General features: G+C 43.3%; 2 protein-coding genes across 7 annotated transcripts in view; both read left to right on the forward strand.

The window, feature by feature from the left end:
• Positions 1–7,500: 7,500 nt before the first annotated feature.
• FAM3B (FAM3 metabolism regulating signaling molecule B) lies at positions 7,501–31,493 on the forward strand. 5 transcript variants are annotated; one of them, XM_050933420.1, is made up of 8 exons: positions 7,575–7,596; positions 20,888–21,031; positions 23,020–23,143; positions 24,568–24,626; positions 27,754–27,804; positions 28,397–28,484; positions 30,318–30,450; positions 31,287–31,493. In XM_050933420.1, the coding sequence occupies exons 2-8, from the start codon at positions 20,911–20,913 to the stop codon at positions 31,374–31,376; spliced, it is 666 nt and encodes a 221-aa protein (XP_050789377.1). In that variant the 5' UTR covers positions 7,575–7,596; positions 20,888–20,910; the 3' UTR covers positions 31,377–31,493. The 5 variants fall into 5 exon arrangements, with proteins under 5 accessions (XP_050789359.1, XP_050789377.1, XP_050789384.1 ...); XM_050933427.1 differs by lacking the exon at positions 7,575–7,596 and adding an exon at positions 7,662–7,680; XM_050933412.1 differs by lacking the exon at positions 7,575–7,596 and adding an exon at positions 8,007–8,115.
• Positions 31,494–46,982: 15,489 nt separating this feature from the next.
• Positions 46,983–71,641, forward strand: part of LOC127039552 (interferon-induced GTP-binding protein Mx1-like) — a 28,364-nt gene continuing 3,705 nt past the window's right edge. The window contains exons 1-11 of one of the 2 annotated variants that reach the window (XM_050933292.1): positions 46,983–47,052; positions 49,397–49,493; positions 53,029–53,221; positions 53,784–53,921; positions 54,879–55,033; positions 56,319–56,457; positions 57,787–57,985; positions 60,710–60,788; positions 68,508–68,630; positions 69,973–70,117; positions 71,028–71,186. In XM_050933292.1, coding sequence (XP_050789249.1) covers positions 49,425–49,493; positions 53,029–53,221; positions 53,784–53,921; positions 54,879–55,033; positions 56,319–56,457; positions 57,787–57,985; positions 60,710–60,788; positions 68,508–68,630; positions 69,973–70,117; positions 71,028–71,186 — 1,399 coding nt within the window. In that variant the 5' untranslated portion in view covers positions 46,983–47,052; positions 49,397–49,424. The remainder of the gene's footprint in view (positions 47,053–49,396; positions 49,494–53,028; positions 53,222–53,783; positions 53,922–54,878; positions 55,034–56,318; positions 56,458–57,786; positions 57,986–60,709; positions 60,789–68,507; positions 68,631–69,972; positions 70,118–71,027; positions 71,187–71,641) is intronic. The other variant, XM_050933302.1, reaches the window with a different exon arrangement.

Raw genomic sequence — 71,641 nt, forward strand, 5'->3', positions numbered from 1 at the left:
AAAGATGGGAGTTGCCTTACCAACTCACAGAACCATGATTTTCCTGGTGCTCTAAAAATACTGACATTGAGTCATTCTTAAACATATCTCTGCTCTAGCACAATTGCAGGCTGTTTGCCAGAGCTGCTATTTTTTCTTTTTTTTTTTCTTCCTTCAGTAGATTTTCTATTTCCTTCATCATCATAGCAGCTGAACACCTCACAAACATTCATGACCAAAATTTTCCAAAATAGGTGCCAAGTGTTAAACTGTACAAGCCATAATTAGGCACCTAAGAAAGTTTCATGGTATTTCCAAAGTGCTGAGCACTGGACATTTCTCATTAACTAATTAATTTACCCCCAGTGGTATTATAAAGTTAGAGGGAAGTATCCCCATTTTATAGACGTGGAGCCGAAGCACATAGGATATTCAATCCCTTCACTTTTGGAAAGTGTTACCCATAGAGATTAAGTGACTTGCTTAAGGTCACACAGGAAGCATATTGTGAAACAGGGAATCTTGCACAGTTGTTCTGAGTCTTAATTCAGTGTCTTGGCCACAGACTGGAGAAAAGAAACCTTCACTTGTCAAGTTTTAGATTCAAAACCATTCTAATTCTCTCTTACAGCTAGCTAAAAACTTTTAAAAGGGAAGACTACAGCTCCTGGCCCCCTCCCCTCTTATTTGCTGTCCTGCAACATTCCTGTGGCAACCACAGCAATTGCTTACTTTAAAAAGTAATAGCAGTTCAGCTCATTCTCTCATAGCTTTACTTCCCCTCTCTCTCTCTCTCACGCACACACACACCCTCCTCCCGCGCACACACCTTCATTCATTGCATGTGCTTTTCCGCCATCTGGTATCTTTCACACCCAGCCATGTTTTTCACCTGTCTTGTCTCCTGGCAACTGCTTCCTTACTGCTTGATCCTGTTTGGATATCCTGGCGACATTGGCCAGTTAGTTCATGGCTCCTGGACGTTCCTTTTCACCTGCCAGCTCTAGTCATGTTGACAAGAAATGGCAATGGCTGCAGGTGGCTGGCTAACCCCTGGTAGGAGGGGGGACTACACTATCCCAACCTCCAGTAGGGCAGGGAGCGGCTCCCTCTGTGTTGGCAGGAGCATCCTTCTCACAGCACACTCCCCTACTGATGGGGGGAAGAGAGTGAACACTGCAAGTCTTTCTATATTTTTAATCTCAGGGCTCCCTGAAATGGGGGGAAGGAGTATCTTTTAAGGGTGCAGGGGAGGGCACAGAAGCTGATCCTGGCAAAGTAGAGGAAGTCCTGCTGCCACTCTCCCTGGAGAAGAGGTTAGAAATATTGTCATGGATCTGCCTCAATGTGTAAGGTGAATACGTTGGATTTTTTATTAAACGGGAGTGGGGGGCACAAGGGAAACAAGATAAATCATAAATATGAGGGGGTTTGGATTATTTGATCAAAATTTGCCATGACTAAGTTCTGAATTTTGCTACCCTATTAATTATTCCTTGTTCCTTGCACAACCCTAGAGCAGGCTTTCCGTCACTCTTCTGCATAGGCTGATTGATAATTAGAGCTGGTTAAAATCATTTATATTTTTAAACAAAAAAATACCTTTTTGAATTATACTGAAATTTTTTTGTAAACTTTCCTGATATTTTCATATTTTTTATTAAACAGCTGTAAAATTTTTCATTTAAATTGGTTGGAATCATTTTGAATAGCTTAGTCAATTCACTGATTTTTGTTTTGTTTTTTTTGTTTGGCACAAGATTTCCCTTCTTCTTTATAAGAACATAAAAATAGACCTACTGGGTCAGACCAAAGGGCCATCTAGCCCAGTATCCTGTCTTCCAAGAAGTTTCCAGTGCCAAGTGCCCCAGAGGGAATGATGATTACCTGTTCTGTTCAAGTGATCCATCTTGTTGCTCATTCCCAACTTCTGGCAAATAGAGACTAGGAACACCATCCCTGCCCATCCTGGCTAATAGCTACTGATCGACCTATCCTCCATGAATTTATCTAGTTCTTTTTTGAACCCTGCTATGGGCTTGGCCTTCACAACTTCCTCTGACAAGAAGTTCCACAGGTTGACTGTGCGTTATGTGAAGAAATACTTCTGTTTGTTTTAAACACCTCCCCTGCACTTGGTGACCCTTAGCTCTTGTTTTATGAGAAGTAGTAAACACTTCCTTATCTACTTTCTCTACACCAGTCATGATTTTATAGACCTCAGTCATATCTCCCCCTAGCCGTCTCTTTTCCAAGCTGAAAAGTCCCAGTTTTATTAATCTCCCCTCTCCTCATATGGAAGCCATTCCATACCCCTAATCATTTTTGTTGCCCTTTTCTGAACTTTTTCCAATTCCAATATATCTTTTTTGAGAGGGGGCAACCACATCTGCACACAGTATTCGAGATGTGAGCGTATCATGGATTTATATAGAGGCAACATATTTTCTGTCCTATTATCTATCCCTTTCTTAATTATTCCCAGCATTCTGATTGCTTTTTTGACTGCCACTGCATATTGAGTGGATATTTTCAGAGTACTATCCACAATGAGTCCAATATCTCTTTCTTGAGTGGTAATAGCTAATTTAAACCTCATCATTTTATGTGTATAGTTGGGATTATGCTTTCCAATGTGCATTACTTTGCATTTATCAACATTAAATTTCATCTGCCATTTTGTTGGTCAGTCACCCAGTTTTGAGAGATCCTTTTGTAGCTCTTTGCAGTCTGCCTGGGTCTTAACTATCTTTAGTAATTTTGTATCATCTGCAAATTTTGCCACCTCACTGTTTACCCCTTTTTCCAAATAATTTATGAATACGCTGAATAGGATTGGTCCCAGAACAGACGCCTGGGGGACACCACTATTTATCTTTCTCCATTCTGAAAACTGACCATTTATACCTACCCTTTGTTTCCTATCTTTTAACCAGTTACCAATTCATGAGAGCACCTTCCCTCTTATCCCATGGCAGCTTACTTTGCATAAGAGCCTTTGGTGAGGGACCTTGTCAAAGGCTTTCTGAAAATCTAAGTACACTATACCTCTTGGTCCACATGCTTGTTGACCGCCCCCCCCCTCAAAGAATTCTAGTAGATTGGTAAGGCATGATTTCCCGTTACTAAAACAATATTGACTCTTTCTCAACAAATTATGTTCATCTATATGTCTGACAATATTGTTCTTTATTATAGTTTCAGCCAGTTCGCCGGTACTGAAGTCAGGCTTACAGCTAGTAGTTCTACAATTTCACATTTGAATTCCTTCAGAGCTTTTGGGTGAATACCATCTGGTCCTGGTGACTTATTGCTGTTTAATTTATCAATTTGTTCCAAAACCACCTCTAATGATACCTCAGTCTGGGACAGTTCCTCACATCTGTCACCTAAAAAGAATGGCTCAGGTTTGGGAATCTCCCTCACATCCTCAGCCACGAAGACCAGTGCAAAGAATTCATGTAGTTTCTCCGCAGTGGCTTTATGATTCTTGAGTGCTCCTTTAGCACCTCAATCATCCAGTGGCCCCACTGGTTGTTTAGCAGACTTCCTGCTTCTGATGTACTTTTTTTTAAAAAAAATTGCTATTACTTTTTGAGTCTTTGGCTAACAGTTCCTTAAATACTATCACCTCTGTTGTTTTTTCTTCTCTGGATTAATTGATTTATTTAAATATTTATTGTCAAGCCCTTCCAGGATCATTATGGGTATAGACCTTCACATTTGTGAAAATTAGGTATAAATCCTCTTTTAAACAGGGGGGACAAGAGATGCTGGTGTGTTCTGTCCTGGGGCTTTTGGTTGGTTGGTTTTGGTTTTTTTGCACATCCTGTTTCTCTTTTTCACTTGACCGGTCTAGTCAGGATTCAATATGTTATGTAATCTATGCCATGTAATGAGGTGAAACAAGATCAGGATACAAAATCGAGGAGACATTTTACTACCTGAACACTCTAGAGAGGCGATCTGGTTACTTAAACTTCTTCTGAAGGGCACCTTAAAGACTAACAGATTTATTTGGGCATAAGCTTTCATGAATAAAAAAAACCCCACTTCTTCAGATGCATGGAGTGAAAATTACAAATACAGGCATAAATATATATTAGCACATGAAGAGAAGCAAGTTATCTTACAAGTGGAGGACCAATGTTGAAAGCCAATTCAGTCAGGGTGGATGTGGTCCACTCCCAATAATTGGTGAGGCGGTGCCATCAAGAGAGGGAAAATTGCATTTGTAGTGAGCCAGCCACTCCCAGTTCCTATTCAAGCCCAAATTGATGGTGTTAAGTTTGCAAATGAATTGTAGCTCAGCAGTTTCTCTTTGAATTCTGTTTTTGAAGTTTTTTGTTGTTGAAGAAAGGCTACGTTTAAATCTGTAATTGAGTGTCCAGGGAGACTGAAGTGTTCTCCTACTGGCTTTTGCATGTTACCATTCCTGATGTCTGATTTTGTGTCCATTTATTCTTTTTACGTAGAGACTGTTCAATTTGGCCTATGTACATGGCAGAGGGGTGTTGTTGGCACATGATGTCATAATCAGATTAGTAGATGTGCAAGTGAATGAGCCCCTGATGGTGTGTCTGGTGTGGTTGGGTGCTATGATGGTGTTCCTAGAGTAGATATGGGGACAGAGACAGCAATGGGGTTTGTTACAGGGATTGGTTCCTGGGTTAGTTTTCTGTGGTGTGATGTGTGGTTGCTGGTGCGTATTTGCTTCATGTTGGGGGGCTGTCTGTAAGCAATGATTGGCCTGCCTTCCAAGGCCTGTGGGAGGGGGGGGATCATTTTCCAGGATAGGTTGTAGATCGTTGATGATGCGCTGGAGAGGTTTTAGCTGGGGGCTGTACGCGATGGCCAGTGGTTTTCTGTTTTCCTTGTTGGGTATGTCCTTTAGCAGGTGACTTCTGGGTATCCATCTCGCTCTATCAATCTGTTTCCTCATTTCCCCAGGCGGGTATTGTAGTTTTAAGACTGTTTGATAGACATCTTGTAGGTTGTATCTTAGGGTTTGCTGTAGACAATGGATCATGTGATGTATCCTGGATGGAAGCTGGAGGCATGTAGGTAAGTATAGACATCAGTAGATTTCCCAAATAGGGTGGTGTTTGGGACCATCATTTATTTGCACTATAGTTATCCAGGAAGAGGATCTCTTGTGTGGACTGATCCAGGATGAGGTTGATGGTAGGGTGGAAATTGTTGAAATCCAGGTGAAATTCTTGGGGAGCAGATAGAATACACCTGGGCAGGGCTCTAGGGGTGTGTCTGTGTAGATTTGTTCCCATGCTGTAGCAGGGAGTTTCTTGAGCAGGTGATGTAGTTTTCTTTTGGTGGTACTCAGTAGAATTGGAGGATAGTGGCCTGTAGAATGTGGTATTGGAGATTGTCTCACAGCCACCTGTTCTGTCCTCCAGATGGTCGACATGCAGACTGGACTTCTACATAGAGTGCTTCCGCAGGCATGCACAGGCTGAAGTTGTGAACAAACAGCATCACTTTCCCATAACATCAGGTGTACAGAATACAATGCCATTCACAGCCTCAGAAACAACTCTGACATTATAATCAAAAGGGCTGACAACAGAGATGCTGTAGTCATGAACAGGTCGGATTATGGACAGGAGGCTGCCAGACAACTCTCCTCCACCACAGGCCACTTTCCTCAGTCCTACTGAGGGGTACCAAAAGCAGGGCCGGCTCTAGCCATTTTGCCGGCCTAAGCACAGTGGCACGCCGCAGGGGGTGCTCTGCCGCACACCGGTCCCACAGTTCCGGTGGATCTCCCGCAGATGTGGCTGCGGAGGGTCCGCTGGTCCCGTGGCTCCGGTGGATCTCCCGCAGACGTCCCTGCAGAGGGTCTGCTGGTCCCGTGGCTTCGGTGGACCTCCCGCAGGTATGCCTGCAGATGCTCCACCGGAGCTGTGGCACCTGCGGAAGGTCCACCGGAGCCCGTGTGCCGCCCTCCTGGCAACCGGCAGAGCGCCCCCAGTGGCATGCCGCCCAAGCGCGCTGGGTCCTGGAGCCGACCCTGACCAAAAGAAATGATGCCATCTGCTCAAGAGACAAGGTGGGTGAGGTAATATCAGGGCCGTCCTTAGGATTTATGGGGCCCTACGCAGTATTATTAAACTGGTGCCCCTATGCCGGATGACAGCCCAAGCTCACAGCCTGCTGGGGGAGGGGGAGGAGGGACTTGACAGCAAAGGATAATGAGATGCCCGGCCTGCCTCATGGTGGCGGAGAGTCACAGTTCCCCGCAGAGACTTCCATGCCCTCTCCCTCCTGCAGAATGGACATGAAGAAAGTACCTAATTAAAAGCACTAAAATTTGGGAATAAAAAATGTCAGTCACAGGTGTTTTGATATGCCCTGAAGTTTGTCAGAGATTTATTTGCAAAAACTTCATAGTAAGGGTGAGTCAGCTGTCCTGCTGAATACAACATTACATATAATGGAATACATGATGCAGCTCTTCTCTGTTTTACATTTTCTTAATCAGTATTTCTAAGCTGAATTTATATTTTAAACGTACTCAAATCTTAAGCCAGCATTCCAGATTACTACATATTTAACTCACTGAAACGAAGACATTCTTTTAAATTAATCAGAGAGGTTTAGTGTGTTCATAACAATGTTCTTTGCTTTTAGAAAAAGGGAACAGTAATTTACTTTGTGTGATCTCCATAACAAGAGACATGGTTATGAAATTTCACCAACTTTAAAAAAATATGTTTCCAAAGATTTTAGGTATAACAAGGATTTTGTCGTACTAAGGTACTGATTTTGCTGGAGGGTTCTTTTAAAATTAGTTCGTCGGATAGTGAGAAGTAAAGAAAGGGAAACACTTTGTCCAGCTATCTGGAAGGAAAGGACTGTTGTCCCTTTAAGGGCTCTCTTCAGTGGGGAGTGGGGGGAGAGGTGGTGAAGAGGGATGGACAGAAAGGACACAGGAAGACTTGGAAGCACTTTTTTTTTAAACTATAGTAATTAAAATGTGTATTTTAGATAAGGGAGGTCTTTTGAAGGATTTATTTAAAAAACTGTATGTCTGAAGATCCATGCATTTAAGGCTAAAGATGATTGTGCATCTAAAACTCTATGCAAGCATTTTTTAGAAATGTGATTTTATAATCTTCACCAGCTCACTAATGAAATATTTTTAAAGCAAACTTTAAACTAAGGTCCTGTAGACTGACATGTTCTGTGTAAATATTACATTAATGCACAACTGTTTTTGTTAGTAAAGTCAGAAACTGACAGTATAAAAATTTATTTGGGTGTAAGCTTTCGTGGACATTTGATGAAATGGGTTCTAGTCCACAAAAGCTTATGCCCAAATAATTTGTTAGTCTTTGAGGTGACACAAGGACTCGTCCTTGTTTTTGCTGATACAGACTAACAGGACTACTACTCTGAAACCTGTCAGTATATACCTTGGGCTAGTGCAGCCATCTGTGGGAGCCTGCAGGAAGGGTCAGAACAGGGATAGGAAAACTAGAGCGTGGACACTAAGACCCAGTGGTGCCCCAAATTTTCAGGTGCCCTCCGCAGCTGCCTATGTTGCCTATGCCTAAGGACGGCCATGGGTAATATCATTCACTGGACCAGCTTGTGCGGGTGAGTGAAACAACCTTTTGCTCTCTTGCTGAGCCCAGGAGGGCAGACCAGAGAGCATTCCCTGCGGGCAAGGTTGTGTACATTGTAAGTAGGGCAGTTCCTCAGACTGAAACCGAAAGCGCTGGCAGTGGAGACAAGCGCCGGCAACGCTGCCCGGGCGGATGCAAACGGCCATGGGGGCGGGGAGCGCTGCTATCGCTGCTGCTTCGCCCTACAGCCCAGCCCCCAGGGTGCGCTGGCGGCCGAGCCGCCTTTGACACCGCGATTGCCCAGCGGCCGCTCCCCCCGGGGCAGCACCGCCTCCTGGCGGCAAACCGGTCTGTGGCCGGGCAGAAAGCTCCGCTCTGAGCCATTAGCACGTGTGACTCATCCCGCCCCCGGGGCGTGCCCGCCCGGGCGCCCAGGTGCGGCGAGTTTGCGCTCTTCCTCCTGCCCCCGTAGGCCGGACCGCGGCCGGGCTCTCGGCGGTGCAGGTGGTGGGAGCCCAGCTGCCCGGGAAGATGCGACTGGGCTGGAGCAGTGAGTACAGGAGAGAGCGGGAGCTAGCGGGCTGCCCCCTGCCCTGGGGCCGGGCTGCGGGGGCGGGGAAGGGGTGGCGGGCGCTGCTCGCTTCTCCCGGGGGCTTGGGGGGAGCGGGGCAGTGGGGCGGGCAGATCCCCTCTCCCCGCGGGGCCCTTGCAAGGGTGTTGGCTGGTCGCCAGAGCTTAGCTTCCTGCTTCGCTCGGGCCGGGCGGGTGTGCTCGGCAGCCCAGCGCTGGACCCGGAGAAGAAGCCTGTTGCTGCTTCCTGATGTTTGTCCCCCGATCGCTTCCGTGAGGCGCTTGGGAGATTAGACGTGTTGGGGCTTCTCGTCCCCTCTCCCATCTCTGCTGCTTTTAGCACTTCTCCTGGGCGGCGGCTGCCTTCTCTCCAGTCGCACTGGCATCGCCTGGGACTCTCTCTGCCCCCTCTGGCCACCTCTACACTTCCAAGTTTGATTGGCTAGCACAGCCACCCTTTGGCCCATGCACGGGTGTGTCAGTGCTAGTGCATGTACTCACCACGAATGCTTGCATTGGTGTAAAATGTAGTGCCCCACAGAGAGGTAACTGCCCCAGTGTGCCGTGCACCGTCTGGCTCACTGCCTTGTGGACCATTTGCACAGTGTTCTGTGGGATACCACCCATTTGCCAGGGGATTTTGGGGAGCTGGGGATCATGTTCTGGAACCCCACTAAACTCATGTGGGGTGATAACACAAACACACCTCTCTTCTGGCTCTGCTCTGGCTCCCACTCTGCCACCACGTACACCCCTACCTCAATATAACGCTGTCTTTGGGAGCCAAAAAATCTTAAAATCTTACTGCGTTGTAGGTGAAACCGTGTTATACTGAACTTGCTTTGATCCACCGGAGTTCACAGCCCCCCCATTCCCCGGAGCACTGCTTTACCGTGTTATATCCAAATTTGTTATATCGGGTGGTGTTATATCGAGGTACTGGTGTATATCAAAGGAGAGGGATATTTTTTCATGGTTATATAACTGCTAAAGAATCACTGGTGACCTAAGTCACTGTTATCAAGGTAGACTGGTTAGGGAAGGTGCATGATATTTGCATGTTTAAGAACATGTGATTTAAAAAAAAAAACTGCAAGAAGGGACATTTTCCCCAATGGGCAGATTACCACAGGTGATATTGAAATGCCAATATGGATCCTGGGGGGATACAGCCTATCCCTTGCTCTGCTGGCTCATGAAGCTGTACACTGGTCACCTTGGCAGCATCAAGGAAAAATTCAACTACCATCTCAACAGGTGCAGAATGACTTTAGAATATGCTTTTGGTACCGATTGAATGGACACTAGCACTAGCTATATGTTGTGTAATGCATAATATCTGTGAGGCAAAGGGGTAAAAGCTGCCATCATGATGAAGGGGTGAGATGGACAGACTATCTGCTGAAGGGCTATTGGAACAGCCAACTGTGGAGCTATACAGCTAAGGGAGATCTTAAAAGGCCAGTTTAACAGTCAGCCATAGTGGTATTGTCTGTTGTTGTTTTTGTTGTTGCATAAAATCTCTTGGGTGTTCTTACTATGGGTGGGGCTTTACTTCCTGCTAGTCACTGTAATTCCTGGTGTAAACTAATAAAGATACTCTGAGTCTCCAAAAAATAGAACTTCATTATGTGCAAAGAAGCAGAGAGCAAAGTCAAAGTGCAAACAAACAAATACAAAGTTAAAAATCTTTTACCCATGTTGTGACTTTGAAATCCCAAGTGAAAACAGAGATAGGACAGGGGAACATTTACGTCCATGTATCTGAAACCTGCAACGATGTAGTTACATATACACTGCCAGGTGGTTTTCACAGGTACTGATGTGTATGTCGCTATTGTTCTCCTTGTTGTTCAGTGTGGAGTGATACGCATAAAGATATACACTATGATGCCACGTGTCATGGTAGTGGGGGTGTAGTGAGCAGCGACTAGTTTTAAATGAAGGGGAAGGAGGGGGGAAAGAGAGAGATGAGCACACATTGGAAAAATGAACAAGCTTTCAGTTATTTAAGTAAACCACAAGAATACGATAACTGAGTCCTTCCTCCAATAACTAATTAGGCCTTCTGCTCTTTTGTATCTTCCTTAGGCACCAATACACTTTTGACTAATTTATTTGCTCTTTCAACACCAAGTCCATTACAGAATTTGACCAAACCAACCATTAAAAACTAAAATAATAATAAAACCCCTAACTGAACAATAAGGAACACTTGACTGATGCTCAACTGGGTGGACAGGGCTGCAGAGCCTTTGCTATTTTTTTAAAATTCTAAAATCAATTCTTTTTTCTATGATATTTAGTTGTAAAAATTTCAACCGTTTTGATGCAAAATGCTGTGACTCAACCTCCTTCACAAATATAGACTTGTGGTAGAAACCTGGATCTTTAACTTCTACATTCCATCAGAAGCTTTTCACCTTCTTCTTTCTGGCTTAACCTCAGATCTCCTTTTTTTTTTTTTTTTTTTTTTGGCTCAGTAACAGGTTCCCTGAATCATTTTCAATTTGATCCTTCATTTGTTCCATTTCTTAGTTAATTAGATCAGGCCAAGTTTCTACTGAGACTGCAGTGATTTATAATATATTGTGTCTATCTGGGTAGGTCTGACTTCCATCAGCTCTGTAGACTCCCCCAGCCCAACAGCTTTGGGGTTGCAAGGCTCATGTTTGCACTCTACAAATAGCTGTGTAGACAGTGCTTTAAAGTTGTGTCTCAGAAAGGAGCCCTCCATAGGCTTCAAAGCCAAAGTCGCAACTTCCAAGCACTGTCTACACAGCTATTTGTAGAAGTTGCGACTTTGGCTTTGAAGCCTATGGAGGGCTCCTTTCTGAGACACAACTTTAAAGCACTGTCTACACAGCTCTTTTAGTTCACTAGCCCAAGGCCTTGTCTACACTACAGAGTTGCAGTGCTGGTGAGGGGGTTACAGCGCTGCAACTTAGGATGTGTACACACTTGCACAGCACGGCCAGCGCTGCAACTCCCTGTTTGCAGCGCTGGCCGTACACCCGGTCGAGCCTCGGGTGTAGAGGATCCAGCGCTGGATCACCAGCGCTGGTCAGCAAGTGTAGACACTCACCAACGTTTTTATTGACCTCCGTGGCATAAGCAGGTATCCCAGCATACCTTAGAAGCCTCTCTGGTAATCATGCAAACTCCACTGCCCTGGACTCACCTGACCCCTCCTTTAAATGCCCCGGGAATTTTAAAAATCCCCTTTCTGTTTGCTCAGCCAGGTCTGGAGTGCAATTAATCAATCACTCAGCAACCATGCCTCCACGCACCAAACGAGCCCCAGCATGGACCAATGCAGAGCTGCAGGACCTCATTAGTGTTTGGGGAGAGGAGGCTGTGCAAGCACAGCTGCGCTCCAGAAGGAGAAATTATGATACCTATGGTCAGATATCGCAGTCCTTGATGAGAAGGGGACATGAACGGGACACGTTGCAGTGCAGGGTCAAAATAAAAGAGCTGAGGAGTGCTTACTGCAAAGCCCGTGAGGGAAATCGCCGCTCAGGAGCTGCCCCCACAACCTGCCGTTTTTACAAGGAGCTGGATGCCATACTTGGGTGTGACCCCACTGCCAATCCTAGGAGCACGATGGAGAGTTCAGAGCAGGGAGAAGTGGGGGAGGTTGTAGAGGACGGCGACAGTGAGGCTACTGGCGTGGAGGGAGACACCCCGGAGTCCCAGTACACATGCAGCCAGGAGCTCTTCTCAAGCCAGGAGGAGGCTAGCCAGTTGCAGCAGCTGGAAGTTGATGTTGAGGAAGAAGCTGAGGATCGTGCTCGGGGTAAGTAGATTTTTATGTTTTGGGAGAGGAGGATTTTGGTTATGGCTGCCTGCATGCATGCCTAAACGTGGAATAGCCCATTGATTTGCTCTATCACGTCTCTGTAATCTGCCTCGGTAATCTCATGAAATGTTGCTGCAAGAGCGTTTGCAATTTGCTTTCTCAAATTGATCGGGAGAGCCACCGTGGTCCCTGTCCCGGTCAGGCTAACTCGTCCGATCCACTGTGCAGCGAGGGGTGGGGGGACCATGGCTGCACACAGGCAAGCTGCATAGGGGCCAGGGTGGTATCCACATTCCTGTAGAAGACCCTCCCTCTCTTCCCAGGTAACACGCAGCAGTGATATGTCTGGCAGTAGGAAACCCTGTTGAGAGTTTAGGGATAATTGAGTGCAGGGCGCCAGGTTCGCGTTTCCCCAGCCCATGGCGCTCTGTTTTTAACCCCTCCCCTCCCAGCACGTAGGCAGCCACGCGGTGCGCTCCTGTGTTCCCCAACCCCCTCCAAGCAGGCATCCAGCACCGCGGTGTGCTCCGGTGTTCCCCACCCCCCCTCCAAGCAGGCATCCAGCACCGCGGTGTGCTCCGGTGTTCCCCACCCCCCCTCCAAGCAGGCATCCAGCAACGCGTTGCTTTCCCCCCCCACCAGCAGGACGGTGTGAACGCGGACCAAAGAACACCCCCCCCCCCCGAAGCAGCTAGCTCACCACCTTCCTGTTCACTACTGTCCCCTCTTCAGGACACCAGCTACCTCCTGTACCCATTGCTGATAAACCCCAGTGACCCACTGGTCAATTTCCACTCCCAAGGGGAAATCGGGGCAAAACCACTCACCCCATTGCTCGCCATGACTTAGCTTGCCTGCCCTCTCTGTGTTATGTGAGATATGTGAGAAGGATGCTACCAAAAGTCTAAAAAGTCCTTCAACGTGTGATAATAAACAATGTAGCCTCTGTGTATTACATGATTCTATCTCTCTTTTTTCTAGTGACCTTGACTACTGCAGCCGGATCACCGGTCTCATGTAGGTTGCAGAACTTGAGACGGAATCCTAGAAAATCAAAAGAGGAATTGATCAAATCTGTTATGCGCCACTACAACAGAGAAAGTAGGAAGACACAGGAATGGAGAGAGAGAACCTATGAATGGAGAAACAGTGTACATGAATGGAGGCAAACAGAAAGCAGGAGAAAGGAATTGTCTTCCAAAAAAACCACAAAGCAGATGATAAGCCTCCTGGCTCACCAAACTGAGTCTTTCGAGTCTATTGTAGCCATGCAGACAAATATGTACCGTGGTAACCCACAGCCCTCCCAAAGCCCTCTTCCTTGTTCCCCAGTATTTCCACAAAACACCTTTCTCCAGCAGCCAGTTCCTTATTATCCCCAGCTGCCCCCAACACCTGTACGATCACCTACCAGCCCTGATAACTATAATTCTTACCGTGTTCACTCCACCCCCATTATTCTGCAGCATAGTAATCCTGAAGTGCAGCAGACATTGAATAGTGATCAAAATAGGACATATTCAAACCTGTGAATGTACAGTCCACCCCTCCAACCCCCTTGCCTGTTATGTACTGTATGTTGAATAAAGGTTTTTTTTTCTATTTCACTACGTTATATTGTTGCTGGAAGTGGTAAATATTATACACCAAGGTAAAGCAAAGCACATCAAATGCATCAAACATTACTGTTGGCTCTCAGCATCAAATTGCTCCCTTAAAGCATCCCTAATCCTTGAAGCCCTTTCCTGGGCCTCCCTATTAGCCCTGCTCTCTGGTTGAGCAAACTCATCCTCTAGGCGTCGAACCTCGGAGGTCCATTCCTCACTGAATCTTTCACCCTTCCCTTCACAAATATGGAGGGTACAGCACGTGGATATAACAGCGGTGATGCTGCTTTCCACCAAATCTAGCTTCCCATAAAGACAGCGCCAGCATGCTTTCAAACAGCCAAAAGCACACTCCACAGTCATTCTGCACCGGTTCAGCCTATAGTTGAACCGGTTCTTGCTCCTGTCAAGCTTCCCTGTATATGGTTTCATGAGCCAGGGCATTAAGGGGTAAGCGGGGTCTCCAAGGATCACAGTGGGCATTTCGACATCCCCTACTGTGATCTTGCGGTCTGGGAAAAAAGTCCCAGCCCTCAGCCTCCTGAACAGGGAACTGTTCCTAAAGCTGCGTGCATCGTGCACCTTTCCAGGCTATCCTGAGTAAATGTCAGTGAAACGCCCATAGTGATCCACAAGCGCTTGCAGAACCACGGAGAAATACCCCTTGCGATTAACGTATTCTGATGCCAGGTGGGGTGGTGACAGAATAGGAATATGCGTCCGATCTATTGCCCCTCCACAGTTAGGGAACCCCATTTCTGCAAAGCCATCCACAATGTCCTGCACGTTCCCAAGAGTCATGGTTCTTCTTAGCAGAGTGCGATTAATGGCTGTGCAAACTTGCATCAGCACCATTCCAACAGTAGACTTTCCCACTCCGAAGTGGTTCACCACCGATCTGAAGCAGTCTGGAGTTGCCAGCTTCCAGATTGCAATAGCCACCCGCTTCTCCACTGGCAGGGCAGCTCTCAATCTCGTGTCCCTGCGCCGCAGGGTAGGGGTGAGCTCAGCACACAGTGCCATGAAAGTGGCTTTTCTCATCCGAAAGTTCTGCAGCCACTGCTCGTCATCCCAGGATTGCAGGACGATGTGATCCCACCACTGAGTGCTGGTTTCCCGAGCCCAAACGCGCCGGTCCACGGAGCTGAGCACGTCTGTTACTGCCACAAGCAATTTACTGTCTTCACAGTGAGGCGATTCAATATCATCGTCTGACTCCTCACTGTCACTGTCACTCTCACTGTCACTCTCACTTTGCAGCTGAAGGAATAGCTCCACTGCCATGCGCGATGTGCTGGCAACATTCATCAATAAGGTCGTCAGCTGCTCAGGCTCCATTTATAACAAAAATCGCAGAAAAAGCACTGTAGAATCACAATGCCGCCAAACTGCTCGGAATGTGTAGCAAAGCACCACGGGGCGTTGGAACAGGAAGCGGAAAGACACTCTCACTTCCTTCCCCTTCCCACAAGCCACAGCGCCGAAATGGGACGAGGTGCTCTGTGGGATAGCTGCCCACAATGCACCACTCCCAACAGCGCTGCAAGTGCTGTAAATGTGGCCACACTGCAGCGCTGGTTGCTGTAAGTGTGGCCACTCTGCAGCGCTGGCCCTATACAGCTGTACTAACACAGCTGTAACTACCAGCGCTGCAAAACTGTAAGTGTAGACATACCCCAAGTCTGTGGACCTGGACTGGGAGGCTCACTTCTGCAGCTGTGTAGACATACCCTCTGAAGCCTCTAAGTTTGCTTTTGTAATTCTAGTGCCATGTGAAAAATGTGCCTTTTTTTTTAATTGAAGGCCTTATCATAATATATATGCAAATTTCAACATTATTTATGGTAGCTGGATGTGGTTATGGAGAGAGAAACTTCTTGAGATTTTCTCAAATGTCTTGGGGAAACTGGGACATTAAGTTCCCTTTTTTTCAAACAAAATGAATCTGATGCTGGTTACAGAAGAATATTTGAATGCATTTTAGAACAGTTTAGGTATTCTTTCTTACTCAGTGAGGTTCAAATACTGTGGTGAAAACTCATATATCAGAAGCTAAGGATGAATCCATCTGAGACATTCACTCATCTTTTTTCATTTTATTTTTATTGCCAGAGCCAATGGCGAAGACTTCCTCTGGATATTTCTCTTCGTATTCTTGAATGGTATCTTCAGCAGCTTGGACAGAGTGTTATCCTTTTTTTTTATTTAGAAATAAACTCAGTAACATTAATTAAGAGTGCAGTTTTCCAAGGATGGCTGCTTATAGCTCTTTTAGGGTCATTTTTCATGTTTCATCATCTTTCCTTAATGTCAACGCTGATCCTTTTAGTTCTTCCTTTACTATTTCCTCTATTTCCATTGGACTACTTAACTCTGTTGTGAAGACATAGCCTTAACTAGAGCTATTTAAAATTGCATCTCTTGAGCTAGGCTAACTTGAGTGAATGTGGACACTCTTTGGACTTGTCTTCACTTTAAAGTTAAATCAACATAGAATTTGAGTATTGTGCCTAACTTGAGTCCCACATCCACACAGGCAAACTCTGAACTTGAGTGTGGTGGTGCTTTTAACCCTTGTTGGTTGCCTCTTTAGGGGGTATAGGCTAACGCTTGAGTTAGTACAACTCATCAGCTGCTAACTTGTGTCTATGCTACAGAGTGGTCTTATCTCCCTTCAAATGCTGCTAGTCCTCCAGCACTTTCCCACAATTCCTCCCAGGTGCCTAGGAAATATAGAACACACTTTACAGCGCTGCAACTGGGGTGTGAAAAAACACCCCCCTGAGCGCTGCAAGATACAGCGCTGTAAGGCGTCAGTGTAATCAGCGCGGCTCCCAGCGCTGCACGCTACACCCGTAAGGGATGTGGTTTACATGCAGCGCTGGGAGAGCTCTCTCCCAGCGCTGCCGCTCTGACTACACTCACACTTCAAAGTGCTGCCGCGGCAGCGCTGCCGGGGCAGCACTTTGAAATTCCAAATGTAGCTATACCCTTAAGCTATATCATTACTGACAAAAATGGTGTGTTTTACCACAGGATAACTAACAAATATGTTAGCTATACTGCTGTAAAATCCTAATGAAGATAAGGCACTACTTTTATTGAAAAGTAAACTAGGTGAAGTCAACTACAGACAGGAATATAGTGCTGGCCTCACCTAGGCATCTTGCGATAAACAATAAAAGTGCTTTGTCTGTACTTAGGATTTTACAGTGGGATAACTGTCTATTATCTAGCTGTAAACAAACAAAAAAAAAACCATCATCCCACACACCTTTGTGTTAGTGAAGACAAAAGTGTAATGCCACATGAGTGAGTGCTGTGCTTGTGTGGACAAATTAGCTCAAATGTTACGTGTTGGGTGTGTTGCTGCTCCTGCTAGGGCTAGGCTAGCTCAAGAGGAATACTCAAGCATAGAAAACTTGAGTTATTTTTCAATGGAGACAATCACTAAGAGTGGGTCTGTCAGTTGAAATTTGTCTGGAGGAGTATACCAAAGTGCGTCAATTATTTCTTTAAAATGCTTATTTTGTACTTCGTTGCTGGTAATGTGTAAAGGAAGGTTGCACGTGTGGTTTGTTTTGTTTTGTGGTTTTTTTTTAATCAAGTGGAAAATTTTGCTTTTCAGATTTGTTTTAAATGGCATAAACATTGATTGACCTTTGCCTTTCTTTGGATGCTGAAAATGAACAAAAGACTTCTCTTGAATTCAGCTAATGTTAAAAAGCCAAGAACCTTGTTCCAGGCTTATTTAACAGAACAGCTTGGCTATTTTTTATGATCATGAATATCTCTCACATGATCACCAAACTCATCAAAGTTCTGCTCTTCACTTTGACAGTTATATTCAGTGTCACATTTGATCTGCAAAAGGTGAAAGAAACTGAGTTTCTGTACTTTTTTGACGGTGACCATGAATCCTGTCTAGCTTGCTGCTCAGCAACTCTTGACATTGTTCACATTTTACTTTAGAAGAATCTTCTGTTTTCATTACTTAAATCCATTCAGTTGAATGGAGTGGTAGAAAAACCAAACAACCTCAGACATGTTGACTCAGATAAATCATACTCTAGGGTTTAGCAATCAGTGAATGCTAAATCAGGGGTTCTCAGACTTTTGTACTGGTGACCCCTTTCACACAGCAAGCCTCTGATTGCCACCCCCCTTATGCATTAAAAACACTTTTTAAAATATATTTAACACCATTATAAATGCTGGAGACAAAGCAGGGTTTGGGGTGGAAGGTGACAGCTCGTGACCTCTCGTAATAAGCTCGCCACCCCTGAGGACCCCCAGTTTGAGAACCCCTGTGCTACATAGAGCTAGCCAAAATGTACTAAAACGTGACCCAATTTTTCAATATAGTTTTTTATTGGAAAAGTCAAATTTTGACCCCAAAATGTAATTTTTGACATGTTTTGCAAAAATTACATCCTGTTTTCAACTAGCTCTAGTACAAAGCACTCTTTTGCAATAGCTAATTACCTCCATCAGAAATGCCATTTTGTTGCATTCTAAACTCTCAGCAATGTGTCAGTGTTGATGAAATTTCATTTCATCAACAAAAATAAAAATCAAAATGAAGCATTCTGTTATGGTCAAAATGTTCTGTTTTGACTTCTGTGGACTGGGACATTTCAATTTTCCATTTTGAAATGACTTTTCTCCAATTTTTATTTTATGTTCTAAATTATAATATAAAAAGTCAAAATGGATACAAAATATTTTGATTTTTATTGAAGTATAATGTTTCACCTGACCTGAAATTGATTTTTTTTTAACAAATTCCATTTTGCGAGAAATTTAGAAATTTCCACTGTGATGGGGCAAGGCCAGATGACTATAGGAAAGTAGTGTGAAACAGGTATGTTAGCCACAGGCTAAACCAGGGGTAGGCAACCTATGGCACACGTGCCGAAGGTGGCAAGTGAGCTGATTTTCAGTGGCACTCACACTGCCCGGGTCCTGGCCATCGGTCCAGAGGGGCTCTGCATTTTAATTTAATTTTAAAAGAAGCTTCTTAAACATTTTAAAAACCTTATTTACCTTACATACAGTGGTTTTGTTCTATATTATAGACTTATAGAAAGAGACCTTCTAAAAAGGTTAAAATGTATTACTGGCACGCGAAACCTTAAATTAGAGTGAATATATGAAGACTCCCCACACCACTTCTGAAAGGTTGCTGACCCCTGGACTATACAAATCCCTCTTACCATGGTAACCAAATGGCAGTTGCTCCAGGGTTAGTCAAGACACCTGGGGCCAATTAAGAGCCTTCTAGAAAGCAGTGGAGACAGCTAGGTTGATTGGGACAAATGAAGCCAATTAAGGGCTGGCTGGAACTAGTTAAAAGCCTCCCAGTTAGAGGCATGTATCAGGAGCTGTAGGAGGAAGCCGTGCTGCCTGAGAAACGGGGCAGGAAAAACCCATCAGGCACAAGGAAGGAGGCCCCAAGGTAAGGGTGAAGTGTTATAGAATATCAGGGTTGGAAGGGACCTCGGGAGGTCATCTAGTCCAACCCCCTGCTCAAAGCAGGACCAATCTCCAGACAGATTTTTGCCCCGGATCCCTGAGTGGCCCCCTCAAGGATTGAACTCACAACCCTGGGTTTAGCAGGCCAATGCTCAAATCACTGAGCTATCCCTGTTGAAGAAGTGGGGGCTGCTGTGGGGAAGTGGCCCAGGGAATTGTACTCATCCTATTTCAACAAGTCAGCTACAGATAGCTGCTACTATTAGGGTCCCTGGGCTGGAGCCCAAAGTAGAGGGCGGGCCTGGGCTCGCTCCCTTCCCCATCCCTTTCCTCGATTAATTCAGCGAGACTCTGAGACAACAGACTGTGCAAGGGAGGGTAGCATCTCCTCACCTCCCTTGCTGGCTTATGATGAAAATGGCTCAGTAGGCTGTGACCCTTGCCTCTAGAGAGAGAAGGGCCACGTGGAGGGTCTCAATTAGCCTCTGAGGCTAGCGAAATCCTCCAGGAAGCGCGGGACCCACCAAGACAAGGTCGGAGCTTTGTCACACCTCATAGCAAATCAGAATGAGAAAAATTCAGCATTTCAGAATTTGACGTGAAACGGAAATGATGGTTCGCGTACAGCCCTAGTGTTAGTGTTTTAAAGCAGCATTTAAATAAATCATGTTAGCTTACATCATTTTAAACTCACCCCACCTACCACTCCAGCTGGATGGGACCTAGCTTGCTGGGATTGTGCTAAAGCACAGGGAATTTGTGAACTTCTTGGCCAAGAATTTGATTTGGGAACTACGCATATATCCCATATTTATTCCTGGGACAGGAAACTTAAAAATAAACAGGAGAATCTGTTTAGTCCTGATTTTCTTGTCTGAACTGCTGAGTATTATAAAAAAGCTCCCGTGTTTTCCCTGGCCCTTCCCCATCTTCCAGCCCCCCAAAAAGGCTGCATTTCAGTGATGGTCAAAGTAGTTCCTTAATGAACAGAGTGTACATACTCACAATGTGAAGCACGTGGGTCATTTTGAGGTGAAGATGCAATAGAAGTGTTATATTTTATTAACATGGGGGAAGGGGATCTGACGCTTATCTCAAGGTATACATTTTTATTTCTGGAGAAGGGGTAACCAAATGTCTGGTACAGTGTGACTGTATCTATCAGTTTCGCTCCCAAAAACGTAGCAAATACACACCTTTCTCCTTGGCTATATAGACATTACCATAGCTTCTACAATAGTGGTAGAAATTATAATTGAGAGTGGCTGGACTAGTGGCTGCTGTCCACATCTCTCTGCAGGCTTCTGGGCCTCCAGATGTGTGCAAATCTAGATATCACATCTCCACCCTCGATCTGAACCCCAACTCCATTTACATATCTGCCTATTCAGGCCTAGCTTAGTCGTCTCCTGTATTTCAAAGAGGATACAAAGAGCCCACTGTGAGCTATCCGTAGGATAGGATTTTAAACTGCCACCTATCACCATAGCATTTGGGTGCCGCCAATCTAAAATGGATAACAATAGCTAAGTCACTTGATGATTTCATGGAATCTCTGGCATGTCTCCTTTTCCATGGTCAAACCTCTGCTTGGGGGTAGAGTGGGGTTTTTTGCGGTTAGTTATGTTTTAAGAACTCTTTTTTTTAGGGGTGGAAGTGGTTGTCATTGTTGACTGCCGCGCTCACTCTGTCTGCAGCCCCACCGAAGATCTACAATGGTGTGGAATGCCTGTGCATCACGCTCTCAAAGTAGTGTATTTGTGTAGCAGAACCATAGGAGATACTATATTTTTAGTAGCCCTATGTAGACTTCTTATCACATGCTGCCTTTTTTTGCATTAAATAATGGATTTGTTCTTTCTTATCAGACTTCCTGAAGTTATCAGGACTTATGTTAGCATCGGTGTGTGCTTGGTATTTGGGATACATATTTGCAGATATTGTACCTGAAGATTCGCTATCATCAGCTATCGAAAATCTTCAGAGTATTGGAGAGAAACCAGTACTTAAGGGTATGTGGTCACATGACTTTTTTTTCCTGCTAATATGCAATGTATTATAAGTGAAGCACAGTGTTTGTAATTTAACCTGCAAATGGGTTGTTAGTTACTGAATAATTGATTGTGTTGCTCTCCTAAGAGGGCTGTCAATTTAATCACAGTTAACTCACACGATTAACTCAAAAAAACTTCAGTTAAAAAAAATCAGTTGTGATTAATCACAGTTTTAATTGCATTCTTAAACAACAGAAATGTATTAAATATTTTTGGATGTTTTCTACATTTTCAAATATATTTCAGTTACAACACAGAATACAAAGTATACAGTGCTCACTTTGTTGTTTTTATTACAAATATTTTCACTGGAAAAATGACAAAATAATTTTCAGTTCACCTTAGACAAGTATTGTAGTGCAATCTCTTTATTGTGAAAATGCAACTTACAAATGTAGATTTGTTTTGTTACATAACTGCACTCAAAAACAAAACCATGTAAAACTTTAGCGCCTACAAGTCTGCTCAGTCCTGCTTCTTGTTCAGTCAATCACTAAGATAAAAAAGTTTGTTTACATTTATAGGAGGTAATGCTTCCTGCTTCTTATTTACAATGTCACTTGAAAGTGAGAACAGGCGTTCACATGGCATTTTGTAGCTGGCATTACAAGGTATTTACATGTCAGATATGCTAAACATTCGTATTCCCCTTCATGCTTTGGTCACCATTCCAGAGGTCAAGCTTCTATGCTGAAGATGCTCATTAAAAATAACGTGTTGATTACATCTGTGACTGAACTTCTTGGGGTGTGGGGAATTATATGTCTCCTGCTCTGTTTTACCTGCATTCTGCCATATATTTCATGTTAGAGCAGTCTTGGATGAGGACCCAGCACATGATCATTTTAAGAACACTTTCACTGCAGATTTGACAAAACGCAAAGAAGGTATCAATGTGAGATTTCTAAAAATATCTATGGCACTCGACTCAAAAGTTTAAGAATCCGAAGTGCCTTCCAAAATCTGAGAGGGACAAGGTGTGGAACATGCTTTCAGAAGTCTTAAAAGAGCAACACTTTGATGCAGAAACTGCAGAATGTGAACCACCAAAAAAGAAAATCAACCTTTTGCTGGTGGCATCTGACTCAGATGATGAAAATGAACATGCATCGGTCTGCACTGCTTTGGATCGTTATCAAGCAGAATCCATCATCAGCATGGATGCATGTTCCCTGAAACGGTGGTTGGAGCACAAAGGGACATATGACTCTTCAGGGCATCTGGCACATAAATACCTTGCGACACTGCCTACGAAAGTGCCATGCGAATGCCTGATCTCCCTTTCAGGTGACATCATAAGCAAGAAACGAGCAACATTATCTCCTGCAAATTGTAACCAAACTAGTTTGTCTGAGCAATTGTCTATGTTTGTAGTACTCTAGAACACTGATCAAAAGATCATCTGTGGGTATGGCTACACTTGAAATTTCAAAGCGCTGCCGCTGCAGCGCTTTGAAGTGTGAGTGTGGTCGGAGTGCCAGCGCTGGAGAGAGCTCTCCCAGCGCTGCACATAAGCCACATCCCTTACGGGTGTAGCTTGCAGCACTAGGAGCCGCGCTCCCAGCGCTGCGGCACTGATTACACTCAGACTTTACAGCGCTGTATCTTGCAGCACTCAAGGGGGTGTTTTTTCACAGCCTGAGCGCAAAAGTTGCAGTGCTGTAAAGCGCCAGTGTAGCCATGGCCTCAGAGGACTGCTGGGACCCATTCTCCCCAATCAGATTCCTCTTTCCTCCCTATCCTCATTTGGCAAGCAGGTGCCAATTTCAAGCTCATATAAATCTGCAGTGTTTTTGATAGGATGTTTGTAGATTGGCAAGGTTTGCCTTTGGAAGTACTTGTGTGACCTTGCTCTTATATACTGAAATTAATTGGTCATTTTGGTATATGAATTGTGTTTACATAGTGCTCAAACAAAGCATGTTGTGCTTTCTTATTCACTACAGTGCCACCCCCCAAAAGACAGAAATGTGACCACTGGTCTCCGTGCTCACCTGGGAGCTATGCTTATCGATTACTCAGTGGTGGTGGCAAGGAAAAGTTTGCCAAGATTTGTTTTGAAGATGAGCTGTAAGTACCAGTCTACTTCGAGTTGAAGCAAGGACTACCTGGAGTAGTAGGGACATTTTGGTTTAGCAACAGACTAAACATTTATTATTAAGAGACATTTCTTGGATTAACGCAAACTTCGTAACACAAAACCACCAGACTTGGGGTTTTCCCCTTTCAATACTATTGACCATGCTATGCTCCTTAAGTCCCTCAAGCAAGAAACCACCATCTCCGGTCTCCTCTGTAAAGTATAGGTGTGATTCTAGGACAGTCACACAGCAAATGAGGCACACTTGGAAATCCAGAGGTGGGATTCATTTAGATGTTGTGGTTTTTAATTTAATGATTCTAAACTTTTTTTTTTAAATCTTAATCAATTTTTGTTACCTCTGATCCATGTGTTTTCTCCCTTTGGATAGCTCATTGCTTTCTCATCGTTGTGTCCAAATGCTGATTTCATTGAAGTCAGTGCCAAAATTTTCACTGACTTTACTGAGGCAAAAATTTGACTCGGTGTCCTTATTTCTGTTCAGCTGACACACCCCTGACACTTCAATTTCTCTCTCTTCTGACTACATGATTGGCTTCATTGTGTCAACTCTTGGATCTCTTATAACTTTAAACCCTGAATAATTCTGTTCTGTCTGTGTAGAGAATAACCTCCCTTCCCCCTTTTTTTTGGTCCATTACCAACACTAAGTCCCACCTAATTTTCTCTGTTCCATTGCATCTTTCCAATCTCCCTCACTGTGTGTATTCTGAAAGTATACTTATGTTTCTTTGACGCGTAAGATTTTTTCCTGGTAGTCTACTTCATCATTTTGTTTTCTCTGTGCTTGTCACTAAAGTAGTCTTCCTGTTCTAGCTCTAACTTGTTTTTTAACCTTGCGTCTTGGCTTTTCTCTTCTGTTCATATAAACTGCTTTGGGCCAAGATTTTCAAAAGTGACTAATGATTGTGAGTGCCTCAGGTTTCAGACTGGAAAAGGGCGTAATTTTCAGAGGTTGGATGTTCAGTGCATTCTGAAAATCAGGCCTCTTTACAGTATCTCAAGTTAGAGACTCAAAAACTGAGGCCCTTAAAATCAATAGTCACTTTTGAAAATCTTGGTGTGGAACTGTTGTGAAGATACACTGGCCTATTCTATAAAGCTGCATGGAATGATGCCACAAAACTAATTATTTTCTCTGACGTTGTTTTACTCTGCTTGTGCTGTACTTGTACAGGTTACAGTGTTAAACTAGACTCATTATGGGCTCTCCGGAGGAAAGTGTCCAGTGCACCATAGATTTTTAAGACATGGCTCCATTGCTTTCGGCAGACTCCTCAATTAAACGATTAACCTAAAAACAAGAATACCGGGAATGACTTTGCATGGGTAAATATCACAGCCCTTCTGGAAGTGCAATTCCTGACTGATGGTGTTTTTATTTCATTTTCAGGCTCATAAGTGAACAGAAGGGTAATGTTGGAAGAGGTATAAACATTGCCATTGTGAATTGTAAGTAAGAGAAGAATGTTATGGAGACAATGGTAGTACACTAAGAAAAATGATTTTGCATCTCAGACATGCAGTGTAACAGTCTTCCCTCTATATTTTTTAAACTACCATTTCCTCTCTATTGGACACTTATGAAAGTAGAGTAACGAAGCACAATAATAGTCTGTCATTCCCAGTCACTTTTAGCGTGGCCTTGCAATGTATGAATGACTGAAAACCACAGCCTTCTCTGTGGCAGTAGTACAGAGAGTGCCGCATTCACATCTTTCACTGCCTTAGAGGAGTTGTTTCCTTACACAGCAGAAGCTGGTAACTTTCTAGTTTTATCAGATTCAAATTCATCTTAGCTTTAACAACAATAAAAAGAAGCACTTGAAGAAAAAAATCTTAGAATAGTGGATAAACAAAAAAAATGTTTTTTTGTTTAAATTTTCAGTGGATGAGAATGGACAACCATGAAAAGTTGTCCAAGTGGCCCTGGATTTTAAATTAGAGTAAAATTACTTTGCATGTCACATAAAAGAAATTTCTTAGTTATCTAATAACTGAGATGAGGTGCAATATGTTTAATAGTGTTCCCTCCTGTGAGGAATAAGAGCCCTGAGTCTGGAAAACAAGCTCAGATGTAGTGTGGTGTTTACTTTGACCCCCAAATGATGCAATATATATTTAAAAAAAAAAAAAGGATTCTGTTTATACATCCATTTACCTTCCAAGTGAGTAAGTAAAGAACCAAGTTGTGTACATTGGTGTGGCTCCAATGAGGAAGGAGATATCTTGTTTATAACAGCTGAAGAGATGGTCCAAAAGTTTCATTTCCTTGTTACCAAACTTATCTTGCATTTTTACTTTCTATTAAAATCATAAAGGATTTAGTGACCACAGTAGAAAACCAACTGAACATGAGTTCTTCGTGTGAGACTGTAGTTAAGAGGGTGATTGTGATCCTTGAAGGTATAAGTAGAGGAATATCAAGTAGAGTAGGGAGGTGCTATTATCTCTGTATGTGATATTAGTGAGACCATTACTGGAATATTGTGTCTAGCTCTGAGGTCTACACTTAAAGAAAACATTGAAGAATTGGAAAGGGTTCAGAAAAGAGCAACATGAATACTTTGAGAGCAGCAAAACTTTAATAATGAAAGACTACAGAAGCTGAACCTAATTAGTTTATCCAAGAAAAGACTGAGGTGACTTCATTGTGGACTTCAAGTACCTACATGGGGAAGAGAGAGCTGTTTAATCTAGCAGATAAAGGCATAACAAGATCCAGTGATTGGAAACTATACAAATTCAGACTAGAAATACAGTGCAGATTTTAAACTGTGAAGGTAATTAACCATTGGAGCAACTTAGTAATATAGTGAATTCTCTTGAAGTCTTTACATCAAAACTAAATCTCTTTCTGAAGGATCTGCTACAACTTAAACAGACATTATGGATTTGAAGTTGAAATTATTTAGTGGGGTTCTGTGGCCTGTACTATGCAGGAGGTCAGACCAGATAATCACAGTGGTCCTTTCGGGCCTTAAAATCTCTGAAAATATTGCAGAATAGAATATCTTCCATCCTTCCACTGAGAGGTAGTTTCTGGCTAAACAAATATTTACATATACTCCTTAATTATCTTGCTTCTTTTATCCACTGGTTCAGATAGAAAAGTGGACATATCTAACATTGCAATACACTAAAACGTCCTCTGCATATTTTCTAATTAATTAAACCTCTCCTCTACAGACTGTATCCAACACTTTTTTTTTGGTAGTGTCACTTTAATATGTTAATTCACATTGCTGTCACCTTTCTGTTTTGAATGAACAGTTTTTTTGTTAAGGAAGAGAAAATTATGACCAAGATTAACAACACAGAGAAAAAAGTGACATTCCACATACAAGCACAGTAAAATCCAGCATCCTCAGTTTGGTGTGATCTCTGGTCTCTGCTCAGGAGAGGCCCAGGTCTGAAATGTTATTTCTCCACTTCTGGACTCTGCCTCCTGAATTGTGGAAAATAAACTTTTACAGAGTCCTATGCTTTTAAGATACTTCCCCCTCTGCTTTGATCCTGCCAAGGATGAGAGCCAAGATGAGCCAGAAAGAGGGCAGCAGTTGCCAGATCTTCCCACTGAGTGGCAGCATACAGTGCTCCAGAGGAAAGCATCCTCTACCTAGACGTGTGTGTCTTATGTAACTGATCAGTGCCTAACTCAGTTTGGCATTTGAAAGCATGACATGAAAATTGGTTACTGGTTTTGCAGTTTTCCTACTAGCAAAAAAAAGTTCCGTGAATTTGTCAAAGAATTTTGAAATCTTGAGAATTACCTCCAGTTTTACGTCTGTTTCATGAACTCAAAAATAGGCCAATCTGAACAACAATGAATTAATTATGATTTATTGCCAAGATTTTCTAAAATGACTAATGAGTCTGAGAGCCTAACTTGAGCCACTAAAAGAGGCCAAATTTTTCAGAAATTGCTGAGCACCTGTCCACTGAAAATTAGGGCTATTGAAATTGTCTCAATTCGGGCCTCCAAAATCAATAGCCACTTGAAAACCTTAGCCATTGTTAGGAACTAGCATAAAGTATATATGCAATTACCAAAGTTCATAATACAATTCACTCATTCTTTTGAACATAAAGTAAAAAAGTAAAGCCAATTCCATTGTTTGAAAGAATCTGGGCAGAAATCTTTTCTATCATGCTACAGTGTTGGTGGAGTTCAGTTGCACAATAGCTTTAATTGATCACTTCTGTGTGCCATTGGTGGGCAGGAATTAATGCTGTCAAGGACAATCACTATGATTATAGATTTCCTTCACCAGATTAATTTTCTGAACTTGGAAGGAAATCTGGCACTAATGAAAACTTGAAACTGTAGTAATAAATATAAAATAGTAGATGCACTTATTTTTAGTTTTCAGAGGGGAAGCTGTGTTATTCTGTATCCACAAAAACAACAAGGAGTCCGGTGGCACCTTTTTAAATATAGATTTTAAATAAATCTGTTAGTCTTTAAGGTGCCACCGGACTCCTCATAGTTTTTATTTTTAGTTGTAACCGTTGTTGACTTTCCCCTTACATATCTCTTTCCTTCCCCGTATTTAAAGTGTATCATTCTTTATTGCAGATAAAACAGGAAAAGTTATATCTACAGAGTTTTTTGACATGTGGGAAGGAGGTAAGAGTCAAAGTATCACCAAATAAAAGTGGCAGAAGATCTCTTGTAGACACTTTTTTTCCATACAGAAGAAATTTGAACTAAAAATATTTTTTTCAATTAAATATTTGACAATTGCTAAAGATCTCCAAGAATGATCAGTAATTAATATAAAACAGATGGCAAAACAAATTTCTCTGCTCATCTGGAGTATTTCACAGCTTAATACTAAAGAAAAAAAGCTAAATTGCATCAGGCCTTTGTTTTTATTTCTAGATTGCTGTGCTGTAGGCGATCAGACGAGGTGATCACGATGGTCCCTTCTGACCTTAGTCTGAGTCTAATCTGTCTCTTCCTACTTACTCCAGAGCTCCTGAGAGGTGCTGATCATTCTGTATGCTCACTGTCTTTGGGGGGGGAGGAGTTGAACGCACTCAGTACCTTTGAGGATTGGGCCTTCTGTATAGGAATGAGGGAATTACCTAGCTAGAGAAAAATAAGTAACTTACTTCTGTTTTTTGGAGAAGCAAAGTAGCAATAAGATGAGTATAAGGTGTTTTGTACATCGGCATGGGGTAATGGGGTAATGAATAATCATTTGTTGTATCAACAGACTTCTCGGGACCCATGACTACTTTCATTAAAAATGCACCTCAAGGGTCACTTCTTTTGATGGTGACCCATGATGATGGAAGCACCAGGTAAGCAAGCATTTGTGTACCAGCCCAGTGCTAGAATAATAAATTGCTTACAACTCTTAGAGGAGAGGAAAGTGATCAGGAACAGTCAGCATGGATTCACCAAAGGCAAGTCATGCCTGACTAATCGGATTGCCTTCTATGATGAGAGAACTGGCTCTGTGGATGAGGGGAAAGCAGTGGACGTGTTATTCCTTGACTTTAGCAAAGCTTTTGTTATGGTCTCCCACAGTATTCTTGCCAGCAAGTTAAAAGAAGTATGGACTGGATGAATGGGACTATAAGGTGGATAGAAAGCTGGCTAGATCATCAGGCTTAACGGGTGGTGATCAATGACACCATGTCTAGTTGGCAGCCGGTATCAAGCGGAGTGCCCCAGGGGTCAGTCCCGGGGCCGTTTTTGTTCAAATCTTCATTAATAATCTGAAGGATGGCATGGATTGCACCCTCAGCAGGTTTGCAGGTGGCATAAACTGGGAGGAGTGGTAGATACGCTGAAGGGTAGGAATAGGATAGAGAGGGACCTAGACAAATTAGAGGATTGGGCCAAAAGAAATCTGATGAGGTTCAACAAGGACAAGTGCAGAGTCTTGCACTTAGGACGGAAGAATCCCGTGCACTGCTACAGATTAGAAACCGAGTGGCTAGTAAGCAGTTTTGCAGAAAAGGACCTAGGGGTTACAGTGGACGAGAAACTGGTTGAGTCAACAGTGTGCCTCGTTGCCAAGAAGGCTAACGGCATTTTGGGCTGTATAAGTAGGAGCATTGCCAGCAGATCGAGGGACGTGATCATTCCCCTCTATTCAGCATTGTTGAGGCCTCATCTGGAGTACTGTGTCCAGTTTTGGGCCCCACAGTACAAGAAGGATGTGGAAGAATTGGAAAGTGTCTAGCGGAGGGCAACAAAAATGATTAGGGAGCTGGAGCACGTGACTTATGAGGAGAGGCTGAGGGAACTGGGATTATTTAGTCTGCTGAAGAGAAGAATGAAGGAGGATTTGATAGTTGCTTTCAACTGCCTGAAAGGGGGTTCCAAAGAGGATGAATCTAGACTGTTCTCAGTGGTACCACATGACAGAACAAGGAGTAATGGTCTCAAGTTGCAGTGGGGGAGGTCTAGGTTGGATATTAGGAAAGACTATTTCACTAGGAGGGTGGTGAAGCACTGAAATGGGTTACCTAGGGAGGTGGTGGAATCTCCTTTCTTAGAGGTTTTCAAGGCCTGGCTTGACAAAGCCCTGCCTGAGATGATTTAGTTGGTGTTGGTGCTGGTCCTGCTTTGAGCAGGGGGTTGGACTAGATGACCTCCTGAGGTCCCTTCCAACCCTGAAATTCTATGAACTCAGGGTGGCAATCTTCTGAGAAGCAAAAGTTGTTACAGCTTGAGCTATGACCAGGTTTAATCACTTACCTCCTTCTCTCAGTCATTTAATGCTGTACCATTCAACACTTGCCCATATAACATGGCCTGAACCTCTCTCAGACGCTGAGATTACATGAAATTTCTTCCAACAATAAAATGTACAAAAGAGAGAGAATCCCTCATAACATAGAATTCTTCTCTCTGCTCCCTTGTGCAAACTCATTGTCTTTTATTAACATTGGTGGAGTTGCACAGGTATAAGTGGGGGTAGAATTGGTTCCATGAATTTTATGGCACATTACTGGACAGTTCTCCAGTAGAAGATACAGGAAAGCTTTAAAAATTATTCATTAATAGGAAATCGGGAATTACACCATATAATATCAACCAACTATATCCTTTTTTACATAATTTATTTTTAAAGTTCTGAGTTTCCAAGTCTCCAATATTACATTTTTCAACTCTTCTACTAGATTAAACGATGGTGCAAAAAAAGCAATAGCAGAGCTTGGCAGTAAAGAAATATCGAACTTGAAGTTCAGGTCAAGCTGGGCCTTTATAGCTGCCAAAGGTTTCAACCTACCAGATAACATTCAAAAAGAAAAGGTAGGGTTTATTTTGTTTTCTGTTTTGTTGTGTTTTCTTTAAACTATAATTTTCACAAACCCTTCACAACCTTGTGTTTGTGACTTCTTTCTGGAAACAAGTTTCCAAAAGTGACTAGTCATTTAGGGTGCCTCAATTTTCGAAAGCCCAACTTTTGAGACACCTTTAAGGAGATCTGAATTTCAGAGGGCAGGTGCTCAGCATTTTCTGAAAATCAGCAACCTTTAAGAGTCTCAAGATGGACACCCAGGAAAGGAGATGCCCAAAATCGCAAGTCATTTTTGAAAATCCTGGCCTCAGACTTGAGGAAGATGTAACAGGAATCATTTATGTATCAGAACTTCTCCTCATAGCAGTGTGTTTTAATTTATATACTCGGTGCAGTCATCCTTCTGTGATGCAAGGAGGGGAAAGGAAATCAGTATGCTTCACCCAGCTCAGTTTCCACAGATTTCTCTAACTATTCTATTTTCCGAAGATATACGGAATTATCCCTAGTTTCACGTCTCTTCCAGAGTGTTATTGGGTGTTACTTACTGAAACAAATTACCTACAGGAAATACTTCAACATCAATGTCCTGTGCTATGAGGTCTTCTGGGCAATAAGGGGTTTGGGTTATAACATTTTGGGGAATGATTATATAATAGATGATGGGATGAGGAGGTGCCAGTTTAAGATAAGCAAAGCATGAAGTATATCCGATGATTTCCAAGCCCCTGTCCCCATATCTTTCGCTCTTGCTACACAGGGGGGCATGAAGTTTTCCAGACTAGTGATGACAGTCTATAAATGATAAACTGAAGGGGTTTTTTTTTTGGTTTTTTTTAATAACCAGATCAACCATTCTGACGATAGCAAGAACAGATATAATGGCTGGCCAGCTGAAATCCAGATAGAAGGTTGTATCCCGGTAGACCTGATCTGATCTTACATTTTGCTAATAAAGTCATATAAATTTATTTTTATATATGGTTGCAGTCATAAAATCGATAAGATCTAAACAGCTGCTATTAAATTAATAAAGTCATATATACAATTTTAACCACTTGTCCTTCAGAGGTTATATTCTGTAATTGGTCTGAAGGCAAATACCTGTTTCAATGACAGGTGCAGATAAAATAATCTGTTTTCTGGTCTGTAAGTATGATGGTATGGCAGATCTGTCAGGATTATCAAAATGGTACCGTATTGTCACTGTAAATGGCAAGTCTAATTTTTTTATAGGGTGCTTTCGCTTTAGGTTTTAGGAGGAAACACGATATAAAACCAAATTGTATTTCTTCTATCACAGAATCCCTAGCAGTGAAAGAGATTACTCTGTTGCAGTGAATTAGTAATTCTTTATCTCCTAAGAAAAGTTTGAATTGCCATTACATGTGTACTGGTGATTAACCTATTCTAGCAATCACCAGAGTCACTAACAAGAAGTCTATGCTGATGATCTACACCCTTCATGGGTTTGCTCCTCCACCTTTCACTTACAGAAAAAAATTGTGCAAAGTAACTTCATACAAAAATCATGGAACTTACAAGATAGGTGCCTAGCTTCACTATTCAGTCACTGTTGTGTGTGTTGGTTCTCTTCCATTTCCTTTGTTTGAATGTTGCCTGTTTAGATTGCAAGCTCCTCAGGTCAGATATATTATTGTTATGTTTGTCTGTGAACCACCTAGCAGACTGTTGGCACTACAAACCCCCTAGTAAATTCAGATCCAATGTAGCTCCTGCTGAATGTGGCCTCATTCCTATAACTTGTGTAATGGAAGTTTTCATCTAGATATAATGAGGCTGGCTCATACTGTAAGGCAGATGATTTACTGACACTTGTGGACTGCTTAGGGTATGTCTGCGCTGCAATTAAAAACCCATGGCTGGCCCATGTCAGCTGACTCGGGTTCGTGGGGCTCAGGCGAAAGGGCTGTTTAATTGTGGTTGTATCACCTTTGGGGTTTAGAGATCATGGCCCCTTTAAAGGAGGGAAGGGATAGCTCAGTGGTTTGAGCATAGGCCTGCTAAACCCAGAGTTGTGAGTTCAATCCTTGAGGGGGCCACTTAGGGAATTGGGGTAAAAATCTGTCTGGGGATTGGCCCTGCTTTCAGCAGGGGGTTGGATTACATGACCTCCTGAGGTCCCTTCTAACCCTGATATTCTATGATTCTTTGTCCTGAGGAGGAGGAGGAAGTGCTGTTTTGGCAGGAGGGAGCAATGAGAGAGGGAGAGCGCCAGGGTGTGTGTGTGTGTGTGTGTGTGTAGCTCCAAGGGCTACAGCAATTAGGCCTCACAGAGTGAGGCAGCTGAGACCCCGCCCGAAGCCTGGAAGGCACAGAGTGGCCGATTGGGGACACCCCAGGACAGGAGCCAGGAGGAGCACTGTGCCAGGGAGGAATCACCCGAGAATGACAAACTGGAGCTGGACCCAGTGTTGCTGCTGCCCAGAGCTGTATGGGGCTGTGAGCTGTGTTCCCTCTAAGGGCCCATCTAGGGCTGCCCAGCAGGTGTGCACACAGGTGAGTGGGGAGAATGTGGAGAGTGGAGACAGTGGGGTGAGGGGATGGGGGTTTGGCAGAGCTTGGGGCATGCAGGACTGATGGGGGGGTGGGAGGAAGAAGAGACACACCTCTCTGCCCCAGCTTCAGGGCTGCAGCGGGGACAAGAGATGTGAACCAGGGTGCCTGGGGCAGCCCTCACTGGAAATGCCAAGGTCGGGGCAAGTTGCACAAGGTAGAGCAGATAGTCCCAAGACTGTGGTAAAACTGAAGTTAAGCTCCCCAACCAGTCACAAACTGCGCTTCTGATCCCACTCCCACTGGTTATCAAGAAGCAAAAAAGAAATCACGGAGCCCCCTTGTTGCATTCCAGTTCTCTGGCTCCCAGTCAGAACCTAGGTCCAGTACAGTGAGAAGTTATTTAAAAACTCTGCTCACCTATACAAAGTCAGCCACGTCACCAGGTCGGTATAGGTTTGGATGTTACCCAAAATACCACGCTGCCAGCCAATCCTTTAGTGCCTAAAATTAAAGGTTTATTGTAAAGAAAAAAAAGCAAGAAGAGAGTTGTTAAATGGTAAAACAGTCACATACATAGAAAGACTTCAGAGTCCATATATCGGGTTCCAAGCAGTCTTGGTGAATTTGCTGGCTTGAAAGTCCCTCCGAAACACATCTACAGCTTGGTTACTCCAGAGGTAAGAAGCAGGACTGAAGACAAAATGGAGAAGATGCAGCTGCCTTTTACAGTCTTTTGCCAGGCGGCCTGTGCTTGTGCTTCCCTTTGTTCCAAACACAAAGGTGCCCAACACATGGCCTGGAAACCTGAGATCTGTCCATAGGCCTGTCCCTGCCTGCCTTGCTGAGTCATATGGTGTAGCCCTTGACCTTTTCAATGATTTCATTGTACAGCTGATGGTCCTTAATGGGCCATCGAGCAGGCTAGGCAGAGCTGATGCCAAATTGTCTGGGGATGTCACTGTCACGCAGAAGCACAGCACAAGTTTGAAGTACAGACGTACATTATATATAACTCATAATACAAAGGTGATACAAACATATAAACAAGATTATCGTACTTGACAAACCAACATTTTTGCAGATACCTTACACGGCATATCTGGCACAACTCATTGCAATTTTACAATATTGATATAAGATCCTAAAGTGTCCCCCAGGAGAGACGTGCCTCTGCCCCGGCCCCAGCGCCAGCCGGGGCTGTGGCGGTGACGGGAGAGACATCTCTTCCCTGGCGTCTGGTGGGGACAGGAGATCCCTCTCTACCCTGGCCCCAGCTCCAGCCGGGGCTGCAGCAGCCAGGGAGAGATGCGTGTGTATTTGTCTGTCTGTCTCTGTCTCTTACACAGTGTGTCCATGTCTGTCTGTCTCTCATGCATACACTCACCTCTCAACATGTACTGTAGTGTTGGTACTTCGTGCAATGCATGTATATTCTCTGTAATTTTATTCTTTGAAAGTGCTATTTTAGTTTTTTGACTGGTCTGTGCATTTCATAATTTTTACTTCTCTTATACTTAAATTTAATTCTTTAAGTAGTGAGTTCTAAAATACCTAACCTGTTCTGGATGGAGTAATTATCCCTATGGTAACTTTTAAAAAAAATATATAGGTCTTCTGTTTCTACTGGTGATATACATCCACACATTACCTTGATATTGGTGCACATAACAAAATTCAGTCTGCACATGGGTGGAAAAAATTAGAGGGAACATGGGCCATGAGTACCTGGGCTAGTGACTTTGCATTGGGAATAATGAGGGAGGCTGTACCTAGCCACGTGGGGAGGTGGTCGCTCTGTGTGGCTTCGCAGAGAGCGGCAGAAGAGGGCACCAGAGGGGTTTGTTGGGGAAAGTTTTTTCTATCACCGAAGACAACCAGGAGCCCCCAAGACTCTCTCTACTAGAACTTTGCCCAGGGCTCCTGAGCTCTGAGTGCAGATGCATTGTTCAGTGTCTGCCCTTCCAGACTGTGCTACCACTGGGCCTGTGGGGCCTTGGTTTAAAGGTAACCCTGTTTTATTGCTCCCTTTATCTCCCCCCCTCTTTTTCTCCTTTTGTCCTTCTGTAAATCAATATTTCTCTTTCTTATATTCATTGTACTCTTCCGGGCGGGTGTAAGGGGTGCGTGTGCATACACGTATGTTCACTCTGGGGGGTTTGGAACAGGTGTCCCTGGGGTGGAAGGGACTTTCCCTGCTGCATTCCTGCGTGCGACTTTTCTTGGCCAGAGCTGCCTGCAGAACAGACTCCATCTTGGCCATGAGGGCACTGAAGTTACACTGCACAGATATTCGAGCGTGAGATCTGGGGCATTGTGAGGCAGGATGGTCCCAGAGCTCAGGCTGTAGCCTGAGCCCAAATGTCTACACAGCAATGGAATAGCCCATTAGTATGAGCCCCACGAGCCAGCCATGGGTATTTAATTGCAGTGTAAACAGACCCTTAGCCGTGGACATGTCTTCATGACTGCTATTTCTTATGCACATTGGATGATGTACCAAGAGAATGGGAAGTTGATCAAACCGTTTTTGTCTTTAATGGGAGCTTGTGATGGATGCCATTTTCTGAAGCTATGAAGATGCAGCAGCCACCAGTGTTCTGGAGGCGATTGTGTAATTTAATGGCTCCAGCAGCTTTGTGCTGTTGTACAAGTGCAAAGCAGCCAGAAAACCAGAGTAGCCAGCTCCCTGCAGCAGCATGGCGGTTCTATGCCACCGGTGAAGAGGGTGTGACCTTTGTGCTCTAGTATTGCCGGTTGCACAATGATGCCTTAGAGCAGTGGTCCTCGAACATTTTAGCTCGTGCCCCCCTTGCTCCTATCCATGCCCCACCCACCCCCACAGCTGAGAGCAGGGCCACGGCTTCAGGAAGGGGGGGACGTGGACACAGGTAAGGGGATGTAATGCAGTAGGGAGCAGGGTGGATTGACCTGGGAATGTCGTTTAGTTTTACTGGGACTGTCTGCATGAGGGGGATGAGAGAGCAGAGGTGACTTTAGGTGAGGGATGGTACCTAAGCCAGGAAGGGGGGTGGGGCAAGTTGACACTTTTGCCTGGGAAACTGGATGAAGGGGGAGAAGGAGAGAAGGAGGGGGAGAGAGCCTGCTGCAGGGGTTTTTGGTTTCAGTTTTGGGCTGGCTGGGAAAAGGCAGGGAACCCCAAGTCTGGGGTCTAAGATCCTTGCCCCCCAGAGGGACCTGGCTGAGAGGGGTCCTGGCTGTACCTACAAGCCCTGCTTGGGACTGTGTTCTTGTCATCTAATAAACCACCTGTTTTACTGGCTGACAAGAGTCACGGTGAATCACAGGAAGTGGGGGCTGCAGGGCCCTGACTCCCCCATGCTCCATGATAGGGGGCCGAGGCTGGGGCCACAGCTGGGGGCCAGGACCTCAGTCATGGAGCCAGCAGCCGAGACCCTGAGCCAGGATTGGAGCTGGATGGCACTCTCACCCCACCTTCCATGTGGCCCCAGCCATGTTCCCCTGATTGTTCCTCAGCACCACCCTAAGGGCACACCCCACAGATTGGGAACCTCTGCCTTAGAGACATAGGCAGTTAGGTGGGAATTACAACAATCCTCCACCAAGTTCTGCACCAAGTTCATCTTGGATGCAACTCAGAATTGGACCAGTGTTGCTCCTTCAGGCTTCTACCTCATGGAAGTAGGATAGAACAAATCCCAGAGGACTGGGTTGGTGTAGGTATAGAGTTTATGTAACCTCGATCAAGGACTTTGTCTCACTTTACTGAAGGAAAGTGTTAATGTTTAGAGGAAGAAACTGGACCACAGGACATCATCGCTGGACTGGGATGGTGAAGAGAGGGAAAGAATTGGACATTACCAAAAGAAGAATGCACTACAGAATCTTTACAATTATGTGGTGGTATGTGGCATTGGTGCTCTGTAGTGGTGGAGCCCTCTTTGGTTGGAGGGTGTCCAAGTACAAGGTCTGGAGTGGAGAGGAGTACGAATATCTGCATGTGGACTCCTGGAGGGTTCCAAAAAATCCCTAAGCTCATCTAAAGATTGTTTTAATTTACAAGATGGGGCAAACATTTTTGGTTTTGTTTGTTGTTAACTTAAGCACTTATGACTAGAGATGTTCAGTCTAAACACTGCCACATTTTATTTACATTTAACTTTTGTGCACAGTAGAACTTGCACAAGTTGGACTAATGATGGCATGTTACTGAATTGGCAGATAAGTGAAAACACTTAAAACCAAGAGTAAATGCATCATAAAATGTATTTTGTTCATTTAACAAGTGTATTCTAATTTTAAATATTTACCATAACTCATAGTGCACTAGGTAGCTAATCTTATTTCCTTGTTTTCCCATTTGCAGTATTACAGAGCAGATTCAAGTGTCGAGTTGACTGTTCTAAATCATAACTCACTTTTAATTTCATCAGTTTATTTTAAAAACTCATTATAGTGCATGTGACTTGGTTTATTATATTTAAAAGCAAAACTGCAAACCAGAAGGCAGCAAAATATTTCCAATCTATATTGGGGTTTTTTGATAACTATTTATTTTTTTCCCAAGAGTGTTTGTAAATGTACTTGCAGCCCTGATTGGGTGTGTATGTTGATATAAATTGGAAAGAATGAATACCTGCTGAAGTGATACTGTAGTTTTACTTGTAGATAAAACTACTTGTTTACTAGCTACAACTTGCTCCATCTCAATTGTTTCTTGCACCTTACTAGTGGCAGACTTTTGTTTTCTCTTTAATTGCCCTGATTAGTTAAGAGGGATAATTATATTTTAGAAAAGATAACATGCTTGATTTAACCGTGGAACTGCTTCCATTTTTTTAATTTATGGATATGTGATGCATGTCTATAAAGTGTCAACCATTTATTCCTTTAGAAATACAGTACATTGTTCTGTAAAACAGGACAATATTTTAAGCAGCAGGACCTATGTTTGGTTTTTGTATAGGTGGCATGCTCATTCTAATTGTCATTGGTGAGCCCCAGGATCCCTTCGGTGCAGTAACTGGCAAGGGTTGACTCTGTTCATCTTAGATTACCTTGTTTACTGGAAGTAATATAGAGCCCGCTCCTGATTCCACCAAGACCAGTGAGAGCAAGGCTGATCCCTCATTAGGACCTTGATTCAGCTAATCATTTAACCACCTGTTTAAGTGCTTTGCTGAGCTTTGGGCCTAACTAACTGGTAGTGTTCATGTAGTGTATTCTTCTATGAATGTTGATAAAGCTGTAATAAAAATGTATTGTGCAATTTGAGTGGCTTGTCCTTATATGATTTAGCTGGTAAACAGATTATCAAGCCCACTAGAGGAGTGGTTCTCAGGCTATGCAGAGGTCTTCCAGGGAGTACATGTAGATATTTGTCTAGTTTTACAAAAGGCTATATAAAAAGCACTAGCAAAATCAGTACAAACTAAAATTTCATACAATGACTTGTTTATACTGCTGTATATACTATACTCTGAAATGTAAATACAATATTTATATTCCAATTGGTTTATTTTATGATTAATTTATGAAAAATGAGAAGTAAGCAATTTTCAGTAATAGTGTCCTGTGACGCTTGTATTTTTATGTCTGATTTTGTAAGCAAGTAGTACTTTCAGTGAGGTGAAACTTGGGGTTACACAAGACAAATTAGACTCCTGAAAGGGGTCCAGTTATTGGGAAAAGGGTTGAGAGCCACTGCTGTAGATCTGTGGCTTGTGTTATATCTACCAGAGTTATACCAGACATGAACTTTTTGCTAGCTACTTAGGACTCAGTAGTAGATATTATGAGCCTGATCCTTAGTCGATATAAATCAGCATAGCTCCACTAACTTCAGTGAAGTGCTACTGATTTACATTAGGTGAGTATCGGCTCTCTATAGGTGATATCCATACTGCAGAAGTACATAACCTCCCTTCTGCAGACTACATTGCCCATAAAGCTGTAAAAGGCAGCATCCTGACCACATCCTTTTGGGTTCTCACATGGCTACAAATAAAGGCATTAAGACAACATCCAGGGAAATCATGTTATGAGGAACTCCTCTCAACTGGAGCAAGGAATGCTGTTTAGAGAGGTATTTCCACACAAGCCGTTATCTACAGGGCCCTGTAGCACATAGGAGTGAAGTGCCTCAGTTATCCTCTCATTCTCCACAGTAAAAATCCAAACTTGCTGGTCTTGCTTCACCTGCTGTCACAAGAAGCAGTGATTAAGTAGATCATGGTTCACCCTTGACCATTTAAGTAAGTTGCAAGGACAGGAGCTAAATTCTGTCCTATTTCGTGGTAACACAGTGTAGAGAGAGCTGGCACAAATGACTCATTAAAAATATACAATCTGCTGCAACTGATTTTCCTATTTAACTGTGTTGTAAGAGAATAAAGCGCATTTCAAATCTTGACATGGCTATTAATATTTTATTCTTATGGCTCCTATTGAAGGACCTTCTGATGAAGAGCTATGAGAACAATTAATCAGGTATCGGTGGTACATAAAACAATATTTACATTGATCAATAACTAATTCTCTGGGTCCTGAATGTAACCTCATGTATTTTATGCTACTAATCTCAAAGTAGGAAGTTTTATTGAGCTATTAGAAGGAACAAAAATACAGGAAAGGAAAAACATTTAATAACCAAAAGGCACAACCTCATGTCTTTACCTAGAGCTTACACAGTCTTTGCTCAGGCACAATTGCTCAGGCAAAAGTCCCCTTGATTTAAGTCAGATTGAAAGAATGGCAAGTGAAGAAGCACCCTCAGGTATGCATAATGCTTGTTTAGAAATGAACAGGAAGGTTCAAAAGTTCCAGCCATTCTGACTAGCTGCAGCTGAAATGCTGAAAGAGACTAGAAATAAGGGGTTAAGGCTGGATCTCTTGAATATCATTCCAGTGAGAACAGCTTGTCCGTTCCTAGAAACATTGTTTGGTTTCATTTCTCCACTTTGATGTAAGAGAGCAAAACTGTAGTTATAAGGATACAGTATGAGAAGGCTGTTTTACTGAAGGAGATTCACAGCAGCAGAAGAAATGGTAGAATCATTTGATTCCCTTGTATTAAATGTTTTCAGTTGTGCTGTCAACAATTCTTTTCACTTAGACAAGTTTTTTTAATTATATAAAGAGTAATAGGATGGGCATGGAGTTGCAAGCTCAGGGAATACAGCAGAGTTGAGCTAGTAAAAGTGAAGATTACAGGTTACTTTATATGTTCTTTGCTATAAAAGTTCTCTGTGGTATCAGTTCATCCTGTTTGTTCCATCATAGTTTCCTCATAGCTCAGTTGCAGGCCTAAGACAGTAAGTCTTTCCATTTCTCCTAACGAATTTGTGACAGATTTGTTACCAATCTGCCTGGGCCTTCAGGTGCTCAGGCTGAGGCTGCAGGATCTTTAGGGGAGGAGATGAAGGAGCACACCAAGTGACTAGATTTAAAGCTTTATTAACCAAATAACAGCAGTGAGTGCGGGACACGCCCCACGTCACTCAGAGGGAGAAAGAAAGCGTTAGGGCCCGAGCCCTGACCCACTTTCATACTTATGCACAACCCAAGGCTGGCCAAGCCTGGGTGTAACATAAGAAGAAGAGGGGGAAGGGTAGATGGGAGTTCTGCCCTGTGCACAGGTTGTCTAGGGTCCGCTGTAAATATCTGACTTGCTTCAGCTCTCTGGAGGGTTTTATGCCCTGGGTTCTTCCAGGGGTGTTTTTGTCCAGGCACGCTTGTCCCCCATGCTCTCAGTACCAGTCCGAACTGGCTTTCTGCGGCTCCCTTAGTTTCCCCAAAACTCACTGGTCTCAGGGTTGTGAGACTGTTTTTTTTCAACTCACTGACCTTCGCAGTCTTACAAGTTTTGCACCCCTTCAGTTCTGTCTGGCGCAGTTCTCCTTTCTCATGGCTAGCTGGGGTTGAGCTACAGGCTTCTGGCTGTTTGGCAGCAGAGAGCTTGTGTGCACTGGCCTTGGGCTGCAGTTTCGTTCCTTATCTTTGGGCCTAGCTGGATCGTCGAGTTAACCTGTATCTTTCTCCTTTCCTCCCCCTTCAGCCTCTTGTAACCTGCAAAGAAATCTTCCATTCCACACTCACACCTTCAGCCCTTCCCAAGATACTTTCCAATGCATATAAAGGCATCAACAATATACAATGCTGGTGCTTACCCAGGGGAACCCATGGTGGGGGTATTTTATTGTGACAAATTCTTTTGAGTCATATTTCCATAAAAGGGTATTTGGGTTTGTACCCATAGTACTGAAATACATTTGTCAGCTGTATTTGAGAGATTTCAAATACACCTCTACCCTTGTAGAACTGATAAATGAAATTGTTTTTAATTTATTAATGTAACTTCTGTTCACCATCCACACTACACTTGCCTACACTGTAACTTCTGTTCCATATTGTAATTCAAACCCCATTTTAAAACACTCACTCCATTTTGTAAAAGCTTCCTTCAGCCTTCATTTTTGCAAACCCTGCTGTAATCTTATTAGTTTAGTTTAGATGTGTGAATGAGGTATGTATGGATGACGGAATCAACCTCCAGCCCCAGCCTGTCCTGATGAGATAAAGTTCAAATACCAATGGCTGAAGACCTAGACAACAGCCCTAAACAAAGTAAGAAGCATCCACCCTAAAAAGAAAAGGACAACAGAAGGAAGATCAAAGCCAGGTTCAAGGCTGAGGGTATGTCTACATCTACAATTTTGCAGCGCTGGTTGTTACAGCTGTATTAGTACAGCTGTATAGGGCCAGCGCTGCAGAGTGGCCACACTTACAGCAACCAGCGCTGCAAGTGGTGTTAGATGTGGCCACACTGCAGCGCTGTTGGGCGGCTTCAAGGGGGGTTCGGGGAACGCGAGAGCAAACCGCAGGGAAGGAGACCTGCTTGCACGGGGGTTCGGGGAACGCGAGAGCAAACCGGGGAAGGAGACCTGCTTCCCCGCGGTTTGCTCTCGCATTCCCCGAACCCCCCTGCAAACCACAGGGAAAGAAAACCTGCTTGCTCGGGGGTTCGGGGAACGCGAGAGCAAACCGCAGGGAAGGAGACCTGCTTGCATGGGGGTTCGGGGAACGCGAGAGCAAACCGGGGAAGGAGACCTGCTTGCACGGGGGTTCGGGGAACGCGAGAGCAAACCGGGGAAGGAGACCTGCTTCCCCGCGGTTTGCTCTCGCGTTCCCCGAACCCCCCTGCAAACCGCAGGGAAGGAGACCTGCTTGCTCGGGGGTTCGGGGAACGCGAGAGCAAACCGGGGAAGGAGACCTGCTTGATTACCAGAGAGGCTTCCTCAGGTATGCTGCGATACCTGCTTATTCCACGGAGGTCAAGAAAAGCGCTGGTAAGTGTCTACACTTGATTACCAGCGCTGGATCACCAGCGCTGGATCCTCTACACCCGAGACAAAACGGGAGTACGGCCAGTGCTGCAAACAGGGAGTTGCAGCGCTGGTGATGCCCTGCAGATGTGTACACCTCCTAAGTTGCAGCGCTGTAACCCCCTCACCAGCGCTGCAACTTTGTGATGTAGACAAGCCCTGAAAGTCACGCCTGCAATTGATGGGTGATCAATCCAAACCCAGAGGCAGCGTGACACACAAGACCTATAGACTTTGAATCCAAACTAAAAGCCTATAAAAAAGAAGGGTGAGATGAGAGACTCGGTAACATTCTGCTGCCAGCATGGAAGGACATTGGTGCCTGCCCAACAGAGATCCAGCTTGTCCTTGTGCCTGGGTTTCCTGGCCAGTTAACCGCCACAAGTTACGAACCCAAGCTACAAAATCAAGCTATGAACTTAAGCTATCTTCAGGACTCGTAACTATGCAGCAGCTGCAGAACATCTGATGGATGTGTGTGTGTGTGTGTATAGGTATTAGGTATAATGTGTGTGTATAAGAATTAAGATTTAGTTATTAGTCATAAATCAAATTGTCATAATAAATGTGGTATCTTTGTCTTGCCCCCTGAAAAGATCCTGTGTAGTTTTATCTGTACAACACCCCGATATAACACAACCTTGTTGCAGGGGGCAACAGTTGAGGTTCGTTTGCCCGGTGTGCGTATCCCCAATGACCACACTGGAATGGAGAAGCAAGTCTCTTTATTTGAAATCAAATAAGGTACAGGGAGATACAAATCTCAAATCATGCACACATTACTATCCTTTTCCCTATCTTATATACCCTACTTGTTTACAGAAATGTTCACAGGTGCTACAATTGATCATTTACAATTCATTAACTACCGGATCCTTTAATTAACTACATCCTCTATCCACACTACAGACCCCCCTTTGATTAATTACATCTTATACCATAAACAAAGGAACAAAAGAAAAATAATAAATGAACACATGTACTCATGCTAGCTTCAAAGGAACATATTGATTAGCCCGAGGGGCAATCCGAGGGCAATCATAGGCCTGAGAATGTAAACTTTTGGCCCCACGCCATATTGCCAGTTACTTGGACCCTTGCCCCCCCCCCACAACCTGATATAACATGATTTCGGATATAATGCAGTAAAGCAGTGCCCCGGGGGGAGGCTGCACACTCTGGTGGATCAAAGCAAGTTCAATATAATGTAGTTTCACCTATAAAGCGGTAAGATTTTTTGGCTGCTGAGGACAGCATTATATCGACATAGAGGAGTATATGACCTGTTAGACTGGATTAAGGCAGAAAGACATCTGTGTGGGCCAGTCTGATACTTTTACATTGGATAGTACCTTACTCTGCAAAAACTCCAAGTCAGATCAGTGGAGCTACTTGTGGAGTAAGGTACTACTCAGCATGAGTAAAGGCATCACAATCTGGCCCTATACTTGCTATTTTAAAAAATTGAAATAAATTAAATTATAAGAACTGTTCCTATGAATGACAATAATGAAACCACCACTATCCAAACTGATACATTAGCTCCTTGTGTTTGACAAAAATTAGCTACTCATTATATTTCAGCGAAAGCTAATAGGTGTATTTTAAACCATCTACTTCTGAGTCTGTGGTCACTGCCTTCTCTCCCCGGGTGTTCCTAGCTGACCATTGAGGCAGCACTCTGGAGGGTTTTCCCATCTCAGTGATACTGAGAGTGCTGATGGCCTAGGGTATGTGCTACCTGGAAAAGAGAGAACTGGAGCATGAGGATTCAGCAGAATTCCTAAGTGACCTAGAAACATAAATCCCACTGAAAATCTCATTCCCAATTTTGCTCCCATCCCTTGCTCCTGTAAGCTGTACTGTATTACCTAAGCTGTTGTTCTGATGTCACTGGAACTGCTCAACAGCAGCAACAGTGGCATATCTGGGCTCTGAGAAGGCAGGTGTGAGGTGGGCAGCTGGAGCACAATATGCAATACACACTTAAGAGTCTGTCTACATAGTGGCAGGATGGTGTAATTCCCAGATCACCTTGTGATTGCAGCATCCACATACCTTATAACACACAGGTCGGCTCCTGTGCCCATAAAGAGTCTCATGAACTTGAGTGGAGCTCACCTGAGCTTACCAGTTGCAGGGGACTTCCTATGCATGGTAAATTTGGAGAATTAGGGCCTAGATCAGTCAAATATTAAAAAATAGGCCCACTACTCAGCATCTTCCATCAAAGAGAAATTGACCCTAGTTATTTATCTTTAATAATCTTGGGGGGGGGGGGGAGGTTGCCTCCTGCTGCCTTAATTGTGTACGGTAAATACAAACTGCAAATCACTTCTGTCCAGTGCAATTTTTGTACACTTAAATCCATAGATTCTAGGGTTGGAAGGGACCTTGAGAGGTCAAGTCCAGTTCCCTGCCCTCATTGCAGGACCAAATATTGTCTCTAGATCATCCCGGATAGACATTTATCTAACCTACTCTTAAATATCTCCAGAGATGGAGATTCCACAACCTCCCTAGGCAATTTATTCCAGTGTTTAACCACCCTGACAATTTGGAACTTTTCCTAATGTCCAACCTAAACCTTCCTTGCTGCTGTTTAAGCCCACTGCTGCTGCTTCTATCCTTGGAGGCTAAGAAGAACACGTTTTCTCCCTCCTCCTTATGGCACCCTTTTAGACACCTGAAAACTGCTATCATATCCCCTCTCAGTCTTCTCTTTTCCAAACTAAACAAACCCAATTCTTTCAGCCTTCCTTCATAGGTCATGTTCTCTAGACTTTTAATCATTCTTGTTGTTGTTCTCTGGACCCTCTCCAATTTCTCCACATCTTTCTTGAAATGCGATGCCCAGAACTGGACACAATACTCCAGTGAGGCCTAACCAGTGCAGAGTAGAGCAGAAGAATGACTTCTTGTGTCTTGCTAACAAAACACCCATTAATGCATCCCAGAATTATGTTTGCTTTTTTTGAAAGAGCATCACAATGTTGACTCATATTTCTCTTGTGGTCCACTGTAACCATAACATAAGAACATAAGAACAGCTGTACCGGGTCAGACCAAAGGTCCATCTAGCCTAGCATCTGTCTACCGACAGTGGCCAATGCCAGGTGCCCCAGAGGGAGTGAAGCTAACAGGCAATGATCAAGTGATCTCTCTCCTGCCATCTATCTCCATCCTCTGATGAACAGAGGCTAGGGACACCATTCTTTACCCTTCCTGGCTAATAGCCATTTATAGACTTAGCCACCATGAATTTATCCAGTTCCCTTTTAAGCATTGTTATAGTCCCAGCCTTTACAACCTCCTCAGGTAAGGAGTTCCACAAGTTGACTGTGCACTGTGTGAAGAAGAACTTCCTTTTATTTGTTTTAAACCTGCTACCTATTAATTTCATTTGGTGACCCCTAGTTCTTGTATTATAGGAATAAATAAATAACTTTTCCTTATCCACTTTCTCCATATCACTCATGATTTTATATACCTCTATCATATCCCCCCTTAGTCTCCTCTTTTCCAAGCTGAAGAGGCCTAGCCTCTTTAATCTTTCCTCATATGGTACCCTCTCCAAACCCCTAATCATTTTAGTTGCCCTTTTCTGAACCTTTTCTAGTGCTAGAATATCTTTTTTGAGGTGAGGAGACCACATCTGTACACAGTATTCGAGATGTGGGAGTACCATGGATTTATATAAGGGCAATAATATATTCAGTCTTATTCTCTATCCCCTTTTTAATGATTCCTAACATCTTGTTTGCTTTTTTGACAGCCTCTGCACACTGTGTGGACATCTTCAGAGAACTATCCACGATGACGCCCTAGATCCCTTTCTGCTGTACTCCTTCCTAGACAGTCCCTTCCCATTCTGATTGTGAAACTGATTGTTCCTCCCTAAGTGGAGCACTTTGCATTTGTCTTCAGACCATTTCTCCATTGAATTATGACCCTATCCAAAGCAGTTGCAATCTCTCCCAGTTTAGTATCATCTGCAAAATTGATAAGTGTACCTTCTATGCCAATATATAAGTTGTTGATGAAGATATTGAACAGAGCCGGTCCCAAAACAGACCCTTGTGGAACCCCACTTGTTATACCTTTCCAGTAGGATTGGGAACCATTAGTAACTACTCTCTGAGTACGGTTCTCCAGCCAGTTATGCACCCACCTTATAGTAGCCCCATCTAAGTTGTATTTGCCTAGTTTACTCATAAGAATATCATGCGAGACCATATCAAATGCCTTACTAAAGTCTAGGTATACCACATCCACCGCTTCTCCGTTATCCACAAGACTCATTATCCTATCAAAGAAAGCCATCAGATTGGTTTGACATGATTTGTTCTTTACAAATCCATGCTGACTATTCCCTGTCACCTTAAAACCTTCCAAGTATTTGCAGATGATTTCCTGAATTACTTGCTCCATTATCTTCCTTGGCACAGAAGTTAAACTAACTGGTCTGTAGTTTCCTGGGTTGTTTTTATTTCCCATTTTATAGAGGGGCACTATATTTGCTCTTTTCCAGTCTTCTGGAATCTCTCCTGTCTCTCGTGATTTTCCAAAGATAATAGCACTACCTTATAAGATTATTTCACAGAGAATCTCCTGTGGTTTGTTTCATTTCTCCTGAATTGTGTCACAGAAGGTGGGTGGAGCTAATGAGCATTGTATAGCCAAAAGCATCAGAGTATTAGCAGTTCCTTCTCAGCTCAACCTCTGAAACAGGTAAGAACCTTTCTCCTATGTTCCTTCTCAATTAATCACTTACCCCTGCAGTGTGGACATCTGTGATTTTTCTGTTGCAAGAGAGAGGAATTACTTTTGATAGCCAGATGTGGGTAGCACAAAGAGCTGCTATCAGGGAGGCTGAAACAAAGTGACATAACTGCCTACAAAAGTTTTTTCTCTCACTAGACAAAAATTAATAAACTCTGTATTGTAAAATCTCTACTAGTAGCATAACGTTGCAGGGGGAAATGCCGTTTCTATCTTAAGAGGATGTTTGAGAGAGGAATCGCTGATGATTGTTAATTAGATGTTTTAAAACAGGAGATTGCAGTGGTAATTGATGTGCAGTGTTTTACACAGCTTTACGGTATGGGTAAGCTCGCGGCTAGCGAGAGGCAGTGCATCACATTGTGAGACAAACGATAGCACTACGTACATTGCCTTAGCTTAGTTTCATTTTCAGCTGCAGTCTCTCGGGAATTCAGGGAAACCAGATGAATGCCTCTGAAAGCTCAAATAAACAGAGGAGAGAAAACATTACTGTGATTACAAGGAATTGTCCTCTTCTATTGAGGGCATTACAACATTATGTCACAGGAGCAGGAGACCGTGAGTGCCCTGCACTGTGATGCTGAGATCACGCCTCCTGGTTGGTTTCGTTTCTGCTATTTGCTGTGGAGGAAGCTGCGGAGTGTTAGTGACGGTAGATGCTGCTGTTGCTAACACTGGTGAAAATCAGGAGAAACACAGCTGAGTTCAGTAGAATTACACCCGATTTCCACCAGTGTAACTGGTATCAGAATTTGGCCAACTAAGCATACGCCAAAAAAGAGATTGGATTGGAGCAGCTAGATTTCTGACAGTTTCTGAAATAAGTAAGATGCAAGTAGGAGACTTTTTATTTTCTATCACAGCTCTCTTTGTACCTCTCCTCACTAAGGGAGCCTGCCTTAGCCCCAGCCCTAGCCCCCTGCTGTGCTGCTGACCCGACTTTAAATGCCCCAATCAGCGATGCCAACCAGAGCTGCGAGGGTCCCCTTTTGACTGGGCATTCTGGTTTAAAACAAAACAAAAACAAAAACAAAAAACAAACAAACAAAAAACGGATGCCTGGCAACCATGGCAATACTCCTAGCATGTGCCAGGTAAAGGTCTTCTTTCTCTTTGGGTAATTACTTATGTTAGCAGGTGTTACTGTATGAGAACCCAAATGACTTATCTGACAGAAATGTGGATTATAGGGAAATAGCACAGAAGCCACTGCAAACAACTCTGAAAATCTAGATGAAATGAGTAGGCGACATGATGTATATTAAGGATGTTTTGAAAAAAACTCTTTACAAAATGTATTTCAATATAGTTAGTAAGCGTCCTTAAAAAAAAAAGAGGGCGGGGGCGCAGATCCTCAACTGCCATAAATCAGTGTAGCTAAGAATTTTAGATTTATTAGTCCTCATTGGATCAAGTGATGGTTTATGTGTGTGTGATTATATTTTGTCAAAAGAAACTGAGATTTGTTAATAGGAATATTATGGTATTTCCAGCTTTTTTAAAAAACCCTGTTTGCAGCTGCAAAGTAAATGTTTTATTTCTTATGATGACCGTGATGGCTGGTGCTGTTAACTTTATCAGGGCTCTACCTTCACTATTTGCCCAAGAGCTTCTGATAGCAAGTCCATTGCACCTTACGTTAGCACATGCTAGGAATGCTACTCAGCATGCGCCTTTCCCTAGCGCTACCTGAGGCCTTTGGCCTGCATCAGCTCTGCACAAACAGAACACCCCAGAGCTTCTCTGCTTGGAGGCACAGCTCTGCTTCCACCTCCTAAGCTCTCCAGAGAGGAGGATGTATCTTTATATATGGATTCTTACTACAGGTCCTAATTTTGGCCTAGTTTAATGTATCTTATGGGGAGGAAGCAATAAAAGTACCTAAGATCTTCCCAAGACATTGCTGATAATGGCTAGAGTTGTTTGCTGTTGTTCAGTGATTACGTACGACAATTCTGGGAGACTAAGATTGTGCAGTAGGCCCAACCAACTTGTTTATAAAATGAAGTATGCTGTGTAACAAGTTTATGTAGAACTAATTAGAACTTAAATATTTACTCCACTTCTGTTCTTTTAGTCCAGTAAGGTTGGAGACAATGGGCAAGATCCACCACCAGCTGATGTAAATTAGTGTTTTGATTTCAGTGGAGCTTCCTAATTTACAGTAGCTGAGCATCTGGCCTAATAAGATTTTAGCAGATTGGTATATGAGCTAAATTAACAATGCTCTTTTGATTATGAAATGTGGCCATATTTTCCGTAAGGCCTAATGACTTGATTTTTATCCTAGGAAAACATCTTGAAGACTCCAGTGTAGCATGATGTCTGGGAAGAATGTCAAGGGAGAGAAGAAAAACCCATCTCCCATGGTGAATAACAAAGCACAGGTGAGTGACAAATATATGTTTGGAGGACCATACACTGAAATTTGCAAGGACTATACAGCCATCATTTTGATGAAATACAAGACTAGATATTTGGCTGGGGTACTGTGGGCATAGCTCCACTGAAATCTGCTGTATTAACTACACACGTAGTATTGGACATTGGTTTCATCGTCAGTCAGTGAGGTTTGTGAGAATTGTGTGTATGCGTACATCCTTCTCTCTGGAGAGCTTAGGAGGTGGAAGCAGAGCTGTGCCTCCAAGCAGAGAAGCTCTGGGATGTTCTGTTTGTGCAGAGCTGATGCAGGCCAAAGGCCTCAGGTAGCGCTAGGGAAAGGCGCATGCTGAGTAGCATTCCTAGCATGTGCTAATGTAAGGTGCAATGGACTTGCTACCAGAAGCTCTTGGGCAAATAGTGAAGGTAGAGCCCTGGCCATCTCACCAATTGGTCTGGTCACAATCCCTTGTGTTGTACCAGTTGTGCTAGCGAACCCTCTTCTCTTACTGCTCTTCCCAGGAGCACTAATCTCAGCGTTCTGCCGAGGTCCCAAGTGGGTGCTCTGGAAGGGGAGGGACTGACAAGGCCCTCCGTCCCTGCACATCCCCAGCACACCTGCACTGGGCAAGCCCAGATTTAGCCCTAACTGTTAATAGTCCCAGTGCATGTTGTTTAAGAACTTTTGCTATTTTCTTGCTGTGTAGGAGAAATGCAATTAATTATACGTAGAAAATGCTTGAGCGTTCAGGCTCACTTTGGGTATCTGCTTTAAAAAAAATCTCCGTTTTGGAATGTGCAGTAACTGCACGGTATTATCAGTTCTTGTTAGTGCTCGTGGAAGGTGCTTGAATGACAGTCCTACTGACTGAAATGCTTTTAGCCACAGAACAGTTACCCTGTGGGCACTAACAGCAGCAGCATATGTTTCCCCAGAAGACCTTGCCAATGTATCCCAACCCTTTTCTGCAGCGACTGCCTCTCAGGGTAAAACAGTCATTCAGTTTCTGTGGCCATTCCAACTTAGGCCCCTCCAGTGAGAGTGCTAACCAGAGAACCGATCCGTGCCAGCTGTGGTGTTTGCTTTTGTAGGGTGGACACCAGTTGGGGACTGGACGGCAATGCCCAGCTCATTTCACTCGGGCAGCTGAATAGTTAGTAGATGACAATAACTATGGGCACTTCTGAAGGCTGCTTAATGGTCTTCGAACCTCTCAGTGTTGATCTAACTGTGCAGCATAATGCACTAGAATGAATGTGTGCCCCCTTTCTATCATGTCCCTCGTCAGTTAGGAAAGCTCATCAGAGAAGGGTGGAGAAGAAAGCCACCAAATAATCTCCATATGAACCTTCAAAGTTGGAACTGTTTGGAAATTGAGAGCAATACCTTAAAATAATTATTGGGGTACAAGCAGGGAGGCTTTCAGGCAAGGGATTGTGTGAGGCTAGTAAGTGCAGGGTCTATTACAGGAGTGGGTGGGGCAGGCTCTGGCCTGCAATGTGCAGGAGGTCAGACTAGATGATCACGATGATCCCTTCTGACTTTAAAGTCTAAGTCTATGAATGGGATGGGTAGAGCCATGTTAGAGTTTTGGGGGTAGAGAAATGTGAGTGCCCTTTATAAAGCATTATTGGTTGGTATTTGACTTGTTTATCTGTACAGAAATGCCACGCTGTCCTTGTGTCAGAGATGTGTGGCTATCCAGAGCTACTTTATGTATCTGGGTCTACAAATTGACGAGAGGTGCCTATCTGATACATTAGGCATCTCCAACGGCAATTCAAAACACTAGTACCGATGAAATCAATACAAAGAGAAACCACAGACAAGAATGATGAAACAGATTAAAAGGACTCCCCCCATTTTCCCCATGCCTCACCCACCCCTTGAGTAATCTTCCCAGCCTCACCAGCCCTCTAAAGAAGATAAGCCTTCCAAGGTGCTCTGAATATCAACAGATCAGTCTGTTCTGAACCAAATTGCTGGGAGAATCCAGGTGCATTCCAAAGGGAAGTGGTCCTCATGGAAAAGGCCCTGCCAGCGGTCCCACTGTCTCATCCTGAGGTGGAGGGGGTCTAGCTGAAGCACCTCCTTACATTTCAGCTGCAGCAGGGATGGCACAAGGAGGGACGTAGTCTCCCAACCTGACACATTGAGATATGTGGGTTTTGTTATTCGCAATATATATGGAATACACAGTTTCCCCCAATATTACGTATTTTAGTGTCTCAGGGAGTATCCCTCACTGTAGCAATCACTCTTTTTACTACAGACCTGTTTATAGCACACTGCTGCAAAAAATCTCCTGGTATAATGCTGTGTACCTGTGATGTTCCCCAGGGTACAATCTGGACCATTGGACAGCTATCTCCTCCCCCCTCAGCTCTCTAGCCTGGGATGACTTTTACACTGCTTAGCTTCCACCCCTTGGTGCTGCTCTCACACAGCTTTTAGCATACAAAATCATTCCACTGGATTATAGGAATGTTTCTAGCAAGCCGCTCCTGAATTATGTACAGGGTGACACCAGCAAATTCTTAGTCCTAGCCTTGCTGCCCAGAAATGCGTATCTTCTACTGTTCAGCACCCTCTTGGACAGTACAAGCTCATATATAGTCTGTCATTTCAACAAAGGGAAATGATTATGCCCCAGTCTTCTTTTCTCAAGTAGAGGTTCCCAAACACTTCAATCCTAATGTACACTGGTTTAGATAAAAACAAAATAAAACAAGTTTATTAACTTTAGAAAGATGGATTTTAAGTGATGAGGCAAAAAAGTCAAATTGGTTAAAAAAGAAACAAAAAGATAAAAATGCAAGCTAATTCCTAACTTTACCAAGTTAATACTATAAAAGCAAAAAGGTCTGTCACCATAAGCTGCAGTAAATTTCACAGGCTGGGTCTCCTTCCAGCCTGAGACTCCTCACCCTGTTCAATGTCCTTCAGGAAGTTGTTGATGCTGTGAGCAGAGAGATAGGAGGAGGACAGGTGATGTGGTGGTCACTGTCTCTCTCATTTTTATACTCCTCTCACCTCTTTGAGGATCCCACCCCCCTCGCTGGGGTGCAGACATACAGCCTTCTGTATAGGTGAGGTTTGAACCATCTCTGAGATAAAATGTAAATTTCTTGTTTATACCTTCTCCTGTGCTGGAGAATGACTGCTTAAGCTGGTGATAGCTTTTTAACACCTTGCTGGTGTGCCAGTGTGTCTTTGTCTCTGAGAAACTGGTTTATGGGTGTTACCCAGAATTACAGCGTATTTCAGTAAGGAATCATACAGTAGAAACTTATACATTTACACATAACGTTGCTACACATATTTCAACAGGATAATATTCAGTAGATTATGAATTTTCAAATGATACCTCAAGGCATACTTTGCACTAAATATATCATAACCTTTATAAAAGTGGTGAACATGAGGTACTGGGTGTCACAGTATCTCATCACTTATGCTGTGCCTATATTTGTAGAGACCTTTTATTGAAACTGGAGGTCAAGGTCCTTCTTCCATTTATAAGCAATTTTTGTTTTTATCAGAAAGCAGAACACACCTTGTGCAGTCAATATGAGGAGAAGGTTCGTCCCTGTATTGATCTCATTGACTCCCTGAGAGCGCTCGGAGTAGAAAAGGACCTGGCTTTGCCAGCAATTGCAGTGATTGGAGACCAGAGTTCTGGAAAAAGCTCGGTCCTAGAAGCCCTGTCTGGAGTCGCTCTTCCTAGAGGCAGTGGTAAGAATTTACCTCTCAGCTTTTCATGTCAGAAATCTGACATTTCCCTGGGTCACAGTGGTGTGTTGTTCTGTAAGGGTGCTGGAGGACTGCTTTGAAATGCTGGGGAGAGGGGACCCTGTGATCTGGGAGACTGCGCATGGGGCTGCAAGGCAGGAGACCTGGGCTATGTTGTCAGCTCTGCCAGGGACTTCTCATGTGACCTTGTACAACTCACTTCACTTCCCTGATCTTCAAGTACCCCTTTCTGCAAAATGAGGAAAGCTGCAATATATTTACACACCTATGTAATGAGCTTTGAGTTCTTCAGATGAAGCGCACAAAGAGCCTACTCTAGAGGTCCTTGAACTCCAGTGGAAAGACTATTACTGCAATGAACATTACATTTGAGCCCTACTATGGTGTAATGGCAAAGTAGCAGTAGTACCTTTTGAATACGATACATGTAGGAAAAAAAGCTAAAGACAATATGCTGGTACTGTATTTCAATGGCTTCCAAAGAGGAGGGAAACGTGTTTCATTCTTCATACATGACTGGTGCTTTGTTTGTTTAATTTGATAGGTATTGTTACCAGATGTCCTTTAGAGCTCAAACTGAAGAGAGTGCATTACACACAGGAATGGAAAGGAAAAATTACTTACTTGGAGATAAAGCAAGAACTGAATGGTCCTTCAGAAGTGGAAAAAGAAATAAGGAAAGGTAAATATAACCTGGGACGTAAATAACATGCTTTGAATCTTGTATTTCCTGGTGGCCCTGATTCTGCAATGATGTCTGTGTGGGCACAGGAGCTTCTTGCAGGATTGAGGCCTGCGTTTGCAGTGGCATCATAAAAAGTGGGGATTTTTCACTCTTCTGTTCTGGATATTTGTGCCTAGTTAAGACATTGTCACTTACACTTTTCTATAACTCCATAAATGTGCATAGTGCTTACTGTAAGTAACATTTGCAAGTGAGCTTCCTGCTGAGCTGGCCAAATAACAGATGTATTGGTTCACTGGTGAATTTTGGGGAAGGGGGAAAATCTTGTTTTGGATCAAACTGAAAATTGTTAGTGAATTGGGAAAAAAAATTGTTTCGGGTCAAATAGAACACTTCCTTTCAACCAATTTGAAACTTGTTTATTTGATATCAGCCATTTGAATGGCTTTGAAATAAAATGGAGTTGTTTTGTTTTGAAATTTGTTTTACGTATTTTTAACTGAAACCATTTTGTGAAATTGACATGAATTTGTGAAATGTTTTGGTATTGCCAAATCTATATTTCTCGCTCAAAAAAATGTGTGAAAAATTTCACCCAGCTCTTCTCTGTGCTTCAAGCCAGACATACACTTATGCTGGATGCTGACAGATTAGCAGCAATCTTATGGTTTAGCACTCCACTGTTCTTTGAGCTGATATTTGCTATTCCCTTCCCTGGGCCAAGTCTTGGATATTGTTGTCCTTTACAGTATAAAAAATGAAGACTGATCTTTATTATTTTATACTATATTTATAAATCTTCTTTCAAAGCTAAAATGAAGGGATAACTTCTCTGAGACCACATTTTGTATAGAAATAAATGTAGCAATAGTTTTTTTTCTTAATCCATGTAATTTTCTAGTCTAAATTCCATGATGAGTGTCTAATCTTTTCTTTTGTGTCTCCTTCCTCTAGCCCAGGATGCAATGGCTGGTGAAGGAGTGGGCATTAGCCAAGAATTAATTTCCCTAGAAATTAGCTCCCCAAATGTTCCAGATTTGACACTGATTGATCTGCCAGGGATTGCTAGGGTGGCTGTGGGGAATCAGCCAAAAGACATTGGAAATCAGGTAAAGTATGAAGCAATTCTAGACTGGGAAACTGATAAATGATGGCAAAAGAAATAAGAATCTTGATCTGCATAATCTTCTGCTTAATGATGGCACAGAACAGACAGATACGTAATTTACTAAGAAGAATTAAGATATAACAAAATAGAGTTTTAGTGGAGGAAGTGCTAGCATTGAGAAGGATGTGCCGTATACAAAAGGGGGGAAAACTCTAGATTCTGTAGACAAGAATATTTGTTTGAAAATGTCTTTGTGCTCTAATGGAACTCTGTGTGTGTGTGTGTGTGCGCGTTTGCTCACCTTGCAGAGGTTTCAGCAGAGCTGGTTACAGGGATTTTTGGCCCCTAGGAAGGTCATTTTTCCAGGCATCTATTCTGCTCTCTTTCCTGTCCATCCCCATTCATTCTCCTCTATCTTTCCTTTTTATTTTCCACCCTTTCTTTTCCCTACTCTATTCTAATAGATGGAGAAGATGGTTGTTAGATTTTCTGTCCATTCAAAATCTCCCTTAGACTCAACCAGAACCGAGGGCATCTGATTTTTACAGCAGTGGTGTCCCAAAAGTTGACTCTGCATTTTTGGGGGAAGAAAGAAGAATGGTCTAGAAAGCTTTTCTGATTCAAACACCGATGAGGATAATAGTCAACCTGCAGAAATTACTTTCTGTGGTTTCACTGAAATTTTTGATCTAGTGTTTTTATTTTATTATTGACCCTCTGACATTTACACTGAGGCAAATGACTTCTCATTGCCTCTTTCAAAACAATAAATGCATGAGAAAACAAGGTGAACATCTGAAAATGGCATGCTCAGGGCTTCCTTATGCCCCAGCGACCCCTGAGAGTCATGATTCTTTGATGCCATGGGCATCTGGTATAAAATAGAGCAACTCTGAGGCTACCCTAATTTATGCTCAGTATCAGTCTACTGACTACCAGCCCCAAGATTGAGGGGAGACACAAGTGTTTTAAACTCATTTGCACTCATCCATTTCCTGAGCTGTCTCTCAGGATCTGGGCCTAAATGTTAAATTGTGAGACTTATCTTCAAGTTTTCGATAGCATCATAAAAAGCTAAAATTTGCTGTTGCTTAATCATTTCTAATTTAGTTCTAAGTATACCTGCTTGGACTTGTAAACCTGTTACAATAAAGACCATCATAAAGCTAAATTCCTTTGAAAGCTATGAACTCTGGAAGAACCAAACCTACCACTTGTAACAGGACTTACCTACCACGGCCTGTGTGAAGTAATACACTTTTATTACATTTCTTATTTCATTACAGATCATAAATCTAATTAAAAAGTATATTTGTAAGCAACAAACTATAAATCTGGTAGTGGTACCAAGTAATGTGGATATTGCAACTACAGAGGCCCTAAGAATGGCTAAAGAGGTGGACCCTAAGGGGGAGAGAACTCTAGGTAAGTAAAGATACATATATTTAAAAAAAAATGGGATTGGGTTGTGCAAGAAGTCATTGTACTTGCAAAGAATGTTCAGTAATAAACACTGGAGAGGTTGAGCATTTTCTGCCAGTTACCCAGGTTGCTAAAAGAGTCATAGAAAAGCAGCAAAGGAACACAAGATTTATATTTTGATGATGGGCTTGCTATGATTTGAAATCCATGCAGGATTTTCCTATCAATGCTTCATTTCAGAATCTGAATTTCAAATAAAAAAATCACAAATGCTTTAGGGGAAAATGGCTAAAGGAGTGACAACCCTTGCCCCCGAATTTATGAGCGTTATCCTGTTTTGTAAGATGTTCCTGCAAATGTCTGTTCTGATACTTTGTGAGCCTAGAATCATTTGGGAGTTTCTTTTAATGACTCTCCAGAGAGAATATACTCTTGTGTGAAAGTCCTTTCCTGGGCACTCCATGGCACTTAGCCCTCACAAGTTCTTTTAAAAATATATAGTGTAGTATGTAGAAATCTATGGAAAGAGGACATAGGTGCAAGTGTCCTACATTCATAGTGCATTAATATGGTAGTAACATCAAGTATTCAAAATGAAGTATATTTGACAGTGGGTCAGATCCTCCGTTTCAATGGAGCTACTCCAGTTTATACCAGTTGAGGATCTGGCCCTGTGTGTGGATAATGATATATATACACACCCACAAATTCCCAGACTAAAACTATGTTAAGATGGAGTTCAGGTTGGGCAAATAGATCAGTAATTTACAGTAAGTAAAGATTACACTGATGTAATTATCCAAAAAATATCCAAGCATTATAAACCAAGGAAATTCAGAGATAAGGTTAAACTTAGAAGAAATAAAAGTATATTAGGAAGTGGAACTCCACAGATAAGGCACCCAAACAACCTTAAATCTGACGTGTAGTGACACCATGGAAAAGCTGTATGGTTATGATTGAGGCACTTTAGTGTCCACAGGTTAAATTAAACTGATTTTTAAAGACACATTAGAATTTGTCTTTTTTCTTTCATGGTGAAAACTCTGTTTTGTCCTTTACTGAGATTATGCAGGATATCAGATAATATATAACATTAAGTGTTAAATTTCTTAAGGACTCGTAATTAATCAACTAACTAATTTACTTGTAAATTCTTTTAAAAAAGAGAGTAAATGCTGTGATTTTTTTTTGGGGGGTGGGGGGAGAAGGGGAGAGATTGGATCCCTGCTTTAAGTGCAAAAGTCAGCTAAGTCCTAACTGTGAAAGCACGAGTGGTGCATCCATCTATATCTAATCTCTAAATATAATAATTCTTTTGTCACTTCACAGGGATTCTCACAAAACCTGATTTGGTCGACAGGGGAACTGAGAGCAATGTAGTCGACGTCGTCCGAAATCTCAGCATCCCCCTGAGGAAGGGCTACATGATTGTTAAATGTCGTGGGCAGCAGGACATCCATGACAACTTGACACTGGCCTCTGCAATTCAGAAAGAGAGAGAATTCTTTGAGGAGCATGAATATTTTAGGTAGCTTTAAAATCAATACACACTGAATATTGGACAGGTTTTTCCCTGTTAAGAGTTTAAAAAAAAATTTCAGACAATTAAGTAAATGCATGTCCTTATACATCTATGCAATGGTTAAAACCAGTCGTCATCGGGACACATTGAGTTGGACTATGCATGCACAAAGGGAAGTAGATGGAGTAAGTATATGCCTCTACGTGGGCTCTTCAGGCTTTGGGTGCAGGCACACAAGAGTAAGTAAGGGTACTTGCTTGCTTACATCCCAACTGGAGCAGGTGAGTGGTGCCTTGGCTTTATCATCTTACTGGCCAGGATAGTCAGGAGTTCGCTTGTGGTTATGGCCATCAGTAAATTACCACCCGCTGAGGAGAAGGCGGAAGTAGGGGAGGAATTGTGATTCAATGGTGTGTCTCTGTGTTATAGTGCCTCCTGGGGAGGTGCAGCTTACACACAACCTCTAGTTTAGCATTGTGCCTGAAGTCACAGTCTAGCCGTGTGGTGGTGTGCATATAGAACAGAGTGAATTCACTCATTCAGGAATAGAAGTAGTTCCCTGACAATGGCATGGAGACTTTTGATACACTTGTAATTGGAATAGTTTAGGACCTAGCTAAATAATGTGACTCTCAGTGTTAATATTGATGTGTAGGCAGGCGTTCCACCCATGACTGGTTAGACCAGGCCAGAACTGTGAGGCAGCCCAGATTTGGTTGCACACTTAGCCTGGGAATTACAGTGCAAAAGACAACTACAGTCCTGTCTGCATCCAGCTGCCTGAAGAAAAGAAATAATCTTCTCATTCATCACTACCAGCTAATCTCTATTATCAGAGACAAAAATCTGTTCATCATTGTGGTGTGTGAGCACCATACAAAATTCCATAAATCCACATGGGGGCCTATACACAGACCTAAAATCCTCTTTTCTTCTTCTTCCCAAGAACAGACAATGTCATAATCAGCATCATATTAGTACCTTCATCAATAGATCTCAAAGCACTTTACAAAGTAGCTCAGTATCCTTTCCATTTTACAGATGAGGAAACTGAGGCAGAAAACAATGAAGCGATCTGCTCCAGATCACCCAGAAGGCCTGTGGCAAAGTCAGGAACAGAACTGAAGTCTAGACCTGTGCAAATAACTGATTTTTTCAATTCTGTGGCCAATTTCATTTTCTAACAAAATGAATGAGTAGAAAACATTCAACATGAAACAAAATATTTCTTTTGTTTTGGAGCGTTTTTAATCTTTTATAATATTTTAAAAATAAATTGAGTGAAATTACAAAACAAAATATTTTTCTGAAACAAAAATTGCTTCAGTGAACCCAAATCTGCATTTTTCAACAACAACAACAACAACAACAACAACAACAACAAATGATTTGCATGGAAAACTTTACCCAGTTCTATCTACATCCTCCAAGTCCCAGTTCACTGCTCCATCCAATAGGCCACACTGCTCTGAAGAGAAACCTGTGTTCTGCTTCGTTGCTTCTTCCATTTCAGGAACAGAGTGAAATGGTTATTAATTAATTATTTCTTATTGTTAGAAATAATTAATTATTTGTTAGTTCCACAGGAACAATGGGAGAGCTTTCATTTTTGTCTCCAGAGCAGCCAGATTTGTAGTTGCTCTCAGCTCTTGTTGAAAGGAGTGCCACCACTGATTGGCTATCAGCTGAGGAGGCTTTCTTTCTAGTGCCATTAATCTCTCCATGGTCTTTGATAGCTCCATCATCCCTGAGGATCACAGATGCTGTAGAACAAGGGCGGGCAAACTTTTTGGCCTGAGGGCCACATCGGGTTTCCAAAATTGTACAGTGGGCTGGTTAGGGGAGGCTGTGCCTTTCTAAACAGCCAGGCGTGGCCCAACCCCCACTGTTCCCTGTTCCCTGATGGCACCCCCAGGACTCCTGCCCCATCCAGCCCCCTCTGCTCCCTGTTCTCTAACAGCACTTGGAACCTCCACCCCTGACTGCCCCCCACTTCCCCATCCAACCCCTCCTTTCATTCCTGACTGCTCCCACGGGACTCCTGTCCCCACTCAAACCCCTGTTCCCCGCCATCTGACCACCCTGACCCCTATCCACAGCCCCTACACCTGACCAACACCCCAAATTCCCCTGCCCTCTATCCAACTCTCTGTGCTCCCTGCCCTCTTATCACGCTGTCTGGAGCACTGGTGGCTGGCGGCACTACAGCCACGCTGCCCAGAACCCCAGGACAGACAGCCGTGCCGCCTGGCTGGAGCCGGTCACGCCACCGCGCAGCACAGAGCACCAGGTCAGGCCGTGGCTCTGCAGCTGTGCTGCCCAACAGGAGCTTGCTGCCCAGAGCATTGCACTGATGGTGCAGTGAGCTGAGGCTGCGGAGAGGAGGAACAGCAGGGGAGAGGGGCCAGGGGCTAGCCTCCCAGGCCAGGAGCTCAGGGGCTGGGCAGGAGGGCCATAGTTTGCCCACCTTTGCTGTAGAAGGTCTTAGTCACAGATAAAGTTTTCTGAGAGCACCTAGGTCCATTTTGTTTCTTCAAAAATTCATGCTGGAAATGTTATTTGCACACTTGCAAGAAATAATTTGACCATTTTTAATATTATTAGTAAGTATTTATATAACTGGCCAGGTTGGTCAGTATCTCTACTGTAGTGAAGTACTCTGGAATCCTTTGGGATGAAAGTGAATTCTTTGGGAAGATATTATTTATTGTATTCTTTAATCTCTTTCAGTATCCTTTTGGAAGAAAGAAAAGCTACTATCCCACTTTTGGCAGAGAAACTTACGCAGGAACTGATAGAGCACATTAATGTAAGTTAGCAAACTTGGACTACTGGCTCTTTAAAAAACTATTTGGTGAACACACAAAAGAGCAAATGTTGTTTGGCTCTTTTGCCAAGGTATTTATTTAAGCAGTGTAGTAGCAGGCCAGACCTTTCTGAAACCTTAACTATCTTGTAGAAAATAAATATAAAGGAGATCTTTTCTCCTAAATTCATATCTTTGGTTAATGGTTTAGGACAGGAGTCGACAACCTTTGGCACATGGTTCGCCAGGGTAAGCACCCTGGCAGGCCAAGCCGGTTTGTTTACCTGCCGCATCTGCAGATTCAGCCAATCACAGCTCCCACTGGCCGCAGTTCGCCGCTCCTGGCCAATGGGAGTGGCGGGAAGTGGTGCAGGCCGAGGGATGTGCTGGCCGCAGCTTCGTGCAGCCACCATTGGCCTGGAGCAGCGAACCGCGGCCAGTGGGAGCCGCAGTCGGCCGAACCTGCAGACGCGGCAGGTAAACAAACTGGCCCAGCCTGCCAGGATGCTTACCCTGGCGAGCCGCGTGCCAAAGGTTGCCAACCCCTGGTTTAGCATAAAGCAATTTACAGATCTTTAAGAAGCATTAGGTACATTTTTTATATGTATCCCCTGATTTAACCGGGGGAGTAGAAGATCCATACCAGCTAGTAAGGAGGGCTTTAAACTAGGTTCGACGGGGACAGGTGAGCAAACCCCACAGGTAAGTGGGGAACAAGACCTGGGAGATGGGTTGGAAACAGGAGGGAGCACGAGCTATAATGGCAGTGAGGAAGGAGGGTCAGGGCAAAGCTGGGAGGCAAGATCAAACCAGTATCTTAGATGCCTATATACAAATGCGAGAAGTATGGGTAATAAGCAGGAAGAACTGGAAGTGCTAATAAATAAATACAATTATGACATTGTTGGCATTACTGAAATTTGGTGGGATAATACACACGACTGGAATGTTGGTGTGGATGGGTATAGTTTGCTCAGGAAGGATAGACAGGGGAAAAAGGGAGGAGGTGTTGCCTTATATATTAAAAATGTACACACTTGGACTGAGGTGGAGATGGACATAGGAGACGGAAGTGTTGAGAGTCTCTGGGTTAGGCTAAAAGGAGTAAAAAACACGGGTGATGTCGTGCTGGGAGTCTACTACAGGCCACCTAATCAGGTGGAAGAGGTGGATGAGGCTTTTTTTCAAACAACTAACAAAATCATCCAAAGCCCAAGATTTGGTGGTGATGGGGGACTTCAACTATCCAGATATATGCTGGGAAAATAACACCGCGAGGCACAAACTATCCAATAAGTTCCTGGACTGCATTGCAGACAACTTTTTATTTCAGAAAGTTGAAAAAGCTACTAGGGGGGAAGCTGTTCTAGACTTGATTTTAACAAATAGGGAGGAACTTGTTGAGAATTTGAAAGTAGAAGGAACTTGGGTGAAAGTGATCATGAAATCATAGAGTTTGCAATTCTAAGGAAGGGTAGAAGGGAGTACAGCAGAATAGAGACAATGGATTTCAGGAAGGCGGATTTTGGTAAGTTCAGAGAGCTGATAGGTAAGGTCCCATGGGAATCAAGACTGAGGGGAAAAACAACTGAGGAGAGTTGGCAGTTTTTCAAAGGGACACTATTAAGGGCCCAAAAGCAAGCTATTCCGATGGTTAGGAAAGATAGAAAATGTGGCAAAAGACCACCTTGGCTTAACCATGAGATCTTGCGTGACCTACAAAATAAAAAGGCGTCATATAAAAAATGGAAACTAGGTCAGGTTACAAAGGATGAATATAGGCAAATAGCACAGGAATGCAGAGGCAAGATTACAAAGGCAAAGGCACAAAATGAACTCAAACTAGCTATGGGAATAAAAGGAAACAAGAAGACTTTTTATCAATACATTAGAAGCAAGAGGAAGACCAAGGACAGGGTAGGCCCACTGCTCAGTAAGGAGGGGGAAACAGTAACGGGAGACTTGGAAATGGCAGAGATGCTTAATGACTTCTTTGTTTCGGTCTTCACTGAGAAGTCTGAAGGAATGTCTAATATAGTGAATGCTTACGGGAAGAGAGTAGGTTTAGAAGATAAAATAAAAAAAGAGCAAGTAAAAAATCACTTAGAAAAGTTAGATGCCTGCAAGTCACCAGGGCCTGATGAAATGCATCCTAGAATACTCAAGGAGTTAATAGAAGAGGTATCTGAGCCTCTAGCTATTATCTTTGGGAAATCATGGGAGACGGGGGAGTTTCCAGAAGACTGGAAGGGGGCAAATATAGTGCCCATCTATAAAAAGGGAAATAAAAACAACCCAGGAAACTACAGACCAGTTAGTTTAACTTCTGTGCCAGGGAAGATAATGGAGCAGGTAATTAAAAAAATCATCTGCAAAAACTTGGAAGGTGGTAAGGTGATAGGGAATAGCCAGCATGGATTTGTAAAGAACAAATCGTGTCAAACTAATCTGATAGCGTTCTTTGATAGGATAACGAGCCTTGTGGATAAGGGAGAAGCGGTGGATGTGATATACCTAGACTTTAGTAAGGCATTTGATATGGTCTCGCATGATATTCTTATAGATAAACTAGGAAAGTACAATTTAGATGGGGCTATTATAAGGTGGGTGCGTAACTGGCTGGATAACCATACTCAGAGAGTAGTTGTTAATGGCTCCCAATCCTGCTGGAAAGGTATAACAAGTGGGGTTCTGCAGGGGTCTGTTTTGGGACCAGTTCTGTTCAATATCTTCATCAACGATTTAGATGTTGGCATAGAAAGTACGCTTATTAAGTTTGCGGACGATACCAAACTGGGAGGGATTGCAACTGCTTTGGAGGACAGGGTCAAAATTCAAAATGATCTGGACAAATTGGAGAAAAGGTCTGAGGTAAACAGGATAAAGTTCAATAAAGATAAATGCAAAGTGCTCCACTTAGGAAGGAACAATCAGTTTCACACATATAGAATGGGAAGAGACTGTCTAGGAAGGAGTATGGCAGAAAGAGATCTAGGGGTCATAGTGGACCACAAGCTTAATATGAGTCAACAGTGTGATACTGTTGCAAAAAAAGCAAACGTGATTCTGGGATGCATTAACAGGTGTGTTGTAAACAAGACACAAGACGTCATTCTTCCGCTTTACTCTGCGCTGGTCAGGCCTCAGCTGGAGTATTGTGTCCAGTTCTGGGCACCGCATTTCAAGAAAGATGTGGAGAAATTGGAGAGGGTCCAGAGAAGAGCAACAAGAATGATTAAAGGTCTTGAGAACATGAGGAGGCTGGCTGAAGGAATTGGGTTTGTTTAGTTTGGAAAAGAGAAGACTGAGAGGGGACATGATAGCAGTTTTCAGGTATCTAAAAGGGTGTCATCAGGAGGAGGGAGAAAACTTGTTCACCTTAGCCTCCAATGATAGAACAAGAAGCAATGGGCTTAAACTGCAGCAAGGGAGATTTAGGTTGGACATTAGGAAAAAGTTCCTAACTGTCAGGGTAGTTAAATACTGGAATAGATTGCCTAGGGAAGTTGTGGAATCTCCATCTCTGGAGATATTTAAGAGTAGGTTAGATAAATGTCTATTAGGGATGCTCTAGACAATATTTGGTCCTGCCATGAGGGCAGGGGACTGGACTTGATGACCTCTCGAGGTCCCTTCCAGTCCTGGAGTCTATGAGTCACCTGGCTAGCTTTATGTCAATGCCTTATATATGGATAAAATAGTCTTGGCTAATCAGAAGTTTTGCGCACTATTCTCTTAGAATGGGTTGCGGATAAAAACATTTTTGCCTCGCCTTGTTAATACCAAGTGACAATTCACACGTTCAGTTGTAGGTTAGTGATGACCCAGAATTCACTTCAGAAAATCACTAGTAGAAAATTATAATTGTTCCATGCAGTATTATACATTTAAAACTTTTTTTAAATGTAAGTCTCACCCCCTGCCCCCAAAGAAAAATCAAACCTTTTACTTGGGACCATCTTACCAGTTGTTTTATTTCTTTTCAATTTGTAAGCACCTGGAGGATAATAGGGTTATCGGGAATAGTCAGCATGGATTTGTTAAGAAAAAATCATGCCACACCTACCTAATTTCCTTCTTTGACAATGTTACTGGCATAGTGGATAGGGGAGAAGCAGTAGCTGTTGTATATCTTGATTTTAGTAAGTCTTTTGACATAGTCCCACATGACATTCTCATAAACAAACTAGGGAAATGTAGTCTTAATGAAATTACTATAAGGTGGGTGCACAATTGGTTGAAAGACCGTAGTCAGAGTAGTTATCAATGGTTTGCTGTCAAACTGGAAAGGCATATCTAGTGGGTCCCCATAAGGGTCAGTCTTGGGTCCAGTACTATTCAATATTTTTGTTAATGACTTGGGCAATGGAGTGGAAAGTATGCTTATAAAATCTGTGGACGACAACAAGCTGGAAGGAGTTACGAGTACTTTGGAGGACAGCGTTAGAATTCAAAATGACCTTGACAAATTAGAGAATTGGTCTGAAATCAACAAAATGAAATTCAATATAGACAAGTGAAAAGTATTTTGTTTAGAAAGGAAAAAACAAATGCATAAGTGCAAAATGGGAATCATCGGCTAGGTTGTAGTACTGCTGTAAAGGATCTGAGGTTATAGTGAATCACAAACTGAATATGAGTCAACAACGTGATGCAGTTGCAAAAAAGTCTTAAATCCTTTGGGTGTGTATTAACAAGAGTGTCATATTTAAGACATGGGAGGTAATTGTCCTTCTCTACTTGGCACTGGTGAGGCTTCAGCTGGAGTACTGTGGCAAGTTCAGAGCACCAAACTTTAGGAAAGATGTGGGCAAATTGGAGACAGTCCAGAACAGAGCAACAAATATGATAAAAGGTTTAGAAAACCTGATCAGGAAAGGTTTAAAAAAACACTGGCTGTGTTTTGTCTTGAGAAAATAACAGTGAGGAGGGACCTGGTAAGTCATCAAATCCAGGGCTGCCCAGAAGGGTCAAGTGGGGCAATTTGCCCCAGGCCCTGGGCTCCACAGGGGCCCCCACAAGAATGGCTGAGGCTCCCTCCCCGGCCCCACCCGACCAAGCCTCAGCCCATCCAGGAGCGTCCCTGAACAGTGCTGCATGGTGACTCCTGCGGGGCCCCTGAGCTCCGCCCCGCTCAGATTCGTGTGGTAAGAGGGCAGGGCTGAGAGCTCGAGTGGGGCCTGAGTTCCCTCTGCTCAGCCTGGAGCTTGCAGCCCCGCCCCCTGACCATGCGGCTCTGAGCGGGAAGGAGCTCAGGTGCCCTGCTGGAGCCATGCTGCAGCTGTCGAGGGTCGCTGCTGGATGCGCTGAAGCTCCGGGTGAGTGGGGAGCGGGGATAAGGGGCCGGGGTCGGTGGGGGTTGGCTAAGGGCAGGAAGTCCTGGGGATAGTCAGGGGATAGAGAGGGTGCAGAGATTGGAGGGGGAGTGGTCAGGGGACAGGGAGTGGGGAGGGGTTGGATTGTGGGCATTCCGGGGTCTTTCAAGACTCAGCTGGGGGTGTGTGGATAGGGGTCAGGGCAGTCAGGGGACAGGGAACAGGAGTGGGGTCTCAGGGGTGGTGGTGGGATGGGGTCTCAGGGGCGGTGAGGGGACAAGGAGCAGGATGGGTCAGGGATTCTGAGGGGGAGTCGGCAGTCAGGGGGCAGGAAGTGGGTGGGGGTCAGATAGGGGGCAGGGCCAGGCTGTTTGGGAGGCACAGCCTTCTCTACTCTGAAGCTCATTCAGCAGATTGAGGCTTGCAGAAGAGCCAAGCTGTTAGCTTTTCCATTAGGGCTACCATCCCTTTCACTTCTCAAATGCCAAATTATAGTCTACATTTAATTTCAGTGCCATAGGGAGATTCATGTCAAGGGAGGGTAGCTTCATTGAAAATTAGCCACTGCGGGAGGGATCACATGAGAAGAGCAATATCCTTCCCAGCCCTACCAAGGGAGACTCCCCCTCCCCTACATTCCCTGCGGCTCCAGAGGGGTTAATCCAGTGGTTCTCAAACTTTTGTCCTGGTGACCCCTTTCACACAGCAAAACTCTGAGTGCGACCCCTCCCCCCCTTACAAATTAAAAACACTTTTTTATATATTTAACACTATTATAAATGCTGGAGGCAAAGTGGGGTTTGAGGTGGAGGCTGACAGCTCGTGACCCCCAGTAATAACCTTGTGACCCCCCTGAGGGGTCCTGACCCCCAGTTTGAGAACCTCTGGGTTAATTTAATTTTAGCACCCTGTGTCCATTCACATGCATATGCTATTTTGAGCATTTCAGTTTTCACAACATAGGCTCATCCCAGGTTCTGGACCAAGCTCAAATGCTCAGTTCATGGAGTATGCACATAGTCTATACTAAAGACAAACCCACAGTGACCGTCTCCAGTTTGTGAGGGACCCCATGGAGCCAGTCTCTAGGAAACAGATAAATGCATGGAGGTTAAGTCCATTAATGGCTATTAGCCATGATGGGTAAGGAATGGTGTCCCTAACCTCTGTTTGTCAGAGGGTGGAGATGGATGGCAGAAGAGAGATCACTTGATCATTACCTGTTAAGTTCAACCCCTCTGGGGCACTTGGCATTGGCCATTGTCGGTAGACAGGATACTGGGCTGGATGGACCTTTGGTTTGATCCAGTATGGCTGTTCTTATGTTCTAACCTAAATGAACCCAAAGTTATGGAGACAGATATGAGTCAAGGAAGCGAGCAGAGTATCAGAAATCTGGAAGAATCTCAGACTGGACGGGCTCAGGCATTTGGTCACAAGCTGAGGTGGTTCAAAAGTTTTGGATTTTTTTTAAGTAGAATTTTTTTATTGTTTCTTTAAACAATCAAACACAGCAAGCAGCAAATATTTGACCACACACTTCTGAAACCCCAAACCATATTCAGGTTTTGGCAGACTAATTTCAGCTTTTCATTTAAAAAAAACATAACAAATTTTGAAGGAAAGCAGACATTGTCCGTGATTTTTTTCTGCTTTTTAAAAACCCCTAGTTTTCAATCCAGAAAAAGTTTTGACGGAAAATATTTGTCCAACCCTCTTAATGAGCTTCAGTGCCTTTTAGCACTAATTGATGCTGAGAACCAGTGATACCTTGTAAAGAAGTTTTCTCAAAACTGGGTTTGTGCTGAGATGCAGAAGGTTTATTTTTCCCAGGGCCGCCCATGGCAGGGAGCAAGTGGGGCAATTTGTGCCAGGCCCCGCAAACACAAATTGTATTTTTGTATTTTGTATTGCAAAAAATTACAATACTATACAATACTATAGTCTCATGTATCGTATACTATACTATACTATACATGAGAATATAGTATTGTATAGTATTGCAATTTTTTTTTATGGAAGGAGCCCCTGAAATTGCTTTGCCTCAGGCCCCCTGAATCCTCTGGGCGACTCTGATCAAATCTGTTAAGGACGGTTATCAGTTGTTCTCCATGTCCAATGTAGGTAGGACAAGAAGCAATGGGCTCAGTCTGCTGCCACGGAGATTTAGATTAGATATTAGGAAAAACTTTCTAATTATAATAATAGTCAAGTTCTGGAAGAGGTTTCTAATGGAGGTTGTGGAATTACTATCACTGGAGGTTTTTAACAACAGGTTAAACAAACACTGGTCAGGGTTGGTCTAGGTTTACTTGGTCCTACCTCAGCACAGAGGGCTGGACTTAATGGCTTCGCAAAGTCCCTTCCAGCCCTCCATTTCTATGATTCTATTATTTTTCCCCCACAGAAATCACTTCCAACTTTAGAAAATCAGATAAAGGACAAACTCCAGGTGGCAAACAACAAGCTACAAAAATATGGCCAAGGTGTGCCAGAATCAGAAGAAGAGCAGATGCTCTTCCTAGTAGATGTGAGTATAAAGATGGATCTGATAACTCATTTGAATAAAAACCATTGGTTAGCATTGGAATTGTGTGGATATCGCAGGTTGGTCTCTTCTTCTAGGCTGCGTACTCAGTGTGTTGCTTCATGAAATCATTAACTACAGACACATCCATATGCACTTTTCTTAACATAGGAGAACTAAGCCATGAGCATTACTCTCAATTCCTGATCTTCATAAATCCAGACTATATACTCACCAATAAAATAAACCAGATTAAAAATAAGATTGGTCCTGTTTTATCAATGTCAGCTTTGATAATACAATGGGTGAATTACATTTGGTTGCATTAACTATATCAATGCACTGAAAGTCGCTGGTAATAGAAGATGCTGTGTTAGGCAAAGGTGTAATAGAAATCAAGAATAAGTAGTCCTAGTCCATATTTACAAGACCATGATATTTTGCACAAAATTCCAGTGATTTTTAAAAGCAACTTTGTTTTCCACCTGTATTCTAACCAGCCCAGGTAATCCTATACTACCCCTTCACAGCCACTACTCAAACAATCCCAGCAGTATGCAGTGAGTAGGGATCGGGGATGTGTGCTAAAATAGCCTCTCAAACTTTAAATCTGGAGTGGCCATATTTTAATACAGAGACTGCCTTGTGCATCACCTCTACTCACATTCAGAATAACAGCATTCTGCTACAGCAATTTCTTACATGGAAAAACAATATTAGGGAAGTATTCAATATATTTTTAGTTTCTTTTGATGAAATTTAGCTGCTGGAAACCAGGAGGATTGTTGTTGTTCATTTGTATTACCGGAGCATCTAGAACAGTCCATATTGAGATCAAGACCTCATTAGGCTAAGCACTGTACATACACAGACTAAAAGATATTTGCTTCCCAGAAAAGCTTGCAACCTAAATAGACATGACAAACAAAGGATGAGAGGGAAACAGACCCTGAGAAATGAAGTGACCTGCGCAAGACCACACAGCAAGTCAGTGGCAGAGCTGGGAATAGAACCCTAGGTCTCCTCCTGAGTCTTTACTCTAAACACTGAACCTCAATGTCCTCAGACCAGCAGCAGTTCACAGGCCATGTAGTCTGAGCACTACTGTGCTGAAATACACAGCCTATGAGCTCAGACTGCATCTCAGAATGTCACTTCCACAGCTGGAGATACAACCTGCAGAGTGTGAATTCCATAGTTTTGCAGGGAGCAGTGTGTAACATTTGCTCACGCATTTCCCCTCTCTGCTGCAAAGTTTGAGTTATATATCATTGCAAACAGCTCAGGGTCTGAATTTAGCCCCCTGAGTTTTGTTTAACTGGCAATTTCCTGTTTCTCTTTACAGAAACTCAAACTCTTTAACCAGAACATCATGAATTCAGTGCAAGGAGAAGAAATTGTAACTGATAAACCAAAACAAAGACTATTCACAAAAGTTCGCAAGTTCTTTAATGAATGGGAAGCCCACGTTAATAACAGTACACTGAAAGGTAAGCACCAAACGTTGGCATTTGGCCTGAAAGTTGTTCTGTGCTGACAGCAGGGCCATCCCTAGCTATTCTGGGGCCCTACACAGCCTCCCCGCAGGGTGGGAGAGCAGGCCTCCATGGGTGGGGCAGGGCTGGCCTCAGGGACAGAGGGAACCACCCTCCAGTACTCACCAGCAGTGCGGCTGGGGCCGGGCCACTGCACTTCCCGCCGCCAGTGAGTGCAGGCCCAGTCCTGCCTGCACTCCTCAGGGGAGTGGGTGGGGGTGGGGCTGGGGCAGAGCAGGGCAGGAAGAGGTGGGGCAAGGGTGGGGAAGCAGTGGAGCAGGGAAGGGGTTGCAATAGGCAGGGCAGGGGCGGAGCAGTACACAGCTGTGCAGGGCACCAGGAAATGTGGTGCCCCAAATTTCGTGGTGCCTACGTGGCTGCCTACTTTGCGTCTGGGTAAGGACGGCCCTGCAGCTTGCTAAAGGTAACACAGCCTGTCAATTACGCTAAAAGTGATTGTCAAGCTCTCTGCATGCTAAACAACAACATTATTGTAATGTTAAATTTGAGATAAGCTGTGTTTTCAAAATGGTCAAATGGAGACAGATACCCAAGTGCCTTAGGCCCCTTTGATAACTCAGCCTGTTACACACAACTCAAACAATTCAGAGATCCTTCCTGCCGTGACTTTAACTCTGCCCCCTCAAATATCTACAGCACTACATGCTTCAAACCTTTATATCTACAGTCTTATTCCTTAAGCTAACCTGAGTTGTGCTGTAGCTGTTCTGCATCCAAATACACATGAGAACTAAGAAATAGTTTTGAACCCTTATTAAATCCAGGCCTTTTCACATAGATTTTAGTATAAAAACAAACACATCTGGAATTATTAGAAATAACGGTGCTGTTTTAACTGCTGTAGTAAAAGAAATTATGAAAGAAGAAGTGTGGGGCTTTGAAAATCACTATCGTGGAAGAGAGCTCCCAGGATTTGTCAATTACAAGACATTTGAGGCCATTGTGAAACAACAAATTGTGCTGCTGAAATCACCAGCTATCATGATACTGAAGACAGTGACTGGTGAGTTTCATTCACTGAGTTTGCCATAAACTTTGACCATATTCACCTAGCTGCTTTTATAACCACTTAGCTTTAATTCATATAGCAAGCATATAGCAGATGAGTTTTGGGCCTGAAATCAGAATAATGGTAATTACAACTTGTGGAGTGTAGCTAACTGGTAAAATATTGAAATATTCAGTCCTTCACGTACTGCTTCTGATCAAATATTTAAATGCAAATGTTTTCACTGAGACCATAAATACCAAATCATATTTTTAAATGTAAGTAGGAGATTAGAAAGTTATCTCTAAAATTGTATCAGATTTGAAGTAGCAATATATTGCTACAAATGGTGGAAGTATGATAGAGATCATTTTGGTGGAAGTGTCAAATTCATTTTACTCTGTTTTGTGCAAGTGCCATTACAATCTCCACAGGACCTCTGGACTCAGTATGATTTTAGTGGCAGTGCT

This window comes from Gopherus flavomarginatus, chromosome 1, assembly GCF_025201925.1.
Source record: "Gopherus flavomarginatus isolate rGopFla2 chromosome 1, rGopFla2.mat.asm, whole genome shotgun sequence".
NCBI lineage: Eukaryota > Metazoa > Chordata > Testudines > Testudinidae > Gopherus > Gopherus flavomarginatus.

Coding starts and splice junctions, on each gene's coding strand:
- FAM3B (XM_050933402.1), top strand. CDS start 11,742: ATGGAGAGTTCAGAGCAGGGAGAAGTGGGGGAGGTTGTAGAGGACGGC. Junction 11,935..12,918: donor AGCTGAGGATCGTGCTCGGG/GTAAGTAGATTT, acceptor TCTTTTTTCTAG/TGACCTTGACTACTGCAGCC.